General features: G+C 31.2%; 1 protein-coding gene across 1 annotated transcript; it reads left to right on the top strand.

Annotated features, from left to right (window-relative positions):
* Positions 1 to 45,384: 45,384 nt before the first annotated feature.
* Positions 45,385 to 69,591, top strand: LOC6050070 (cholecystokinin receptor type A). The gene is made up of 5 exons (XM_038249414.1): positions 45,385 to 46,366; positions 54,340 to 54,537; positions 55,367 to 55,651; positions 60,374 to 60,743; positions 68,947 to 69,591. Exons 1-5 carry the CDS (start codon positions 45,934 to 45,936, stop codon positions 69,479 to 69,481), a joined length of 1,821 nt encoding a protein of 606 aa, XP_038105342.1. The 5' UTR covers positions 45,385 to 45,933; the 3' UTR covers positions 69,482 to 69,591.
* The last annotated feature ends 2,498 nt before the right edge of the window (positions 69,592 to 72,089 follow it).

Below are 72,089 nucleotides of genomic sequence, written 5' to 3'. Positions count from 1 at the left end.
AAAGATCTCCAATGTAGTTAAAAAAAAAAACCTTTTTTAAAAACTACCCTGCGACCCCTTCACCCCTCACGAGGGGACGTCCATAAACTCCGTAGCATTTTCATTTATGCCAATTGCAACGCTTTTTTGGGTTTTATTTCGAACTTTTCGGCGGCAAAACGTCACGGTCGCAGCAGGCATGCGTGGCAGCTTCGTGAAAGTCAGCTGATTGACGTCGAGTGGCGCCGCAAAGCGGCCGGCGGTGCAACTAAACTGTTGCCAAGACGGGGAAACTTTCTCCCTCTTCGGAGTAAGAGAAGAGAAGTAGTGTTCCGGCGAGTGTCGATAGTGAATGATGGCGCTGGAAGCTTTCTTTATTCATTTTTTGCATATTGTTTATTTTAGGTGGGAAAAGATCGCGAATTCCCGGTAAAATCAGGCAATGGCAGCTTTAAATTTTCTGCGCAAATCTGATCAGTGCTCGAGGCCTGCTTGGATGGTGCTTTGTCAGGATGTTGTCAACAACATTTTGAGACTTTCTGAAAACGAAAGTTTTTTTCTGTTGGCAACTTCTGTCAATTCAGTAAAGAACCTAACCTAACTTTAAGGTTGCCGCAAGACCGTCTGCACGTCACGTTCGTCCCTCGTGGGAAAACAACGCCTGCTGTGTGCTTCTCCTCAATAGACCTGCTCTAATGAATATGCAAACAGTCATTGAGTGTATTGCGTGTGTGTCAAATGCATTGACGTGAAATTCTCTTGACTGCTTCGTGGGCACGTGGGCGATAATGCAAACCTTTCAATGGGGTCCTTAAACCCCTCCTCGGACCGTCAAAAAAGAGTTGAACTGTCAAAAAAACATTATTTTTAAAAAATTGCCTCAACATTTAACTTTAAACTTTGTGAGCAGAAACAAAATGTAATTTTGTTTAGATTATTTGTTTTTGAACATGATTCAAGACCCCATTTGCTGGTCCAGGTTAAGCCGATTATTTGCAGGAAATCGACCAAATAACCCCCGGGATGAGTTTCCACGTCAGTTCAATTACGGTGTACAGTTGCGGTATGTTTGATGGGACATTAATGAGCAATTTAGTAATGAATCGATTTGCGAAAACTAGATAGAAATTTAATCATTCAAACAAAGAAGGAAGATTCAACATTTAAATCGAAAGGCTTTTTTTTCGAATATCTGCCATTCCAAAAGTTTTTAGAGCCTTGCAATTTGACAGAAAGGATGCAATTTTGAGGGAAACTTAAAAAAAAATCAAGCTCACAAAAACATCAAAGGCAATTTTGCGATGAATGAAAAAGAGGGCAGACTTTTCACTTCCTTTTTTCCGCAGAATTTTTCATCTCAAGGACGGCCAAGTTGCGGTTTGTAGAAACAAACCGAAAGCCTCTTTTCAGCACCATGAGGTCCTCTATAGCGTAACGAGATCCGAGTAGGCTGTGCCGAGGTGCAAACAACACAATTGGTGGGTTGCTTTGTTGGTTTCCCTTGTTCAAGTGTTACACCTCTGAACAAAGGTGTTTTTGATTATTGCACAAAAGACGGAAGCTGTTGCCATTCTCTGAATTGTGAATTATGAATGGGTAAAGCTCTTTTAATATTTTTGCTTTCATGTAGTACAAACAATCGTAACGAGTACAAAAAAAAATTCAAAGCATTTTTTTACGTCAAACATGACAGAAATGATGAATGTTTAAAAAATAAAAACAATATATTATGCCACTGAGTGGCACTCTCTCCTCTGCAAACAACAACATTATCTTTTGTTGTATGGTGAAACACGACAGAGCCTGTACATTTAATTAAAAATAAGCATCAAACAAATCAACATCAAATCATAGCAACCATAGACTTTTCCGACTTGTCCTGTTATCAATTTGAATTCGCAGCATGGGTTGCTATGATGTCTGCAATGACAATTTAATCAAGTCGTTTTTTTTTCAAACCAAGACACGCAGGAAACTCACTCTCCGATCACCCTCATGGGAACTGTCAACGGAGTTTGTTTTCATTTTTCTTTCCTTATTTTTTCGGTGTACCAAAGTCTCTCACATTTTCTTGTGAAATCAGGAAAACCAATCCCCCAAATCAAAGTTTATTGGGTCTGGGTAGATTTGCACTCAATTTTGTTAAAAATATTCACGTGTGACTTTGGGTCTTGCTCTGACAGCGGGCATAGTAGGCTGGCTTTTTTTAATTGGAAACGACCTGTAACGAGTTCAACGAACATGCAATTCTGTTAGATCTAGTAGGCATTGTTTTGCATTGTCAGTCAGTGTTGATTGAAGGATTAAAAATTCACGCGCATTGTTTTTTATTCTTTTTTTCCGATTTCAATTCAGTTTTTGTTTTATTCGTTGATTTTTTAATGTAATTATCAGATTACTGATTCAGGACTATTATCGTGACCCAATTTATGTTAAATATATTTCAAATTTCAATTAAAATATTATGGCAAAGAAGCATTATTTAAGCGAACTTCAAATTTTACTGCCCTTCAATGTGCTTCGTAACATCCAACATGGCCCCCTAAGGTCATCTTTAAGGGAGCGTTCTTTTATTACGTAACGCTGCTGGGGGAAGGGGGTCGAAGACTGTGTTGTGCTTCATACATTTTTTAAAGTTGTATGGGTGGAGGGTTACGCAATAAAAGAACGCTCCCTCACTCCTATTCTGTTCCGAACCATCCAACCATTGCATTCCAGAGCTTACTGCGATGTAATGAATCTCCCTTTGGCCGAACCAAGCAAAAGTTTTCACATTCTTGGCACGCATAAATCAAAGAACGGGGTTGCCAAAATGAGGGGGAACAAACTTGCTCCCTCGAATAACGGCTGACAGGATTGTAAAAATTGTGATACAAACTACCTTGTTGTGTACTAACTTTGGTTACTTGGATCGAAACAAAACTGCAGCAAGCTATAAAACTAACTTTGCTTCGATTTTGTGGCAACTTTGATTGCAATTTTATACAGCTGTCACAAATCATTCCCAACGAGTGTGGGCTTTCTCATGACCAACTAGGACTCCCGGACTTACTTTGTTTTGTAAACATTGAGTCGAAGCGTCAATAAATTGCTTTTTATTGGTTTAAAATTCGAAGGTCACGCAAACATGGGTCATTTTACGCCAAAGTGGGTCGGTTTCCTTGGAGGTTTTTTTTTCTGAAAGAAGAGAATTATTATAACGAGGGCTCATTAATTATGAGAATGAAATGCTCGACAGACAGGTTAATCCAGGATGAAAATAAATTAAGAAAATTAGTCGCAGGAACAGTTTTCCGCAGAGCTTGCTATGATTGAAATGAGAATGAGAAAACAAAACTTGACATTTTATCTTTTCATAAATTTTCTCGCAAACCAAACTATGTGAGAGTATTTGGATTTCGAAAGAGTATTATGAGATTTCCATACATGTCTAGCCGACGTATTTTCCCAAAACAGACCACTAGACGTGACACTCAAGTTGTGTGAAATAAATGAAAACGGTCAATTTAAATATCAAGTAGTTCGTATTTTACTCACACTTTTAAGTGGTGGCGCTGCATGTCACATTTAGTTTGTTTTTTCGGGTTTTAAATGACTAATTTTGTCAGATTTTCTGTGTTAATACTACGATGTCCTGCGGTGGAAATATTTGCCCAACCTTTTGACAGTTCACTTTCTATGAACCAGCATTGCGCCAAACCGCGAATCGAGTAGGCTATGAGTTTTCCGTACACGTGAAATTCAACGAATATGAAATGGGGAAATATTTTCTGCTGGGGCTTTGCAAGGAAATCCGACAAAACGCGAAAAGGGGATTTAATTCTTCAAAATTCTAATTACACGTCCCGGACTTTTTCGCATTTCCGCGAAGCTTAACAAAAACAAAACGGGCACATTTTTTTAAGGGGAAGCGCCTGCTGCGATCGTATGTCTTCCTGGAGGGGTTGAATAAATGTCAAGTTCACTGTCAAAAAATGTGGAGTTTTTTTTTTTCAATTGAAAAAAATTCCTGCAGGTTGAACAAAATATTTGAAATTGCGCATGGTTTCCCACATTTTCACGATTTCAGTGCATGCTTGGATGGCGAGCTCGTTCTACGAATCAATTTGCGTAAATTACGTTATTACTGATTACTGCGATCTCGTTAAAACCAATGTTGCCGGTGTAATAATTAAATTAATGAATTTAATTATAGTATCGTGGGAGATTGCGATTCGGCTGTTTGTGAAATAAATCATGAGCACATGAATTTTAAAAATAACAATAATTGAAATTAAAATAATGAAATCTGCCTCCAGTCAAGAAAAATGAGTCTCCTTCTTAAATTATTCACGCGAAAATGATGGAAACCTGCACTCATCTGTCAAATGTATTATGCTCGCGTTCCCTCGCGATGCCGGCAGAAAAAATTTACTTCCTCGTTTTGTTCCCAGGCGTGCTTACGTAAGCACATGTTGTTGCAATTTTTCACGCGCTGATTTTTTTGTGTGTGTTGAAGATGCTTTCCTCTTCAAAAAAAGAGAGAGAGAGCTGAATAAGTCATGGAAAAATTCGCACCGAAGAAGTAGGAGGAAATTTGAGCCACAAATCAGAGGAAGAAAAAAAAAGATTGGCAAACGAGCTTCCAATTTTTCAATTTCCATTCGATTTTTTCGTTGAAAAAAATAAGCATTTTATCGAGTTTCAATTGGAAAACAATCCGCATTGTGAAATGTTGTTTAACCTTAATCGAAGCCACCACCATCGATGCCAAGGAGGCGAACCCAGCAACAAGTGTCGCCTGCTACGAGAAAATTCAATTTAAAATCGTCATGAAAAAAGTTTGCCTTGGTCGCGGTTTTGTTTGTTTCTGCTTCAAGTGAGCGCTTTTTCAACTCCACTTTCCAACCCGATAATGAATTTTTGTCTCACTGACACAGACAACAAGACAAACATCGATCGACAGTTAAACGGTCAGTTTGAACGGAGATCGGAAACTCACCACGGCTGCGTAGAACTCACCACAGCTCGTTTTTGGTACGTGTTTGACATTTTAGAATGTTATTTTTTTCGCTTGGTGTAATTTGTCTGTGGCACAGTTAAATTGTTGCATGAACGCGAAAAAAAATAATTAAACTGATTTTTTAATGAATAGAGTAGCTCCTGCTTCGCGTAGTTGGCCATGTGGTGCAGAAGACATTTGCCAACAAGGCGGCCCCAAAGCATAAAGATTAGATAAGGTAAGGCGGGATCCAGTTTGGCATGCTAGAAACCCTACAGAACTAAACATTTGTGAAATTTGAGTGGAAAATTCTGAAATTTCTCCTAATAAAATCAAATCTAAATGCGAAATATTTTCTGACAGCTGAAAAACTCGCCATACCTTAACTAATATATACGCCTTGGCTTTACACCGTTGACTTTTTTGGTGACAGCAACGACACATGGCCTGCTGCGTGACAGTTGTTGGAAATTAGAGGATGGATAAATGGTTTAAATTAGTTAAGGGTAATTTCCAAGTGCTGACATCAAAGGTACCAAAACTACACGTGTTTCATAACGCTCATGAAAAGATGGCGTGCGACGTGGATATCAACTATAATCAAGCTTGATTAGCTCATCAAGATAATCGAATAAATGCAAATAAAACTACAAATAAATTGTTTACCTTTGTTGTGCTGAATATTATGAGGGTAATTGACTTGGGAACGCGACTTTGACAGCCGAGAAATCATCACGATGAATTTTGATATTTTATTTTATCCTAATAAAAAAATAGTTAAACTAGTACGCAAAGAATGAATAACACTGCAAATCGTACAGACTGAAAAAGCATTAACATTAACATGTTTTGAAATAAATTGTACAACTACGTTCCAAATTATAATTATTATTTTGGATTTAGATGATAGTTGGATCGTATAATAAGTTATGGCTGAAAATTTTGATTTTAAAATCACTTACCCAACATCAGAAATAATATTTTGGACATTATTGTGAAATGAAAATTTAATTAAATGAAATTTATCACAAAAAAAGATTATTTGTTGCCATACAACCACCCCTCGGTTTGGCAACCACGTGCTTCCGTTTGTTTGTCAACAAAGCTGTAACTGGAAGGTGAGACGAAGTGACGAGGGAAAAGGTTTTGACATTTTAAAGCCCGCCTCAGTCCCGCCGACTGGAAAAAAGTGCACCGAAAAAAATCTAAACGTCAAATCCATCAACAAGTAGTAGTCATTGAAGAAAATCCTAAATTTAGTCCCAGTGCCAAGGTCAGCCGGCATCTGCCCCCACGAGGACCGTATTTTCGCTCAAATATCCCACAAATGAAGTGAAACCGATTGGTCGTGACTCGGAACCGGCGAGTTCCGAGAAGTCTGAACCGGAACGACCGAATTCAACCCCTTTTTACGTGACAGAAGCGAAGAGAAAACGAAATTAATGGCATTTCAGCGCTGTTTGACATCTGTTTCGGAGTTTTTTTTTCAGGTTTTTATTTCTGTTGTCAGTTTAAATAAATTTCACAGAAAAGCTGTCAAACATGTCAGTTTGATTTACCGTGTTTACACTGGAGGGAACTTCAGGAAAGTTTACCGTTGAACGAGTTGGCGATACTGAGAAACTTGTAATTGTATGCGGTTGGAGAAATTAACATAAAATCTAACCGAAATCAAAGAGTGTCACGAGAAATCAAGTCTGTAATGCCAGACACTTGACAGTTTGAGGCTTTCATCTAAAGTTTTCGAACAGGAAAAAGGTTCTAACCTTGTTAGACAAGCTTCCAACATGGTCGAGAGTGAATATGTTTGTCTACGGCGGTGTCCCTTCCCTGGGGACACGATTTGGCACTCAATGACCGGCCTACTGCGATTACTGGAAGGTTGCTCGTGCTAGAACGGAAAGCACCTGAATTTTTGCCCAGTCTGCGTCACGGCCTACTTTTGGTGAACTTTTTCTCGAGGAAAGCCTCCGTAACTCGATTGCTCCAGAACCTTTTTGTCTGCATTCCGTGCGGAAAATTGCGTTTCCAAAGGCTTTCAAAAAGACGGATCGGCAGAAATTTTCTTTTGAACATGTGTCAATGACAGGACTCCCGGAAAAAAGGTCTCTATTCCAGTAAAGGTAGGCCATGCAATCGCTCACGTGTTAAGAAGTGGGTGACTTCCGGTTGGGAAAACTTCAATCTAGGCGGCCACTTCGTTCAGCTGGTCAAAGCAGGCTCTGCGATTTGTTTGAATGCTCCCTTTTCATTTAAAGCTACTCGAATTAAAGTGCAGGGTTGTTACGGACGGCGCGGATCGCGCGGATGGCGCGTTTCGCGCGGATAGCGCGGATCTGGCGCGGATTTGCTGGCCAATTTTACTCAGGCGCGGATTTCGCGCGGATGGCAATTTTGAAAATGTTTTTTTTGTATTTTCTTAGTACGAAACGTCGAAAAATTATTTTTTATTTGTTTCTTGTCATTTGTTAACATCTCCGGCTATGAATATTTAATTTCTTTTGAGTTTGGAGTAATGATTTTTAACCTTATTTATTTTTAATTTTATGCTGGATTTATTCAATTTTTAATTTTGTAAATCAAATATTACAAACTTTTCCCTAAGATGTAGCTATTAGAATGTGTAACAAAAACTATTATTGGCGCCAAATATGAGCTTGATTGGACGTAACAGAAGCTGGCCTCCACTTTCGAATTTTGGAATGGAATTTAATCGGTAGAATTTTTTTTTTCTAAATTTAAACATTCTTGGCGGAAATAAAAAGATCAGAACATTTCAAATTCAAAGCTTCAGAAATTCAAAAATTCGAAAAAAAATGTTTCAATAGTTTTTATAATAACAAAAAAAAAAATCAAAATACATATTATTTTTTTTCAAAATTTCTAAAATCGTAATTTAAAAAATCTGAACTTTCAAAATTCAAAATTTTAGCAATCTGAAATTCAAAATACAAAAAAATTTGGTAATAAAAAATTTGAAGATTTAAAAACAAATCAAAATTAAAAAGTCAAAATTTAAAAACTAAAAAATATCAAATTCAAAACAATATAGAAAAAAATTCTCAAATTAAAAATGATTTTAGTATCCTTAAGCTTATAAATTCTAAAATTCTTAAATTCTAAAATCCTAAATTCTTAGATTGTTAAATTGTTAAATTGTTAAATTGTTAAATTCTTAAATTCAAAAATTCAAAAATTCTAAAATTCTAAAATTCTAAAATTCTAAAATTCTAAAATTCTAAAATTCTAAAATTCTAAAATTCTAAAATTCTAAAATTCTAAAATTCTAAAATTCTAAAATTCTAAAATTCTAAAATTCTAAAATTCTAAAATTCTAAAATTCTAAAATTCTAAAATTCTAAAATTCTAAAATTCTAAAATTCTAAAATTCTAAAATTCTAAAATTCTAAAATTCTAAAATTCTAAAATTCTAAAATTCTAAATTCTTAAATTCTTAAATTCTTAAATTCTAAATTCTAAAATTCTAAAATTCTAAAATTCTAAAATTCTAAAATTCTAAAATTCTAAAATTCTAAAATTCTAAAATTCTAAAATTCTAAAATTCTAAAATTCTTAAATTCTTAAATTCTTAAATTCTTAAATTCTTAAATTCTTAAATTCTTAAATTCTTAAATTCTTAAATTCTTAAATTCTTAAATTCTTAAATTCTTAAATTCTTAAATTCTTAAATTCTTAAATTCTTAAATTCTTAAATTCTTAAATTCTTAAATTCTTAAATTCTTAAATTCTTAAATTCTTAAATTCTTAAATTCTTAAATTCTTAAATTCTTAAATTCTTAAATTCTTAAATTCTTAAATTCTTAAATTCTTAAATTCTTAAATTCTTAAATTCTTAAATTCTTAAATTCTTAAATTCTTAAATTCTTAAATTCTTAAATTCTTAAATTCTTAAATTCTTAAATTCTTAAATTCTTAAATTCTTAAATTCTTAAATTCTTAAATTCTTAAATTCTTAAATTCTTAAATTCTTAAATTCTTAAATTCTTAAATTCTTAAATTCTTAAATTCTTAAATTCTTAAATTCTTAAATTCTTAAATTCTTAAATTCTTAAATTCTTAAATTCTTAAATTCTTAAATTCTTAAATTCTTAAATTCTTAAATTCTTAAATTCTTAAATTCTTAAATTCTTAAATTCTTAAATTCTTAAATTCTTAAATTCTTAAATTCTTAAATTCTTTGATTCGTAAATTCGTAAATATTTATATTTTTAAATTCTTAGTTCTTTAATTCTTAAATTCTTGAATTCCACAATTTTTGAAGTCCTATTTTATGTTAGAGATTTTGAAATTATGACAAGACATTATTTTAAATATCAGAAATTAAATTTCTTTCGGAGTGATATTTTAGCAAGGATTTTGGATTACAAACTGTATAAAAAATCTTAGATTTTGAATATTTAGACTTTCGAAATTAAAAATTTTATCATATTATAATTTTAGTTACATTTTTGAAACTTTGAAGTTTTTAAATATTGTATTTTCTATTTTGAAGATTTTTTTTAAATGGATTTATTGCTTTCATTCTTTTGGAGCCTTTAACCATAAACCGAGTTTTTTTTTATCAAATACTTTCTGAATTAGTTTTTCTTCATTGAAAAATAAAATTTTTTAAATGTGGGTCGCGATATTTTTTTATTTGGCGTGAATTTGGCGCGGTTTCGAATTTTAGGTCGGCGCGGATTTGGCGCGGATTTTTTTTCGACTCTCCCGTAACAACCCTGAAGTGCACTACCTTGTTCGAATCACTAGTCAAGCTTCAGTGTCCTCATCGCTGTGAAATCCAGATTGATGAAGCCCTTTCAGCATAATTAGTTACTCCTCTCTCCATTTCCTAGGTATCCTAAAGGATTTTCCGATAAAAAAAAACTTTTATTCACTTTATCCTTCCACAGAAGGCACATAATTATCCCTGGCTTATTCCTCCGGCAAAACCCCTCCGGACATCGCAGTTGGCGTTGCCTTTTCCCACGAGTTTTCCAATCACTTTTTTCATCTCTCAAACAAGTTTCGCTGATAAACTTGCTCCTCTCTCTCTGTACACCGTAGATTGTGCTATTTGTGGTTAGATTCTCATCACGATCCAACCTAACGAGACGCGGGCACAGCCAAATCTAGTGAGCCTTGCGTTCTTTGAACATCGCATCAATCAAGCTTACCTGTTTACGGTGGTTGAGGGTGGCGGTCTCCAAGGAGAAACACAGCAACTGCCACGTTCTTCACTGAGCTTGCTGCGATGGTGGCGATGAGCAGATCTGATTAAGTGATAGGATTGATACCAAATTTAGAGTCTTGACTGAAGTATTTTTTTTAATTTAAAAAATCGCATTCGCAGTCATCAGGGACTTTGTGTATAACTATCATTAAATTTGCAGTACCGTTTCGAGTTTTACAGCAAATATACTGCTAAGTTCAAATAAATCCTGCTAAAAACATCCCCAACTAAGCAAAGCTCATAAATCTTTAAGCATCTGCAGGCAAATACCAATTGAATCGTCGAAACACTGATTCCAACCTCCTGTTGACTCTAGCCCCGTAATCCAACGAATTCCAAACCAGAAACCCTGAGCAAAACAATGCAAAAGGTCCTACTGTGCATTTCATACGACTTTTTGCAGTCAAATTTACAGCTGAGCAATTCTCTACGAAATCGGTCTTTTTTCTTCAATTTTAATTTTTGTATTTTTTAATCCGATCGAAACTTTTTTGGTGCCTTCGGTATGCCCAAAGAAGCCATTTTGCATCATTAGTTTGTCCATATAATTTTCCATACAAATTTGGCAGCTGTCCATACAAAAATGATGTATGAAAATTCAAAAATCTGTATCTTTTGAAGGAATTTTTGATCGATTTGGTGTCTTCGGCAAAGTTGTAGGTATGGATACGGACTACACTGGAAAAAATAATACACGGTAAAAAAATTTGGTGATTTTTTATTTAACTTTTATCACTAAAACTTGATTTACAAAAACACTATTTTTAATTTTTTTATTTTTTGATATGTTTTAGAGGACATAAAATGCCAACTTTTCAGAAATTTCAGGTTGTGCAAAAATCATTGACCGAGTTATGAATTTTTAATCAATACTGATTTTTCAAAAATCGAAATTTTGGTCGTAAAATTTTCAACTTCATTTTTCGATGTAAAATCAAATTTGCAATCAAAAAGTACTTTAGTGAAATTTTGATAAAGTGCACCGTTTTCAAGTTATAGCCATATTTAAGTGACTTTTTTGAAAATAGTCGCAGTTTTTTATTTTTTAAAATTAGTGCACATGTTTGCCCAGTTTTGAAAAAAATATTTTTGAAAAGCTGAGAAAATTCTCTATATTTTGCTTATTCGGACTTTGTTGATACGACCTTTAGTTGCTGAGATATTGCAATGCAAAGGTTTAAAAACAGGAAAATTGATGTTTTCTAAGTTTCACCCAAACAACCCACCATTTTCTATCGTCAATATCTCAGCAACTAATGGTCCGATTTTCAATGTTAATATATGAAACAATTGTGAAATTTTCCGATCTTTTCGAAAAAAATATTTTCAAAATTTTCAAATCAAGACTAACATTTTAAAAGGGCGTAATATTGAATGTTTGGCCTTTTTGAAATGTTAGTCTTGATTTGAAAATTTTGAAAATATTTTTTTCGAAAAGATCGGAAAATTTCACAAATGTTTCATATATTAACATTGAAAATCGGACCATTAGTTGCTAAGATATTGACGATAGAAAATGGTGGGTTGTTTGGGTGAGACTTAGAAATCATCAATTTTCCTGTTTTTAAACCTTTGCATTGCAATATCTCAGCAACTAAAGGTCGTATCAACAAAGTCCGAATAAGCAAAATATAGAGAATTTTCTCAGCTTTTCAAAAATATTTTTTTCAAAACTGGGCAAACATGTGCACTAATTTTAAAAAATGAAAAACTGCGACTATTTTCAAAAAAGTCACTTAAATATGGCTATAACTTGAAAACGGTGTACTTTATGAAAATTTCACTAAAGTACTTTTTGATTGCAAATTTAATTTTACATCGAAAAATGAAGTTGAAAAATTTTTACGACCAAAATTTCGATTTTTTGAAAAATCAGTATTGATTAAAAATTCATAACTCGGTCAATGATTTTGCACAACCTGAAATTTCTGAAAAGTTGGCATTTTATGTCCTCTAAAACATATCAAAAAAAAAAAAAAAAATAGTGTTTTTTTGTAAATCAAGTTTTAGTGACAAAAGTTAAATAAAAAAATCACCAAATTTTTTTACCGTGTATTATTTTTCTAGTGTAGTCCGTATCCATACCTACAACTTTGCCGAAGACACCAAATCGATCAAAAATTCCTTCAAAAGATACAGATTTTTGAATTTTCATACATCATTTTTGTATGGACAGCTGCCAAATTTGTATGGAAAATTATATGGACAAACTAATGATGCAAAATGGCTTCTTTGGGCATACCGAAGGCACCAAAAAAGTTTCAGTCGGATTAAAAAATACAAAAAAAATCGAATGACCGAAATCCTAGAGAACTGCTCAGCTAGTATGAGCGAAAAATACTGTTTGTTAACAATAACCAACACGGCCTTTTGCATTGTTTCCCTCGACTCATCGCAGTTGGCCATAGGGACGTGGCGTTACATCGTGCTGCCATCTGGTTTTTTTAAGTGCAAGAGTGGAAAAGTGCTGAGTCATCGTCTAAAAATAGACGGCGTCCTATCTCGCCCAGCAAAATGAAGTCGATAAAGTAGTCGGTTTCGATGAGAAAAAGTGGAAAACGTGGTCTAAAAATAGCGACGCCATCCCCCTATGGGATGACTAGATCAGAATGGCACAGCCGGGTGGAAGGGTGGCCAACCACGATGATTTGGATTTTCGAAATGCATTCACAATGAAGAGATGAGGGGGATTGAAAATAATGTTTGCGACCTACTGCGCTAATGGAATAGTTTGGGCGGGATTAAAGCTCCAAATTGAATAGTTTTCAAGCTGTTGTCGTTGAATTTGTCGATTGATGTAAAATAAATTACTTTACTTCTTTTAGATTGATAATATTTTGACAAAAAATATTTAAAAAATATATAAAAATTGGCAATTGAAAAAATATTAAAAAGAATAATTCAATGTTTTAACTAGTTATTCCTGCTAGCAAAAACGACAAAGTTTTCCACCATTAGAGGAAAGTTGCTCCTTACCGTCAGCAAAGCCGACTAAGTCTTCTTGGTATTTCGAGCCAGTGCTGCCAGCTAATCGGAACGATAAACTCACTGTTTGAAGCTGGCAGCTCACAAGTTCGCGTTTAGTGTTTATTTTGGCGTAAACTATGTCTTAACTGAGAAATTCTAGCTTCGAGCACAGAATTTGCGCTTCGCTTAAATTGAATTTACTTGCCCATGAGCAAATTAAAGTAGCCTGTTAGATGCGAGTTAGCGATACGGTTTTTAATCAGTAGGCGGTGATTTAGAAAGGTGATTTTAATAACGATTATTGTTGATAGCATGACTGTTTTTCTTTCGTCGCCAAATTAAACTTTTAAAATAATTTCAACTTTCTAACATTGTAATCTGTTTCAATCCAACTACCTCAAGCTATTTGATCTGTAAGTTGTATTTCCTCGGAAAGGTGTAAATTTCAACTTGTTTACTCAAATGCTCGTCGTTTGTCACTATTTACAAATTTGTTTACTACCTGAAGGAAATGAAACCCGGAGCGGAAGCTCGTACGAATGCTATGTTTATATTTCCACTTGCCATGGGAGCTTCTTGGTATAACGCGTTTGATCGTAGCAAGCTGTGAGCAAACGTTTTCTCAATTTTGTCAATTTTGTCGATTTTATCAATATTGTAAATTTTATGAATTTTGTAAATTTTGTCAATTTTGTCAATTTTGTCAATTTTGTCAATTTTGTCAATTTTGTCAATTTTGTTAATTTTGTCAATTTTGTCAATTTTGCCAATTTTGTCAATTTTGTCAATTTTGTCAATTTTGTAAATTTTGTAAATTTTGTCAATTTTGTCAATTTTGTCAATTTTGTCAATTTTGTCAATTTTGTCAATTTTGCCAATTTTGTCAATTTTGTCAATTTTGTCAATTTTGTCAATTTTGTCAATTTTGTCAATTTTGTCAATTTTGTCAATTTTGTAAATTTTGTCAATTTTGTCAATTTTGTCAATTTTGTCAATTTTGTCAATTTTGTCAATTTTGTCAATTTTGTCAATTTTGTCAATTTTGTCAATTTTGACAATTTTGACAATTTTGACAATTTTGACAATTTTGACAATTTTGACAATTTTGACAATTTTGACAATTTTGACAATTTTGACAATTTTGACAATTTTGACAATTTTGACAATTTTGACAATTTTGACAATTTTGACAATTTTGACAATTTTGACAATTTTGTCATTTTTGTATTTTTAATCCATAAACAATTATCCAGGAATAACTCCACAACAAACCTGCTATCAAGGTGTGCCGTACAATCTCCATGCCTACTACCGTGCCGGCGCTCGACATGACGCACCACTGCTACTTAGATTTACGTAAACTTAATTAAAACAAGCTTTGATAGCTTTTGCCCCCTCCCTCACCAATTCAATCTAAGAGTGATCAATTTGAAGTGATAAATTTCTAAAATTGACAATTATAGTGTTGAAATAAATAGATTGAAGATTGAATTTGAAATTTTCAAAACAAACTTCATCTTCCAATGTTTTGTTGTTTGTTTTGCATACCTGAAGCCCCCTTTTTTCACCAAACATTGAACAAAGAGAAACTTTTTCTTGTTGCCTCCCGGTATGATGACACTTTTGCTCCAAATTGAAAAAGTTGCAACATGTCGCGGGGACTTTCGTTGTACATGTCGTGGCTTGCTATGCTAGCTTACCATTTGAAAAGGGCTAAATCATGGTGGAATAATGAAAAATAAAAATGTTTTGCCCCTTTTAGCAAGGAAATGCACGTTATTTTTACTGTGGGACGCAAAGTTTATCTTGCGGAGAGTATTTATCCGAGTAGGCGACGTGAAAAAAAAAACTTTTCGTCGAAGAACGAGCTCGCGCTGGCAACACTGGCGTAAACAAACTTTGCGACGGCAACGCCTACTGCCTGTCAGCTGAGCCCCCTAACATCGGCGTCTCCGCGGCTAATCGGCCGCTCAGCTGGTGAAAGGCTAAGCCGTGGGGCTAATTACAACGGCATTTTGTTCCCAGGAAACTGTGTACGGTTTGGCATCGCAGCAGGCCGAGCTTAGATCCGATTACTGCGAGAGCCCCTGAAGGGGGTCGGTTGCATTCCGAATTTCCAGGAAATTTCCATTTTATCACTCCGTTTGCCGACTCAACGATGAGGGTTGGTATTCACTTCTTGGTTTTCGGTTTTTGGTTTCCAAGAGTCGAATTCAGTTCAGTTCAACGCCTGCTCGGATGGCACGCCACCCGCTGTGCAGCGAAGATTTGCTGCCGAAAAGTCCGATCTAAGTTGGCTTTGGGTGGGGGAGCAACTTTTCGGTACTTCGTAATTTAGGAGGAAATAGTTCAGTTGAATTCCAGCTTTTTAAGAGAATCAACCCCAAAAAGGCAGCCTCGTCTGATTTAATTTCTTCCAAGAATTAGATATGTTAGTACTGCAATAAAATGAGGTCAGCAAATCACGTTTACAAATGTCGTAATGTTAGTAATGTTCAGAGAATTATCTTTTCATCCATGCTCTCTAGAGAGAAAGCTCACATTTTAAAAGAGCTCTTTCATTGCTGCGACAGTTGTTGCTTCTTTTTTGCCTCTGGAAAGCGCTGTTAGGTTCTCTAATCCCATATGCGCACTGAACATCCGGTGGTGGCTTTTATGCGAGCAATCTAGTTACCATTTGCGTTAGTGTAAGTGTGTCGACAAATCTGCTTTTGAATAAAAAATAACAGAGCAAGCGCTGGAAATTCCAAACAGTATATGCATGCGCTCAAAGTGTGCTCCTTAGACAGTTAGAAAAGCGGAAATCAAGCGAAACATTGTGAAAGGGCCGAACAGCTTCGCCAGAAATATTTTGCGACAAGAAAAAATATGTAAGAATCTGTTTTTGAAAGCATTGATTTACTTAAATTTTAAATCTGCATTGAAAATTCAGCATACATCACGATGACATTTTCATATTACAGTTTAAGATCAAAGCCAGCCTTGCTTTTGGAAGTTGCTCAAGGGTTACTTCGTCGAAGCTAAGGTAAACAAGAAATGTCATTAAATCAACTGCTCACTGTATACAGTTTCAACAGCATACAAGTTAGGATCACAAACAAATCAGGTAAAAAAGATGATTAAAAAAAACAAAATATAAAAATTCAAAATTTAAAAAAAATGTATGGATTTGGATATGGATTGTCAAAATTATCAAAATTGTCAAAATTGTCAAAATTGTCAAAATTTTCAAAATTGTCAAAATTGTCAAAATTGTCAAAAAATGTCAAAATTGTCAAAATTGACAAAATTGTCAAAATTGTCAAAATTGTCAAAATTGTCAAAATTGTCAAAATTGTCAAAATTGTCAAAATTGTCAAAATTGTCAAAATTGTCAAAATTGTCAAAATTGTCAAAATTGTCAAAATTGTCAAAATTGTCAAAATTGTAAAAATTGTAAAAATTGTAATAATTGTCAAAATTGTAATAATTGTCAAAATTGTCAAAATTGTCAAAATTGTCAAAATTGTCAAAATTGTCAAAATTGTCAAAATTGTCAAAATTGTCAAAATTGTCAAAATTGTCAAAATTGTCAAAATTGTCAAAATTGTCAAAATTGTCAAAATTGTCAAAATTGTCAAAATTGTCACAATTGTCAAAAATGTCAAAATTGTCAAAATTGTCAAAATTGTCAAAATTGTCAAAATTGTCAAAATTGTCAAAATTGTCAAAATTATCAAAATTGTCAAAATTGTCAAAATTGTCAAAATTGTCAAAATTGTCAAAATTGTCAAAATTGTCAAAATTGTCAAAATTGTCAAAATTGTCAAAATTGTCAAAATTGTCAAAATTGTCAAAATTGACAAAATTGTCAAAATTGTAAAAATTGTAATAATTGTCAAAATTGTAATAATTGTCAAAATTGTCAAAATTGTCAAAATTGTCAAAATTGTCAAAATTGTCAAAATTATCAAAATTGTCAAAATTGTCAAAATTGTCAAAATTGTCAAAATTGTCAAAATTGTCAAAATTGTCAAAATTGTCAAAATTGTCAAAATTGTCAAAATTGTCAAAATTGTCAAAATTGTCAAAATTGACAAAATTGTCAAAATTGTAAAAATTGTAATAATTGTCAAAATTGTAATAATTGTCAAAATTGTCAAAATTGTCAAAATTGTCAAAATTGTCAAAATTGTCAAAATTGTCAAAATTGTCAAAATTGTCAAAATTGTCAAAATTGTCAAAATTGTCAAAATTGTCAAAATTGAAATAAAAATGATAAAATTGACAAAATTTACAAAATACATTACGCCATACAAAGGCGAGCAACTCACGTACATATACTCCAAACGTCATGTAAATTAACTTATTTTCAAGCGATCCCATCCAAGTCAAGAAACCTTCTTCAATTTTGACCTTGTAAAAAACACAAAAAAAAGTCATAAACACTCATCGCTTTACGTAGAGTCTTATCGCTACATCCGTGGACCCCGCGACAAAAAGAAAAACATCGCTATGTTCGCGCTCAAAATTTTGTCGTGTTTTCAAAATTGAATTTAACACTTCAAACAGACCACCACCTCCCTCTACCATCCCCGATAATAACTCGAGCTAATCGAAGCAGGCCTGGTTGACGGCGTCTGCGAGATAATAAAACGATGGCGTCGTCGACGCCTGCTGCCAGCCTCTCGCTGTTTGACGTTTCGAGTATTTGCTAAATAATGAAATTTTTGGCCGCGCGGTATTTGTGCGCCCATAACTGATAGAAGAGTCAAAACATAGAGTATTAGTATGATTTATCACTGCCACTTGATTTTGGGAGTAATTTTTCACGTTTGACAGTTGACCTTTGCGGCACGAGGGGTCCGACAATAGCAACCTTTTCATAAAGATGGCAACCGAAACAAATGTCTTGAATATTTCTCCACATTCATAGACCTTAGAAGGAGATAAATATATCACCGAAAAAAATGATTAAAGTTTCGACGGATGGCGTTAATTCCATCGAAAGTTTTTATTAGCGAATCAGTCGACCGATTGAGCCCGACAACTTCTTCTTCTAATTGGTCCGGAGTATCGACCAAAACAAAAAACGGCACCCCCGCAATTAGGAAAGTTTGTAATTATTTTGTTCATTTTGTGTTCCTCCCCTGAAGGCAATCCAGTTCAGGAAAGAGAAATGAACCATAATCTTAACACAATAATGAAGTTGTTGAACTTTTTGGCATCACTTTCTAAACAATTTTTTTGCCGCTCTTTTTTCTTTTTGCTGCTCTGACAGTTGCCAAGTCGAACACCAATTTGACGGCCAAGTTTAGCCAAAATGAAAATTCCTTCTAGTAGAAAATAATGGCTTTTAAAGATGGTAACACATGGCTTCAGACACTTTTTCATTACTGTCAAAGCTGTTTCGCCAAGAAGCAAACTACCGGCTCTAGCTAGCAAAGCTCCCGCTGTAAATCCAAGCAGGCTTTGCACAAAAATTCAATTTTGCCTGCTTTGGCGATTTTCTCTCCACGGAATGCGAACCCGACAAAGCATGCCATGCGTGTTGGGCACATGTTGCCGGAACCCGCAGCAGTTAGGTTAGGTTAGTTCTACAAAATTGGATTTGCCGAAAATAACCTCAAAAATCGGACCGGTTGACATTGACATACCATGCGTCCCCACGGAATCGCTTGAAAGGCAAAGCCTTCTTTGATAGAATAAAATTTCAAAACGAGATGACAATAGATTGTCTTAAAGACCCGTTATCTTTTCGCTCAACCATCCGGCCTCCTCCGGAATGCCCTTGACCGCGGAGCTTCGCCCCATGTTGGTCCATAAATCAACAGCACTCCGCGTCCCGTCAGTCCAAGCATGCGCTGCCAAACAGCTGATTCGTCCGAAATGGTGGTGCCGCACGGTGGACAGTTTTGGAACTACGAGGAATTCGTTGCTTGTCAAGGAGGACGCGACAAGCAGACAGTCAATGAACAACTGTTGTTCGTGGAGGTTGCTCGCTGCGAAGTCGGATGCGTGAGGGTTAATTTGGGTTTTTCTTCCCGTGGGAAAACATCGTAGCAGGCTATGCTGGAGGGTTTAAAGAAAGGAAGTGTTTGAAGGGGGTGCGAACAGTAGGCGGTGAACATAAATTTATGATGTTCATTCGACTGCTGGCGGGCATTCCAAGGTTGCTATGATCAGCAGAAAATTGGGGACGAGAGAAGGAGGTGTTTTGACAAATTATCATTGAATATTGATTTTATTCTTGGAAAAAAAAAACATGGAGAAGGAAATCCATTTATTGTGTGAACAATGAGAAACGAAAAAAGGTTGTCTGCACTTTAAAATAGGATCTTGAGTTTATTTTCAAAAGTATTAGAAGAATTGAAACTGATTGATGGCCCGCAAATCAGTATCAAAAGTGACACCGGTTCACGCAACTGGATGACTTTTTAAACCCTACTTTTTGCCCCACTCCCGTCCATCTCTGGAAACGTCAAAAACGTGACAGAGTCCGCACAAAGGGATGGACACTAATCCCGCTGGGGAGGGACACTCACACACACAATGTCAGAAACGTGATTCTCATGTTTTTTTTCGAGTTTGCGTTCTTATCTCAAAATTTCAGATTGGAACTCGCCAAAAGGTCATCACATTACTCTATGGCATCAAAGGGTGCCTTGACCGGGGGGCGTGACAGCACGAACACTTGCATCCAAGTGTGCCAAGTGTAATCAGGAGAACTGCACGTGCAAAATTGATCAACAAGAATTATTTGATGATAAACTCACAATGGAGTAATAATTTTTTTTTCTTCAAATAATGATTAATTTATGATATTCTGTGCAAGTCACTTGGGGGGACCCCCTTCTGAGTGCTTGAAAGATGACAATTTGAGGTTATGTTCCAAAATTCTGACACCCACCTTGACACTAACATAAAATGAGAAAACGGAGAAAACGCAGTAGGCGCCTTCAACAAGGCAAAAACCACAGATAAACAGATGGATAACCTGTGAGTAATGGTTTTTCTAAGTTTCAACAAGTTAAAAAAGAGGCTCACTTTTGAGTTCAACCAGATGTTAAGTAAGAAAAAGTAAGAAAATTTTCTTCAAAAAAGAAAAACACTTGGCGAAATGCCACACCAAGAACCGCCATCAAGAAGTGTGTATTATGAATTGTTAATACTGAGAAATGGGGGCGTACTTTTGTGTTATTGTTATGGGTTTATTTTTCCCTGAGGGTGGACTCTAGAAAAAGAGAAAAGAAAGGTTTTGTCACACGTGGCAGCAGTAAAAGCAGTCCCCCTGTTGATTTATACACTTGCGGTTAAAATTTCACCATTTTGGACATCAATTTAAAAAAAATCAACATGTTTTCAATCCAATTTCTACCAAATTGTTTTTTTTTTTTTTCTAAATATGATTAATAGTAACAGCATGCCATGACATAGAGGATCCTCCACAAATCACGGTGTCTTCAAATTGAAAATTTTGAATCATAATCCTCAACAATCCAGAAAATATGAAGGGTGGGGGGACAAATATCGAAAAATGAGCTCGCATTTTTATTCCCTTTTGTTGTCTTGCGTTCGCCAAGATAACACCAAAAAAACAGTAAGAGGAGGGTTGTAAAACAAACAATTTGTCAAAGTATATTCCAGGTGGAAGCTTCTTGGGAATAAAACACTCGCACAGGATTTCAATTGAAGCAACCAGTGTCTTTCGTAGTCGCAGTTGCCATAACAAAACCGAAGCGAGATTGAAGCTTGGAGCTACACTTCTTTGCTACGATTACTTGGATTGATTCGTAGCTTCTTGTGAAAAAGATTCTAAGAATCCCTCTTTTTTACATGTGACAGCCGAGAGCTAGCAAGAGATTACGACTGTATGACCTGACCATGCAGCAGCAAAGCTAATATCCGCTGTTTCGCTTCAGAAAATTAATTAAAAGTTGGATCAACAAAAGTAAATCATTGCAGGTGGTGTCCCGTCACATTCTTCGTAATCCGGATGTGTGTGTGTGTGTGTTTCGAAGGGAGAAATCCTCGAACGAATTTAGGCCAAAGCAGCACATTCCAGGTAAAATAGCACCTTTCCTTCCCGGAACTGGTCGTGCAATCAACAATCGAACACATTCCAAGGACTATTATCGTAACATTCCATCGCCGTTGGCCACGCCATTCCGGAATGACGCGGCATGGCCAACTACGACGATTCATTAATTCCGTCGCATTACCATTCATGTTTGGCCTGCTTTGACCGCAAATTAGAGATAATTTCGATGCCAATCGCAGCAAGCGTTTAAGGCTAAATTTCCCAGATGAAAGTTAAGCGAAAAGGTACGAGAAAATCATGGCCACCCTTTTTGTGGAATAGTGACCCCCGGAGACAAGAAAAAAGCGAGTCAATTAGCACAAGTTGTTCGTCCATGAATGATAATCACGTTCGACGAAGGATGGCCAACAAAATGGCACGTTCACTTGCTCATTAGTATTATTTCACTTCACGCTGTCTGCGACATTAGGTTAAATTTTTGTGTGACTATTTCATTCAAAAAAAGAGCAAATTCTAAAATTCTAAAATTCTAAAATTCTAAAATTCTAAAATTCTAAAATTCTAAAATTCTAAAATTCTAAAATTCTAAAATTCTAAAATTCTAAAATTCTAAAATTCTAAAATTCTAAAATTCTAAAATTCTAAAATTTAAAATTTAAAATTCTAAAATTCTAAAATTCTAAAATTTAAAATTTAAAATTTAAAATTCTAAAATTTAAAATTTAAAATTTAAAATTTAAAATTTAAAATTCTAAAATTTAAAATTCTAAAATTTAAAATTTAAAATTCTAAAATTTAAAATTTAAAATTTAAAATTCTAAAATTTAAAATTTAAAATTTAAAATTCTAAAATTCTAAAATTCTAAAATTCTAAAATTCTAAAATTTAAAATTCTAAAACTCTAAAATTCTAAAATTCTAAAATTCTAAAATTCTAAAATTCTAAAATTTAAAATTTAAAATTTAAAATTCTAAAATTTAAAATTCTAAAATTCTAAAATTCTAAAATTCTAAAATTCTAAAGTTCTAAAATTCTTAAGTTCTAAAATTCTTAAATTCTAAAATTCTAAAATTCTAAAATTTAAAATTTAAAATTCTAAAATTTAAAATTCTAAAATTCTAAAATTCTTTCTAAAATTTAAAATTCTAAAATTTAAAATTCTAAAATTTAAAATTTAAAATTTAAAATTCTAAAATTCTAAAATTTAAAATTCTAAAATTTAAAATTCTAAAATTTAAAATTCTAAAATTCTAAAATTCTAAAATTCTAAAATTCTAAAATTTAAAATTCTAAAATTTAAAATTTAAAATTCTAAAATTTAAAATTCTAAAATTCTAAAATTCTAAAATTTAAAATTCTAAAATTTAAAATTCTAAAATTCTAAAATTCTAAAATTCTAAAATTTAAAATTCTAAAATTTAAAATTCTAAAATTTAAAATTCTAAAATTTAAAATTTAAAATTTAAAATTCTAAAATTTAAAATTCTAAAATTCTAAAATTCTAAAATTTAAAATTTAAAATTTAAAATTTAAAATTCTAAAATTCTAAAATTCTAAAATTTAAAATTTAAAATTCTAAAATCTAAAATTCTAAAATTCTAAAATTTAAAATTTAAAATTCTAAAATTCTAAAATTTAAAATTTAAAATTCTAAAATTCTAAAATTTAAAATTTAAAATTTAAAATTCTAAAATTCTAAAATTCTAAAATTTAAAATTCTAAAATTTAAAATTTAAAATTCTAAAATTCTAAAATTCTAAAATTTAAAATCTAAAATTTAAAATTTAAAATTTAAAATTTAAAATTTAAAAAAAATTTAAAATTTAAAATTTAAAATTCTAAAATTCTAAAATTCTAAAATTCTAAAATTTAAAATTTAAAATTCTAAAATTTAAAATTCTAAAATTTAAAATTCTAAAATTTAAAATTTAAAATTCTAAAATTCTAAAATTTAAAATTCTAAAATTTAAAATTTAAAATTTAAAATTTAAAATTTAAAATTTAAAATTCTAAAATTTAAAATTTAAAATTCTAAAATTTAAAATTCTAAAATTTAAAATTCTAAAATTTAAAATTTAAAATTCTAAAATTCTAAAATTCTAAAATTCTAAAATTCTAAAATTCTAAAATTTAAAATTTAAAATTCTAAAATTTAAAATTTAAAATTCTAAAATTTAAAATTTAAAATTTAAAATTTAAAATTTAAAATTTAAAATTTAAAATTTAAAATTTAAAATTTAAAATTTAAAATTCTAAAATTTAAAATTTAAAATTCTAAAATTTAAAATTTAAAATTTAAAATTTAAAATTCTAAAATTCTAAAATTCTAAAATTTAAAATTTAAAATTCTAAAATTTAAAATTTAAAATTCTAAAATTCTAAAATTTAAAATTCTAAAATTCTAAAATTTAAAATTCTAAAATTCTAAAATTTAAAATTTAAAATTCTAAAATTCTAAAATTTAAAATTTAAAATTTAAAATTCTAAAATTTAAAATTTAAAATTCTAAAATTTAAAATTCTAAAATTTAAAATTTAAAATTTAAAATTTAAAATTTAAAATTTAAAATTCTAAAATTCTAAAATTCTAAAATTCTAAAATTCTAAAATTTAAAATTCTAAAATTCTAAAATTTAAAATTCTAAAATTCTAAAATTTAAAATTCTAAAATTTAAAATTCTAAAATTCTAAAATTTAAAATTCTAAAATTCTAAAATTCTAAAATTCTAAAATTCTAAAATTCTAAAATTCTAAAATTCTAAAATTCTAAAATTCTAAAATTTAAAATTTAAAATTTAAAATTTAAAATTTAAAATTTAAAATTTAAAATTTAAAATTCTAAAATTTAAAATTTAAAATTCTAAAATTCTAAAATTTAAAATTTAAAATTCTAAAATTTAAAATTTAAAATTTAAAATTTAAAATTTAAAATTCTAAAATTCTAAAATTCTAAAATTTAAAATTTAAAATTTAAAATTCTAAAATTTAAAATTTAAAATTTAAAATTCTAAAATTCTAAAATTTAAAATTTAAAATTCTAAAATTTAAAATTTAAAATTTAAAATTCTAAAATTCTAAAATTTAAAATTTAAAATTTAAAATTTAAAATTTAAAATTTAAAATTTAAAATTCTAAAATTTAAAATTCTAAAATTTAAAATTTAAAATTCTAAAATTTAAAATTTAAAATTTAAAATTTAAAATTCTAAAATTTAAAATTCTAAAATTCTAAAATTCTAAAATTCTAAAATTTAAAATTCTAAAATTTAAAATTCTAAAATTTAAAATTTAAAATTCTAAAATTTAAAATTTAAAATTTAAAATTCTAAAATTTAAAATTCTAAAATTTAAAATTCTAAAATTCTAAAATTTAAAATTTAAAATTTAAAATTTAAAATTCTAAAATTTAAAATTTAAAATTTAAAATTCTAAAATTTAAAATTCTAAAATTCTAAAATTTAAAATTCTAAAATTTAAAATTCTAAAATTTAAAATTTAAAATTTAAAATTTAAAATTCTAAAATTTAAAATTCTAAAATTTAAAATTTAAAATTCTAAAATTTAAAATTTAAAATTCTAAAATTTAAAATTCTAAAATTTAAAATTTAAAATTTAAAATTTAAAATTTAAAATTTAAAATTTAAAATTCTAAAATTTAAAATTTAAAATTCTAAAATTCTAAAATTTAAAATTCTAAAATTTAAAATTTAAAATTCTAAAATTTAAAATTCTAAAATTTAAAATTTAAAATTCTAAAATTCTAAAATTTAAAATTCTAAAATTTAAAATTTAAAATTTAAAATTTAAAATTCTAAAATTCTAAAATTCTAAAATTTAAAATTCTAAAATTCTAAAATTTAAAATTCTAAAATTTAAAATTTAAAATTTAAAATTCTAAAATTTAAAATTTAAAATTTAAAATTTAAAATTTAAAATTTAAAATTCTAAAATTTAAAATTTAAAATTTAAAATTTAAAATTTAAAATTTAAAATCTAAAATTCTAAAATTTAAAATTCTAAAATTCTAAAATTCTAAAATTCTAAAATTTAAAATTCTAAAATTTAAAATTCTAAAATTTAAAATTTAAAATTCTAAAATTCTAAAATTTAAAATTTAAAATTCTAAAATTTAAAATTTAAAATTTAAAATTCTAAAATTCTAAAATTTAAAATTCTAAAATTTAAAATTTAAAATTTAAAATTCTAAAATTTAAAATTTAAAATTTAAAATTCTAAAATTTAAAATTCTAAAATTCTAAAATTTAAAATTTAAAATTTAAAATTTAAAATTTAAAATTTAAAATTTAAAATTTAAAATTTAAAATTTAAAATTCTAAAATTTAAAATTTAAAATTTAAAATTTAAAATTTAAAATTCTAAAATTCTAAAATTCTAAAATTTAAAATTTAAAATTCTAAAATTCTAAAATTCTAAAATTTAAAATTTAAAATTTAAAATTTTAAAATTTTAAAATTTTAAAATTTTAAAATTTAAAATTTAAAATTTAAAATTTAAAATTTAAAATTCTAAAATTTAAAATTTAAAATTTAAAATTCTAAAATTTAAAATTTAAAATTTAAAATTCTAAAATTTAAAATTTAAAATTTAAAATTTAAAATTCTAAAATTCTAAAATTCTAAAATTTAAAATTTAAAATTCTAAAATTTAAAATTTAAAATTCTAAAATTCTAAAATTCTAAAAAAAATTTAAAATTTAAAATTCTAAAATTTAAAATTTAAAATTCTAAAATTTAAAATTTAAAATTTAAAATTCTAAAATTCTAAAATTTAAAATTTAAAATTCTAAAATTTAAAATTTAAAATTTAAAATTTAAAATTTAAAATTTAAAATTCTAAAATTCTAAAATTTAAAATTTAAAATTTAAAATTTAAAATTCTAAAATTCTAAAATTCTAAAATTCTAAAATTTAAAATTTAAAATTTAAAATTCTAAAATTTAAAATTCTAAAATTCTAAAATTTAAAATTCTAAAATTCTAAAATTTAAAATTCTAAAATTTAAAATTCTAAAATTCTAAAATTCTAAAATTTAAAATTTAAAATTTAAAATTTAAAATTTAAAATTTAAAATTTAAAATTCTAAAATTTAAAATTTAAAATTTAAAATTCTAAATTCTAAAATTTAAAATTTAAAATTTAAAATTTAAAATTTAAAATTTAAAATTCTAAAATTTAAAATTCTAAAATTTAAAATTTAAAATTTAAAATTCTATTCTAAAATTTAAAATTTAAAATTTAAAATTTAAAATTCTAAAATTTAAAATTTAAAATTCTAAAATTTAAAATTTAAAATTTAAAATTCTAAAATTTAAAATTCTAAAATTCTAAAATTTAAAATTCTAAAATTCTAAAATTTAAAATTTTAAAATTCTAAAATTTAAAATTTAAAATTCTAAAATTTAAAATTTAAAATTTAAAATTCTAAAATTTAAAATTTAAAATTCTAAAATTTAAAATTCTAAAATTCTAAAATTTAAAATTCTAAAATTTAAAATTTAAAATTTAAAATTCTAAAATTTAAAATTTAAAATTCTAAAATTTAAAATTTAAAATTTAAAATTTAAAATTCTAAAATTTAAAATTCTAAAATTTAAAATTTAAAATTCTAAAATTTAAAATTTAAAATTTAAAATTCTAAAATTTAAAATTTAAAATTCTAAAATTTAAAATTCTAAAATTTAAAATTTAAAATTCTAAAATTCTAAAATTTAAAATTCTAAAATTTAAAATTTAAAATTCTAAAATTCTAAAATTTAAAATTTAAAATTTAAAATTCTAAAATTTAAAATTTAAAATTCTAAAATTCTAAAATTTAAAATTCTAAAATTCTAAAATTTAAAATTTAAAATTTAAAATTCTAAAATTTAAAATTTAAAATTTAAAATTTAAAATTCTAAAATTTAAAATTTAAAATTCTAAAATTTAAAATTTAAAATTCTAAAATTTAAAATTTAAAATTTAAAATTTAAAATTTAAAATTTAAAATTTTAAAATTCTAAAATTCTAAAATTTAAAATTCTAAAATTTAAAATTTAAAATTTAAAATTCTAAAATTTAAAATTTAAAATTCTAAAATTCTAAAATTCTAAAATTCTAAAATTCTAAAATTCTAAAATTTAAAATTTAAAATTCTAAAATTTAAAATTTAAAATTTAAAATTCTAAAATTTAAAATTTAAAATTCTAAAATTTAAAATTTAAAATTTAAAATTTAAAATTCTAAAATTTAAAATTTAAAATTCTAAAATTTAAAATTCTAAAATTCTAAAATTTAAAATTCTAAAATTTAAAATTCTAAAATTCTAAAATTTAAAATTCTAAAATTTAAAATTTAAAATTTAAAATTTAAAATTTAAAATTTAAAATTTAAAATTCTAAAATTTAAAATTTAAAATTTAAAATTTAAAATTTAAAATTTAAAATTTAAAATTTAAAATTTAAAATTCTAAAATTTAAAATTCTAAAATTTAAAATTCTAAAATTCTAAAATTTAAAATTCTAAAATTTAAAATTCTAAAATTTAAAATTCTAAAATTCTAAAATTTAAAATTTAAAATTCTAAAATTTAAAATTTAAAATTTAAAATTTAAAATTCTAAAATTTAAAATTCTAAAATTTAAAATTCTAAAATTTAAAATTCTAAAATTCTAAAATTCTAAAATTTAAAATTCTAAAATTTAAAATTCTAAAATTCTAAAATTTAAAATTTAAAATTTAAAATTCTAAAATTCTAAAATTTAAAATTTAAAATTTAAAATTCTAAAATTCTAAAATTTAAAATTTAAAATTTAAAATTTAAAATTTAAAATTCTAAAATTTAAAATTTAAAATTTAAAATTTAAAATTCTAAAATTTAAAATTTAAAATTTAAAATTTAAAATTCTAAAATTCTAAAATTCTAAAATTTAAAATTTAAAATTCTAAAATTTAAAATTTAAAATTCTAAAATTCTAAAATTTAAAATTCTAAAATTCTAAAATTTAAAATTCTAAAATTCTAAAATTTAAAATTTAAAATTTAAAATTTAAAATTTAAAATTTAAAATTTAAAATTCTAAAATTCTAAAATTCTAAAATTTAAAATTCTAAAATTCTAAAATTCTAAAATTCTAAAATTCTAAAATTTAAAATTCTAAAATTTAAAATTTAAAATTTAAAATTTAAAATTTAAAATTCTAAAATTTAAAATTTAAAATTCTAAAATTTAAAATTCTAAAATTCTAAAATTTAAAATTCTAAAATTCTAAAATTTAAAATTTAAAATTCTAAAATTTAAAATTTAAAATTTAAAATTTAAAATTCTAAAATTCTAAAATTTAAAATTTAAAATTCTAAAATTCTAAAATTTAAAATTCTAAAATTTAAAATTTAAAATTTAAAATTTAAAATTTAAAATTCTAAAATTTAAAATTTAAAATTCTAAAATTTAAAATTTAAAATTTAAAATTTAAAATTTAAAATTCTAAAATTTAAAATTTAAAATTTAAAATTTAAAATTTAAAATTTAAAATTCTAAAATTCTAAAATTTAAAATTCTAAAATTTAAAATTCTAAAATTTAAAATTCTAAAATTTAAAATTCTAAAATTTAAAATTTAAAATTTAAAATTTAAAATTTAAAATTTAAAATTTAAAATTCTAAAATTTAAAATTTAAAATTTAAAATTCTAAAATTTAAAATTCTAAAATTCTAAAATTTAAAATTCTAAAATTTAAAATTTAAAATTTAAAATTTAAAATTTAAAATTTAAAATTCTAAAATTCTAAAATTTAAAATTTAAAATTCTAAAATTCTAAAATTTAAAATTCTAAAATTTAAAATTCTAAAATTCTAAAATTTAAAATTTAAAATTTAAAATTCTAAAATTCTAAAATTCTAAAATTTAAAATTTAAAATTTAAAATTCTAAAATTCTAAAATTTAAAATTTAAAATTCTAAAATTCTAAAATTCTAAAATTTAAAATTTAAAATTCTAAAATTCTAAAATTTAAAATTTAAAATTCTAAAATTCTAAAATTCTAAAATTCTAAAATTCTAAAATTTAAAATTTAAAATTTAAAATTCTAAAATTTAAAATTCTAAAATTCTAAAATTCTAAAATTTAAAATTCTAAAATTCTAAAATTCTAAAATTTAAAATTCTAAAATTTAAAATTCTAAAATTCTAAAATTCTAAAATTCTAAAATTCTAAAATTTAAAATTCTAAAATTCTAAAATTTAAAATTTAAAATTTAAAATTTAAAATTCTAAAATTTAAAATTTAAAATTTAAAATTCTAAAATTCTAAAATTCTAAAATTCTAAAATTTAAAATTTAAAATTCTAAAATTCTAAAATTCTAAAATTCTAAAATTCTAAAATTCTAAAATTCTAAAATTTAAAATTTAAAATTTAAAATTTAAAATTTAAAATTCTAAAATTCTAAAATTCTAAAATTTAAAATTTAAAATTCTAAAATTCTAAAATTTAAAATTCTAAAATTTAAAATTCTAAAATTTAAAATTTAAAATTTAAAATTTAAAATTCTAAAATTCTAAAATTCTAAAATTTAAAATTTAAAATTCTAAAATTCTAAAATTTAAAAGTCTAAAATTTAAAATTTAAAATTTAAAATTCTAAAATTTAAAATTCTAAAATTCTAAAATTTAAAATTTAAAATTTAAAATTTAAAATTTAAAATTTAAAATTTAAAATTTAAAATTTAAAATTTAAAATTTAAAATTCTAAAATTCTAAAATTTAAAATTTAAAATTTAAAATTTAAAATTCTAAAATTTAAAATTCTAAAATTTAAAATTTAAAATTCTAAAATTTAAAATTCTAAAATTTAAAATTCTAAAATTTAAAATTTAAAATTCTAAAATTTAAAATTTAAAATTTAAAATTTAAAATTCTAAAATTTAAAATTTAAAATTTAAAATTTAAAATTCTAAAATTCTAAAATTTAAAATTTAAAATTCTAAAATTCTAAAATTTAAAATTTAAAATTTAAAATTCTAAAATTTAAAATTCTAAAATTTAAAATTTAAAATTTAAAATTTAAAATTTAAAATTTAAAATTTAAAATTCTAAAATTCTAAAATTCTAAAATTCTAAAATTCTAAAATTTAAAATTTAAAATTCTAAAATTCTAAAATTTAAAATTTAAAATTTAAAATTTAAAATTCTAAAATTCTAAAATTCTAAAATTCTAAAATTCTAAAATTCTAAAATTTAAAATTTAAAATTTAAAATTCTAAAATTTAAAATTCTAAAATTTAAAATTCTAAAATTCTAAAATTTAAAATTTAAAATTTAAAATTCTAAAATTTAAAATTTAAAATTCTAAAATTTAAAATTTAAAATTCTAAAATTCTAAAATTCTAAAATTCTAAAATTTAAAATTTAAAATTCTAAAATTCTAAAATTCTAAAATTCTAAAATTCTAAAATTCTAAAATTCTAAAATTCTAAAATTCTAAAATTCTAAAATTCTAAAATTCTAAGATTCTTAAATTCTAAAATTCTAAAATTCTAAAATTCTAAAATTCTAAAATTCTAAAATTCTAAAATTCTAAAATTCTAAATTTCTAAAATTCTAAAAATGGTTGGTTCCCTTTAGCCGCTTCTGCGTCGGCAGACAAACTTTCAAGGTCAAGGGGTTCGACACGTGGAGTGTTTGCTTTCTTCAGAAGTCAACCCTCATTACGGTCAGTTTCGGACGCAATCGAATTAGACGTTAAAAGTTGCCGTCGAAGAAATCGTGAAAGGAAACAAAATATTGAACCTGTATTTTATTTTATGCTGGAAAAAGGGGAATAAAAACTTTTACATTTTCTTCGAAGAAGACGAATCGGAGGAGCAAACTTTATTGATACGCTCTGAATAGCTCGTTTCATGAAAGAAAAACGATAAATAGCAATTGAAACTCGATTTTAACTTTTGTGGTAGATAATACAATCACAGTAATGTGAACAACCGTTGAAATTCTTGTGTAAATTGTCAAACGAAAAAAAAACGTCCGAAAATTTTGACACATCCCCTCAGTCTTGCCTACTACGATTCCTGCTCAGACGTTCAACCCGAAAAATCCATCACTCAGAAAATTGCGTTCAGCGCAGTAACCCTTGTGTTTGAATGAAAAAAGTGGATGTTTGCTTTGATTAATGACCATTGGTTCCACGGATTTCGTTTTTTTCGTAATCGTAATGGCTTGGTTGGGTTTCAGGTTGGAATCACTGATTTTGCACACGAACTTCAGAGAAATGGTGCATTTCCAGGTCATAAATATCGTCCTTTCCAGTTAGAATCGGGTTTCCTAACGCCAAATTGCACTTTTTCCCACTGTCTGTGGTTGAGCTCAGAATGCACAGTAAATCCGGTTGCGGTTGAGGATACACACTTCCGGTTTCCGAAAATACGACATCGTTTTACGGCTTCAACGATATTTTGAATTTCACAACTTTTCCCCCACTCCCAATGGCCAACTTTGACCTCGAGCAAGCACCCACTTTGTCATACGAGCGCCCCGCCTAGATTACACCAGATCTAGTAACCCGATAAACGGTCGAGCTTCGACGAATTTCAGTTCAGTGGCCACCGGTTTCGTAGTAAGGCCTGCTGCGGTGTAGTGGGTTGGGAAATTTCGTATGAAAAGCCACCCTAAAGTTGAATTTTTGCCTTCCAGGGAAAAAATTCTGACCGCGTGGGTGGCAGGATTTCCGATATTTTTCCACTTTTCAAGCTGATCTTTTTTTTTTGCGAGATTTGACGCAATCATGGGAGTTTGAAAACGAATCAAGTGCACCCTCGAGCATTCTGTAAACAATTAGTAGAACCGCGATAAGCGGCGGTAAATTCTACACACTTTCAGTCAATGCAGAGGCAATTTGCGTTTTATGATACTTCGGTGCGGCTAATTGCGTGCCACTTGTTGAGTAATTAGTGGAGATCGTAGTTGGCCGCGGCCGAAACCAGATGATGTGGCTTCCTAGATTGATTTATTTAACTCATGTTTCCCGATTTGCTCACTACAACCTTTAATTGTGTCTGTCGTAGCAAGCGTGGTCGGAAATGGCATCTAGATTGGAATGTCCGGGATGTCACCATAAAGTTTTGACAAGTCTTGTTGCTGATTGATGACTTTGCGTGGAAATTGTACATTTCCAGGATCAACTTGTGGTATTTTCAAATCATGCAAGAGAGCCTTATCTACGTATTCCGAGCAAGGAGCTTTTAAAATTGAAATATTTATAAGGGTTGGCTTGCATTCGATCTTGTGAAGTGACCACCAAGAGCCGGCAAATCATTGTTTATTAATTTAAATTATCCCAAGACAGAGCAAACATCTTCCACAGTAGGCTATGGAAATCAGTTTATGCACGGCAATTGCTTCCAGCAGAGCTCAAATTATGGCATTAAATTATACCGCAACCGCAACGCAAATGTAATCCCTGCACAAAGTGGACTTTACAGAATGTAATTCATTAAAATTTCTCGGAAACGGGGCTGTAAAGATCAATTCTAAATGATAGTGGCTGTTGCTTGGATACGTCCTGGCTCATGTCATGGCCAACTGAGCTGGCCCTTTTTTGCTTCGATTGTGGTTTGCATAAAAAAAATTAAATGGGTTAAAATTGATGGTATCACTAGGAAAAGAGTAAATTGCATGCATTTTATCAGTTTGGGAAGCTGTGAGCTGAATTAATTAAAATACGAACTCGTTGAGTTTGGCGAAAAAAGTGGAAAGACCTCAGTGCGTATGTTGTGGACAGTTGAATACATTTGAATAAATTTTGGTTCTTCACATTACCGGATGATGGCGAGGGCACATCATGGAAGCGGTAGCAAAAGCATAATATTTGAGGATGTTGCTCTTTTCACCCTTGTTGACAGATTCTGTGTGCAGTGGGATCGTAGCCATCCTTGCAAGAGTCTGACGTACCAACATCGGAGTTTCGAATTGCGTGTCAATCAACGATCAAGCTCCACAGGTCTCCATGGCAACACTCTCTAAGACTGACTGGGATGAGGTCAAAACGGAAGTAGAACGCCTGCTGTGATGCATGGGAACCAAATTAATCGTGAGACGGTACAGGGATTATTGAATTTTGTTACACATGACAGGAAAATTGTTGCCATTTTTTTAAACTTAAACATTTAAATTTTAAAATAGAAGAATATAAATTTTCGTAGTCTAAATAACAATATTCTTCCAAATAACACAACAGAAAGACGCAACAGGAAACAAAAATTTCACATTTCCTTCCTACCAAGTCATGACATGCTTTGACAGGATCACTTTGATGGATGTTTTTGTCTAACTAGCTTTAATTAAGCGTACCGATAGACTTTGATGTGGCATAACATGAATGGGCCTTAAGATTCGTAAGCCGCTTCTGGTTCCACAACAAACAAATGCAAACTCAATTCATCAGTTTTCAATTCAAGTCGACTCCAACTACGTTTGCGACTCTAAAGCTGACTTGGTTCCAGGGAATCCTACCACGCACTTGTTTGGCCAGCCTGCTTGGATGAATATTTTTCCACCTCCGAGGGCGAATAAATGCTAATGAATTCAAGTTCATGCCGATCGCCCAACCAGGTGATGCAAAATTGTCAAAATTGTCAAAATTGTCAAAATTGTCAAAATTGTCAAAATTGTCAAAATTGTCAAAATTGTCAAAATTGTCAAAATTGTCAAAATTGTCAAAATTGTCAAAATTGTCAAAATTGTCAAAATTGTCAAAATTGTCAAAATTGTCAAAATTGTCAAAATTGTCAAAATTGTCAAAATTGTCAAAATTGTCAAAATTGTCAAAATTGTCAAAATTGTCAAAATTGTCAAAAATGTCAAAATTGTCAAAATTGTCAAAATTGTCAAAATTGTCAAAATTGTCAAAATTGTCAAAATTGTCAAAATTGTCAAAATTGTCAAAATTGTCAAAATTGTCAAAATTGTCAAAATTGTCAAAATTGTCAAAATTGTCAAAATTGTCAAAATTGTCAAAATTGTCAAAATTGTCAAAATTGTCAAAATTGTCAAAATTGTCAAAATTGTCAAAATTGTCAAAATTGTCAAAATTGTCAAAATTGTCAAAATTGTCAAAATTGTCAAAATTGTCAAAATTGTCAAAATTGTCAAAATTGTCAAAATTGTCAAAATTGTCAAAATTGTCAAAATTGTCAAAATTGTCAAAATTGTCAAAATTGTCAAAATTGTCAAAATTGTCAAAATTGTCAAAATTGTCAAAATTGTCAAAATTGTCAAAATTGTCAAAATTGTCAAAATTGTCAAAATTGTCAAAATTGTCAAAATTGTCAAAATTGTCAAAATTGTCAAAATTGTCAAAATTGTCAAAATTGTCAAAATTTTCAAATTTGTCAAAATTGTCAAAATCGTCAAAATTGTCAAAATCGTCAAAATTGTCAAAATTGTCAAAATTGTCAAAATTGTCAAAATTGTCAAAATTGTCAAAATTGTCAAAATTGTCAAAATTGTCAAAATTGTCAAAATTGTCAAAATTGTCAAAATTGTCAAAATTGTAAAATTGTCAAAATTGTCAAAATTGTCAAAATTGTCAAAATTGTCAAAATTGTCAAAATTGTCAAAATTGTCAAAATTGTCAAAATTGTCAAAATTGTCAAAATTGTCAAAATTGTCAAAATTGTCAAAATTGTCAAAATTGTCAAAATTGTCAAAATTGTCAAAATTGTCAAAATTGTCAAAATTGTCAAAATTGTCAAAATTGTCAAAATTGTCAAAATTGTCAAAATTGTCAAAATTGTCAAAATTGACAAAATTGTCAAAATTGTCAAAATTGTCAAAATTGTCAAAATTGTCAAAATTGTCAAAATTGTCAAAATTGTCAAAATTGTCAAAATTGTCAAAATTGTCAAAATGTATATAACGCCAGAACATTTCTCGAAAAAAACAGATGCTAGTCGGAGTAGGCGTTCTGCAGATTTTATGTAAATGCACCCCCACAAAGGTTACTTTGACCGTTGCAAAATTCTCGCTAAATTGCGTTCAATAGATTCGCCCAGCAGGACCATGAAACTTCCCCGGAAATGCATAAATCTTACCCTTTTTTCAGCAAACGCTCTCAATTCATTGAAATGCAGTCTGATGTGCCCTTGCAAAAGTTTTTGCAACAGTTTGGAAAAAAATCCCTTCACTCGCGTGTACAATCGCAGTTGGCGGCGCTTTAAAACGATTCCGACTGTTCTCTTGCGTCCACCCAACTTTGAGTGCTCTTTTCGGAAAATCAAGTTTTCAAGAGCTTTTCGCAAACAAGGTGAGCGTGATGCAGATTATTTCTCCTCCTTTTTGAAAAGCTGCTTCCCAGAGAGACGGGAAGCAGGAGGAGTTGAACAAATTTACCGAGCAAACAGTTTGTGATTGACTTTGCGGGTGCTCGTGGGAGTTGGTGCATTTCCATTATTAAAATGCATTAATTTTTGGTTGCTCTGGGAAACCGGGAGCAGCCAACTTGGACCTTATAGCACGTTATCCAAAGAAGCTTCGTGAAATCTTGCGGAGGAAACTTTTCCTTTTCGTAGACGTATAGCGCAGCAAGCGTTGCGTTATACTTCATTCTATTTTATTGCATTTCAAATGACAGGTCATTATGGTGGGGAAAGTTTGCAATTACTTTATTTTCCTCTATTTACGTCTCATTTGAGTTGGCGGTAACAAGCAAGAAATTTATTTTTTCGCGTTTTTCAATACGAAGAAATATCATGGCTTGCTGTAATGACTCTTGAACCTAGACTTATTTCTTAATTTAAATTCACATTAAAATTCAAACCCCCTAACTGACAGCTCAAGGCCTACTGCGTTCAAGAGGGACCACTTGCCGGACGGTTTGAACTTCTCTAAATTTATTCATAAGAGCATCTCCACTGCTAGGGGCAAACACGAAGCCAAACCAAATTTGCGCCGACAGCAAAAAAAAGCAAAATTTGTAAACTTTGTAAAATCTTCTTTTCCCTCCAGTGGTGGAGATGCCCTTTACAGTGCACTGGTGGTTTCCCGGGAGTAAACAATCCGCTCACAAAACTTGGGCAAAAGCTGAAGAACCTCCTCTTCGAGGAGAAGAGAAGGTGGATCAATATTTATCATCTAGCAGAGGAAATGTATTCCACCTCACGCCACCTCAGCGAACTAAAAAAATGAAGGATTTGTTATCTTTTCTTCTGCGTATTTTTGGCTTTCCTTTGAAATAAATGTACTGCAAAAGTTGGTTTTCCACTACGTCATTTGTGAATGGCACCTTTCTCTCATTCAACAAATATCAATCCTCTTGATGTACTCGAATCAGTAATTACTGTTACTTGAACGATTTCCTGCAAATCTTTCAAAAGGAGCTGAAGTTGAATTGCAATTTAGTGGAAGTAATTTCCCTTTTTTTTGCCGAAGACCATCCAACTTGATTGCATCTGTTGTCTTTTGTTCGAAATTTCATCACTTTTCGAGCTTCCTTTTTCTACTTCAATTTTCACCATTTTTTGCTCGGGATGAGCTTTGCAAGAGCTGTCATTGTACCGTACCGATGATGCTGAAAAATTCGCCAATTTCATTTGCATCGTAGCAAACCATGGAATTTGGAGCAACCAAATTCTTCCTCTTCACACTCAGTGGAATAGTCTGTTTGTTTACATTCAAGCTTTCGCCCTTTTGAAAAGTTACTACGGAAATATCTGATGGATGATGACATTTCAACTCTTGACAGCTAATTCTGATCGTTCCCAGCAAACCTCAAAGCTCCTGCTAGCAGTGGCCGGAACGTCGACGAGCAAACTTTCTCTGACAAACCTAATTATTCTTTCCCGCCTAGGGTATTTTAACCATTAGTGGACCCTCTAGTAGAGCCGAAGCACATTTTTCACAAATTTTCGATATTTTAAGCACTTTTTCATAACCTTTTGTACAAAACAATTAAATCTGAAGTCTTTTGGACAGTTTTGACTATTTGTTTCATCAGTTATTTGTTTTTGAGCAGAAAAATAGCCAATTGATAAAAAAGTTTTTTTTGCCTGTTGTGGACCCCCTTTTCCTATAGTGGACCCGGGTCCATAATCCGATTGTGGACCCGGGTCCACTATAGGCAAACTGTTATTTTGATACCAAATTTAACCGACATTTGATGTTTTGATGCATGGTGTAGGTCTAATGATAGATATACTGAATAAAAGATGGATTTTGCTCACTTTTCATCATAAACAAATATGTTTTTTTTAACAAATTTGGCTTTAAACAACAAAAAAACCTTACAGATATTTAAACACATTTATTTCCGAAAAAGATCGGAGAAAACGTTTCAAAAACCACTGCAAACATAAAAATAATAAAAAAAAAGTAATCTTGATGCAAATTTTTCCATATTAATTACATAAATGGTTGACCGAAACTAAACATTAGATTTGTTAACAGTTGCTGATAAAACCACGCATGTTTATTTAAAAAAATGTTTTTTTATTGATTTATTATTATAAAATATCATTTCAAACTGCAATTATGATGCTTCAGTTAAGTACAATTAACTATAGTTTTGATTGATTATGAATTCTTACGGCTTCAGCTTCTTGGTACTTTTAACATGAAAACAGCCAAAGTTATACTCATAATTGAAAAAATATGCGTTTAGGTTGATAAAAACAAGCATTTATTGTATGTTTCAGAGAAACTTTTGCTTGGATACACAGTTTTCTTCATTTTTGAAAGTTAAATTAACAGGGGTCCACTTTTGGAAAAGTTTGGATTTTAGTTGTCCTATATTGGACCCCCCTAATTTTTGCTCGAAAATGGCAGTTCTTCGCTATATTTTAGTAAAGATCCTATAACTTACATTATTTCGACTTGCTGAAGTTAAATAATCAGTCAAAAAATGATTGGATGGTTAATTCAATCATAAAATATAAATGCAGTTTTGTTGTGAAAATGCTAGTGGCCATGGCTGATTTCAGATGTCGAACTCAAAACACTTATTTTGGTAAAAAGGACAATTCAATGTTAGTCAACATTGTTTTAAATGATGCTGAACATGCCAAATAAAAGATTTGTAGACAACAACACGCTTGAAATTGTGATTTTATTGAATTTTTCATCAAAAACCCTTCAGAGGGTCCACTATAGGAAAGGGGTCCACTAATGGATAACGTACCCTACTCTGTTGTTTTCTGTTTTTGTTGTGCCGGGTGTCACAACAAGAGTGTCAACAAGCAAGGCGTTTCCGTCCCGTCGTCGTCGCTTGCTGTGGTGGAGCGAAAAGTTGCACAATGTAAAAGAAGTGATGAATTTTATGCGAGTGGGATGCACTGTTTGGTTACAATCATGCTCTGGTCGTTTTACACCGTTGGCGTTGGCGTTGATTAGAATCGAAAGTCGACTTACAATTCGACTTAAAATAAAATTGAAAAAAAATCCACTTAAAATAGGAAATATACTTTAATTTTAGTCTAAATTAAGATTTTCATAATTTGTACAAATTTTTGGTCAGGTTGGTGATGACCAATCGACCAGAAATTGAAAATGTACGTCGATTTTGACCTAAATTCATTATTTCACAACTTGTACGAATTTGTGCTCAGGCTGACCAATTGACTTGAAATTGAAAATATGCATTGATTTTGACCTAAATTAGTTATATTCCAACATGTACGAATTTGTGCTCAGGCTGGTGATGCCCAAACGACTTGAAATTGAATATATATTTTGATTTTGACCTAAATTGTTGATTTTCCAACTTGTACGAATTTGTGCTCAGGCTGGTGATGACCAAACGACCTGAAATTGAAAATGTACTTTGATTTTGACCTAAATTGTTGATTTTCCATCTTGTATGAATTTGTGCTCAGGCTGGTGATGACCAATCGACTTGAAATTGAAAATGTACTTTGATTTTGACCTTAATTCATTATTTCACAACTTGTACGAGTTTGTGCTCAGGCTGGTGATGACCAATTGACTTGAAATTGAAAATGTACTTTAATTTTACCTAAATTAATGATTTCACAACTTGTATGAATTTGTGCTTAGGCTGGTGATGAGCAATCGACTTGAAATTGAAAATGTACTTTGATTTTAACCTAAATTAATGATTTCACAACTTGTATGAATTTGTGCTCAGGCTGGTGATGACCAATCGACCTGAAGCTGAAAATGTACTTTAATTTTGACCTAAATTAATGATTTCACAACTTGTATGAATTTGTGCTCAGGCTAGTGATGACCAATCGACTTGAAATTGAAAATGATTTCACAACTTGTACGAATTTGTGCTCTGGCTGGATATGTTCAATCGACTTGAAATTTAAAATGTGCTTTGATTTCGACCTAAAACAAAGATTTTACAACTTGAACGAATTTGTGCTACTGATAGAAAAGAGCAATTGACTTGAAATTGAAGATTCTTTTAGCTTTTTTAAATGTTAAAATTTTTCGATATTCCACCAAGTCTAAAAACGAACTTGCAATCACACCAATCCAGGCATGAAAATATTCACATGTCTGAAAATTTAAATATTCACCAGTTCACTGAGCAATCAAACGTTGTGTTATGCAAATCTTTCGAAGCTCGGTGTGCAAGTGCATTTCGTTGTCGTACTTTCGACCAAACAAATCACAGCAGGCTTCGACCTGCCAAACTCAATTTTAGAGTGGCTTGCTTGGTTGGTGCGGTCCTAAGTGAAAATCTCGACTGCTGCCAGGTGCTTGGAATGACAATCACGTGCGCTCACTTTCACTATTATACGGCAATGGGGTGGTTAAGGGTGAATAAATTGTTAAGAGGGACCGAAATTCCGGAACTGTGATGCTTATTACGGTTTCCCGGACACGTTCCAACGGGGAGAAATTGAAAAAGTTTTGGTTTCCAGATTTGTGCAAAGTGGGGAGCAAAAGCCCCTCTCAACAATGTAGGTCAACCAATTTTGGGGTCGCTGCTCCCCTACCTTGAAGCTGAGTTACGCTGAATGGAGTTATTAAGTGAGAAGGAAGGTGAAATAAATGGCAGTTGCCGAAACTCGTGATATTTTAGCCGGAGCTTTGGGGATCGAAAGGATCCTTCTTTTTTGCAAAGGTAAAATGTATTCATCACAGTAGCCCGGGCGTGAGTGTCTGTGTCCGTGACAGATGCCCGGATGTCGACTTCATTTGTCATTTCTGTCTCGATTTTGGATCTTCATTTATTTGCAGGAAATTGCGCCACATTTCGCATCCTTTTCATTTCGCGTGGGTGCAATTTTTCACTGCTTTATTTGCGCGCGAGAAAAATGTCATTTTTCTTCGCTGTCAGTGCAAGTGTCACGTTAATCTGACGCGCGTTGGCCGGATATTCTGAAGAAAGCGCGCTCGACCGAGGATGCAAATGCGTCAACCGGTAAGCCATGCTTTTGATCAACTGATAACAAATTAGGGGTTCATTTTAATGATTTGATTCAGAGCCAATTCTGTTTGTCGGGGGAATTTCAATGAACGTTTTTGACTAGCTTCTTTCACAGACAAGAAGACGTCATATTTTTTCATTTAAATTTAAGTAAAATTAAAAAAAAATCATAACTACGTTTATCTATGTTAAAGATCTTTCAGCAAAAGTCAAACAGAATTCCGGTAGAGATTCTGAATTATGGGTGACCAGCAGGACAAACTCACACCCAAGAGTGCCATGAAAGGACGCTTGGCAATGCAAACAGCTTGCTGCTTCCGGCGAAGCTTTCCCAGAACCAATCCAATCAAAGTAGGCACCTCATTCCAGCACTGACAGCTCGTGGTTTGCCGTACGAATTTAAGTGTGTGTGGCTTTTCGAAATTTCCTGCTGCACAAATAAAAGGGGTTTGTGCGATTGACATATCCCCATTTCACAGTTCGACGCATGTCGAACAAAAGTTTTGTTTGACAGCGCTCAAAATGGACAGCGCACACGTGGAGCGTTTCCAATAAGTTTGAGTGCTGTGGCGAATGCCCTTTTATTGACCAATGGGAAAAAATAACCAAGTCACGAAAGTAGACCCAAAATAGGTACACATACCCTCTGTACAAATGGAAACAGCCTGCGGCAGCAGCCGCCACAGGGAAAATCTGACAGTTGTCGTCGTCACACAATTATTGGAGAGAACGCAAGAAGGTGCCAATCAAGCGTGCAATGACTTCTGGCCTTTCACGTGCACGATGTGCTTTTGCGCTGAGAATTCCTGTACGTGAAAGGACCTATTTTTAGAGTTCAATGCGTGATTTTCAGCTTGACCTTTCGGAAAATTCTTGCTACATTGAATAATGATGCTTTATGAAAAAAACACAATTCTCTTCATCCTAAACCGTCAAATTTAGTCTAAAAATAGAAAAAATAGAGTTTTCACTCCACGCATGCTATGACCTGCGGATCAACATCGCCAACATTTGATCCGGTGCTGTCATTTGATGCCCCCGCAGCAGGTTCCATGGCTTGCTGTGGCTTGTTGATGAACTCTTGTGTGCGCTTCCGCGTTGCTTGCGGGCGTAACGTTTGATGAACTCGCATATCGTCATACTATGACCTTTTGATCTGCTGATAACAAAAACTATGTTTTATGTTTTCTGGGAGGCATGATTTTGTAGTTGGATTGAACTACGCCCTGCTGCAGCCACGTTTCTGTAAAAAGACAAAACATAATTTAGTTTTAGAATTTTTATGAAATTTTGGACCAAAAAAAATCGTCTTAAAATTCATAAAATTCTCAAAATTAAAAAAAATCACGAATTTCTGAAATTTTTTATTTTTTTATGAACAAAACTCATGAATTCGTGAAACTACCCCAGGGAGTTCTGATCTGACCCTGACACTAAACGTCAACCAAGCTTGAGCGGAAGACTTGGCGGAAGAGGTGTCCAACGACCGCCAAGCGCTTGCCTGCTTTGTTGGCACGTGATTGGAAGTTTAAATTTTCTGAAAAGGCCCGGCACGAGCTGCCAAAGCACAGAATAGACCGAAATTGAGCGGCACAAAGGACAGTGTTTACACCACTAGGGTTGGTCGGATGTAATAGAGTGTCGAGATTGAGATTGTTGTTTCACACGATGGTGACGAAAATGATTGAATTGTGTGTGTGTTTTTGTTTGACAATGACAGAATAAAAAACCAAACCTTAAAATTGAAAATTTCTTCTCAGTAGGCGCTGTTTTTTGAATGACAGTCACGTGCTCGTGGAAACCACCAATCGAATTCGAGAGACATCAGTCTCAAATTGCCGTGGGAAATAAATGGTGGAAATTACTTTTCCAGCACGTTCCGAAATTGTTCGACAGTTGTGCCACAGACAATCGGACAGGAGAATTTTTCTACAAATTTTGTAAACAATTTTCGTAAAATAAATAACCAAGGGAATGATGGAACAAGAGGAATCACAAATCCGCATAAATAATTTCAAGATTGTTCTGGTGTAAACCGAAAACGTGATCAAAAATTAAAGTGGAAGAATAAGGCTTTTAACTGCTTTTGTAACTGTCGGTGAATTTTGCAGCCCGAAACCAGTTATTGAAATAGAAAAATAAAATTCTTTTTCAAATTTTCTTTTCTTGATTTGTGTGCACCTACGTCGACGACCAAGATTGTTTACTTTTTGCTCTTTGGTCTGACAGTCTTGGTCTGACAGATTTGGTCTGACAGCTTTATCTTGGATTTTGGTCTGGTCTAGGCGAGGGAAAGGACACAGCACCTTCCTGTAAATAACGTGCAACTTAAATTTGAATGAACGAAAATAAGCGTGTAGAAAACGGACACAACGTTCAACGAAGGTGGCGCCATCAATGTTTGGTGTGGTTGGATTTGGAACTACAATTCATGTTAGTTTTGCTCGATCGAGCGAAAAAAATGGAAGATTTCTTTTTTTTTTGTCTCATTTCCGTCCGATTAGAGTTGTTACCCTCGCGCAAGCATTTTTTTCACAAGGAAAAATTTCTCAGCACTCTTCGATGCAATTTGGCAGGTTTGATTTCAAAGGAATGTTTAAAATTTGATAATGAAAAAGTATGTTGAGCACAGCTGCCCGCACATAGCAGCAAATTTATTATGTAGTTATAATAAGTGGGAAAAAATGTAACCATTTAGGTTAGGATATGAGAATAACTTTGAGCACACGGCCTACGCCATAAAATTGGTTAAATTTTCCAATTATCTCTCGAAACGGAAGGGCTCATCCAAAACCCACTTGAAAAGCCCTTAAAACTTAGTTCAAAATTTTCCCCACTCAGTACAAAAGCCGCAAAATTATCCTCGCCACAAAACCATAACTAAATAACAAGTTCATAAAGAGGAGAGGTGAACATGCTGAACCTATTTCGCTCGTTGAACACCATCGTGACTTTTTCCTCTTCAAGGTAAAATAACACCGAACAGCTGTCGAAAATTTGGCAAACTTTGTTTTATTCCTTTGTCCCACCTGCCAATAAACGAACGAACAAACGAGTTGTTGGTCTGGCAATCGAGGCAGGCTGAGCAATTTTCCCATTCCAGATTACCCCCAGACAACATCTTTGATGACGATTCGAAGTAGGCTATGCTCTGTTGGCTAAAATTCTGAAAATTCTTCAAATTCTTAAAATTCTTAAAATTCTTAAAATTCTTAAAATTCTTAAAATTCTTAAAATTCTTAAAATTCTTAAAATTCTTAAAATTCTTCAAATTCTTAAAATTCTTCAAATTCTTAAAATTCATAAAATTCTTAAAATTCTTAAAATTCTTCAAATTCTTAAAGTTCTTAAATTTCTTAAAATTCTTAAAATTCTTAAAATTCTTAAAATTCTTAAAATTCTTAAAATTCTTAAAATTCTTAAAATTCTTAAAATTCTTAAAATTCTTAAAATTCTTAAAATTCTTAAAATTCTTAAAATTCTTAAAATTCTTAAAATTCTTAAAATTCTTAAAATTCTTAAAATTCTTAAAATTCTTAAAATTCTTAAAATTCTTAAAATTCCTAAAATTCTTAAAATTCCTAAAATTCTTAAAATTCTTAAAATTCTTAAAATTCTTAAAATTCTTAAAATTCTTAAAATTCTTAAAATTCTTAAAATTCTTAAAATTCTTAAAATTCTTAAAATTCTTAAAATTCTTAAAATTCTTAAAATTCTTAAAATTCTTAAAATTCTTAAAATTCTTAAAATTCTTAAAATTCTTAAAATTCCTAAAATTCTTAAAATTCTAAAATTCTTAAAATTCTTAAAATTCTTAAAATTCTTAAAATTCTTAAAATTCTTAAAATTCTTAAAATTCTTAAAATTCTTAAAATTCTTAAAATTCTTAAAATTCTTAAAATTCTTAAAATTCTTAAAATTCTTAAAATTCTTAAAATTCTTAAAATTCTTAAAATTCTTAAAATTCTTAAAATTCTTAAAATTCTTAAAATTCTTAAAATTCTTAAAATTCTTAAAATTCTTAAAATTCTTAAAATTCTTAAAATTCTTAAAATTCTTAAAATTCTTAAAATTCTTAAAATTCTTAAAATTCTTAAAATTCTTAAAATTCTTAAAATTCTTAAAATTCTTAAAATTCTTAAAATTCTTAAAATTCTTAAAATTCTTAAAATTCTTAAAATTCTTAAAATTCTTAAAATTCTTAAAATTCTTAAAATTCTTAAAATTCTTAAAATTCTTAAAATTCTTAAAATTCTTAAAATTCTTAAAATTCTTAAAATTCTTAAAATTCTTAAAATTCTTAAAATTCTTAAAATTCTTAAAATGTTAAAAAATTTAAAAAAAGTGAAAAATGTTAAAAATGTTAGTTTTTTTAAATATTATTGTGACAAGCGCTCACAACCCCAACGTTGTCTGCGGCATGTTATTTCAACGCTGAAAGTTTCCCAAAGTTGCTTCACTTCTCGCTGGCTAAATACCTTATGCTGCCCAACCATGCGTCTCCATAAAAAATGTCAAAACTTCGCCAATGAAATTCCCAGAACTTCCGCCAACTTTCCGTTCTCCCAATCCGTTTGTTTACATTTCAACCGCGCGCTGACTTCCGTTGAATCAACAGGACTCCCCAACCGGTCCTGATCGCAGTAGCCTTTGGCGCCATCCGGAGAGGCGCCTGCGCCACGTGTCCGAACCAGCTGATAAGACGAAGGGCGCCAGGTGGCGCCGCACGGTGGCCAGCGGCGGAACCTCCACCATTCAGAAACGCAAACCCTTGCTTGTGGACTGAACGGTTGGACCCAAATCAGTCAAACTGTGACTGTCGTCCGGAGATGACGCCATAGAGAGCGAAGCAGGGACGCGTTCGCGTGTGAACACTTCTTTGGTTTTTCCAAGTCGGGACTCGATTGCTCAGTAGACTCTTTCGTATTTTTTTTTGTTGTACATAGTAGGCGCTGAAGTGGAAAGATAGGGGAGGAGGAGAAGGCGGGGGTTCACTGTAGAAGTAACGGAAGTGGGAATTTATGTTCAACGCTTGCTACGGTGTCCTGGCTTCGTACACGCGCTTCGAAAGCGCAAGGGTTACTTCGACTAGCACGTGGCCCACTCGATTGGATGTAAGCGCGTGAAAGAATTTCATTCGGTGAAGTGTCGCTCGTGTGAGTGTGTGTTTGTGTGTGGTGAAGAGGGGGGATTAAAATGTCGGGAAAAGTAACCGGAAACGAAGGATAAGAAAAAAGTGTGATAATAGTCGTTACCACTGGGAAAAGCAATCTCAAGTGGAGCATTTTCGTAGCACAAAAAAAAAGATAAAAATAAGAAAAAGGTGCCAAATTGTGATAAATGTGTGTTTGATATTAAAAATTTAAAAAAAAAATGGACGGTGCCACCGGAAATGAGTCTGTAATCGACCAGCAACTGCTGATCATGGTCAACGGAAGCAACAGCATGGTTTACCTCACCGGAAGTTGCGAAAACTGCACGGTGAATCTGACGTTCGCGGCGTCGCCTACTACGGTGCTAACCGCGACGAGCCCGTCAACGCTGACCTACCTGCTGGACGCGGGCCGGGTCCAGATTCCGCTGTACAGTGTGCTCTTCCTGCTGGCCGTGATCGGCAACTCGCTGGTCATCCTGACCCTGGTGCAGAACAAACGGATGCGCACCATCACCAACCTATTTCTGCTCAATCTGGCTGTGTCGGACCTGTTCCTGGGCGTGTTCTGTATGCCGTTCACCCTCGTTGGGACGCTGCTGCGGGACTTTGTCTTCGGGGAGGTCATGTGCAAGCTGCTGCCGTATCTGCAAGGTGAGCGGATAAGAAGTGGGAAGAAGTTTTTGTGGTTCGAAAATCAAAGTAGGCTGGTGCCGCGGCGAACAACTTAGTAATTTTCCACGTTTTTTAATATTTAATTTTCGGAATTTGTGATTAGTAAACCTAATGGACCAAAATATCAAAAATAGTTTCAAACAAAATTTCAAAAACCATTTTAAGATGCAAAGTTAAATTTGCAATCGATAATGACTAACCTTTTTTTCATAAAATGATGTGTTTTAAAGTTACATAAAATTTTAAGGTTTTTTTTACCGAAATTTTTTTTTTGCGCATTAAGATTTTTTTTAGGAGCACTCGTGTAGAAAAATATTTACCAAAAACTGGAAAATAGAGCGTCCAATATCCCGTCCCGGGAATTCCCGAAAAAAAATATTTCCCGTTTCCCGGGAAGTTTGTAAATTTCCCGGAAATTCCCGAAATTCAAGCTTTTTTTTTTTCTTAAATTTTTGGAACATTTTTTTGAAAATGCTCTGAAAAAATAATAAATGAACAAACTCAACATTATTTTGTTCAATTAAATGTATTGTTTGGTTTATATATATATAATTTATCAGATTATCAGAAGTTATGATATCAGAATTATTTCTGATAATATTAGTTTTTGAAGCAACTGGGAATAGATCTTGCTTAATGAGTATTAAATTATTACAATTAAGTAAGCTTTTTTTTTATTACCATGATCAAATGAGATGAAAATCGAAATTGTGCAAAAAGAATTAATTCATTTGGTTGAATACCTAGTACTAAAGAAATTACAATTTAAAGTTAACAAATTATGGAGCACTGGTGCAACTACAGGTGTTAGAGGGTTAAATGTGAAAAATTTAAGATTGTAGTTTATCGTATAATTTAAATCATGTTGCATAATAATATGAAAAAAAATCATTAAAAAATTACTTTCTATTATTTGTTCTAAAAAAAAAATATATTCAAAGCTTGCTTCAAATATTTGAAAACATTGGGTTGTTTGGAGTAAAACCAACACTAAAAAGCTTAACCATTTGTTCAAGAGCTGATACCAGTATTTGTCATAAAAAACATAATTTCTGCATGTTTTTTTTTCTCATTTCAATAAACTGGTAACAGAGGCAAGTTTAAAATTTCTTATCTTTTCTTGTAGTTGAATGATTTTTTATTTGCAGTCAAGCTGTTAATTGATCTTCACACTTATTTAAACCATTAATGTTGATGTCCTATACAATTTTGTTGCATAATATTAATTAAAACCAAGATCATAACAATTTTCAATAAATTAAAAAAATCCCGGGAATTCCCGGGATTTCCCGGGAAATTGGCTGAAAATTTCTCGTTTCCCGGGAAATTTGTAGCCCCGGGAAATTGGACGCTCTACTGGAAAATGTCCTACAACTTGCCATTGCAAATTTCAAGCTTTTGTCCCCTCCCTTCAAAAATTCCTCATAAATCAGAGGGCAAAAAAAAATGTTGCTGAAAATATGATTTTTTCATGGAATTAATCATATAACGTTCAGTAGTGTTATTTTTATGTTTAAAAGGGGTTACATAAATATAAAAAAATCATATAACAGAAAAAAATTAAATGAACTCAAAAGATACTTTTAATCAGTCCCTTAAGTTTCATGACTATATTTCATGATTACAATAAGTAACAGAGTTGATATCTCGAGATTTGAAGAACCAAATTGGGCGAAATTTGGGGTGAACACTCTCAAGATATGTTTCGTGTGCAGGACGAGCCTGATTTTGATTTTGAGAAAAAAAACCCAGAAATAAAAAAAATTAGTTTTTTTCTATGAAAAACATAAAAAAAACTGAAAACAAATTTCCATAATGTTCAAGTGTGTGCTAAACAAATCCTTACATTTTTACCGATTAACATGTATGTAACCCCTTAATCAAGTAGGGCATTTTTGGACCTTTAGTAGAATTTTAAATTTGAGACCACCACAATAATGCAAACGGTCGTTACACCTCGACTAGGGTGGCTCCTTAGACCATTCACTTTCCGAAACTACTCCTGTTGAAAAAGTGAAGCATCAACAATCTTATCCTTCAAATCTCCGATGTTCAAATCTGGTTCAGGTAGAATTTGGTTTCACTCCAAATTACTGATTTCATGGCAACCTGGACTTAGATAATCGCATAAACATGACGAAATCCGGTGTGCAAACATTAAAATCATCGTCCCTAATTGAAGCGAATTTCAATGTTGAGGCCACTGATCGGTTTGAAAATCTGTTTCTGGTCAGTTCGGAGTATTCGGCAAAAATTCTTTTTCTTAGTTTGTTGAAAAAATGAATTTTGTAAAAAAAAATAATTAAGAAATTTGTAAAAAAAATCCGTGCGATGATATCATAAATCGGAGCATTTCGTACGGTATGTCCACGCGTCCTTTCTCCCATGTAGAACCCGTAAACGTAGTCGGGCTTGTCGATTTTTTTTGCGTGTAGCCAAAAACAAATCGAAACATTTCTAAAGTATGAAAATATGCAAAAAATAAGTTAGTTTAACAAAAAGGATTTTTTGTCCATCACGGGAATTCCCGGGACAAAAATCCCGCGATTTATGGAAAACCGGGGATTCCCGAATCCCGGGAATTTTCATAATTTGTCCCGGGAATTCCCGAAATTGAAAAAAATATCAAATTTTGGTGTGGAAATTCAGATTTGGCTGTAGAAATAGATGAACAGTTGAATACATAGTAATCAATCCGAATTTTAAAGCATTAAAATTTGTATTCGGCATATATCAGCTTTAATTTGGCTTATTAGGGAAAACGGTTTAAATTTTAACTAACAGAACCGCAAAATACCTGGCGCTTTCAATATTTTCTTTTTAATTATATGTTTTTTTTAAAAGACTGGGTATTATATTTATATTTAGGATTTTCAATTTGAATAAAATATAATCTTAAATTATTTTTCATCGAACACCGGAATCAATACAATTAGTACACCGGTTTCCCAATTTATTGCTCTGAAATCCTGTACCTTTTCAGCCTATAGTCCTGATTTTCCCCAGTTGGCGGAAGTAACTTAAAGATAATTAGTAAAATTCGTTTTTTATAAAATAAGACATTTAAAACATATCTAAAAAATTTTGAAATCTCTGAAAATACTCTTAGCTTTCAGAAAAATGTAATTACAAAAACCGACTCGGTCCTAACCAGGTCCCAGTACCTAAAAGACCAAATAAAAATAATTTTATAAAAAAAAATTGTTTCAAAACATGAAAGAAAATAGCTTATAGGACCTTTTTTTAATAAAACTCTAGTTTTGTTGTCGCTTCTCGTTTTGAAGCATTTTGAAGAAATTTTTCAAGCTTTTCTAGTTATGGCATGTTAAAAAATGTTTAAAAGAAATATATTTATAAAATACTTATTTAATTTGAATCACATTGACATTGAAATTTGTAGTTTTTTTCAATTCCTAAAAAAATCATTTTTAATTTCTTTTAAGTTATTTAAAAACTGTCGTCCTTGTTTAGATTGAAGTATAGATTGGTACCAACTATTATTATTTTTGAACTAATTCTATAATTTTTAGCTTGAAAACATATGAATTATTATTATTATTATTATTATTCAGACATAAATTCTATGACTGTTACAAAAATTTCCCGGGATCCCGGGAATTCCCGGGATTTCAAAAATATTTTTCCCGTTTCCCGGGAAAGTTGGATACCCTATTTTTTCCGAACAGTTCTTCAACTTTTCCTAAAAAAAATCGTGTTTTTCCCCCTTTTTGAGCGACATACTTAATTTCCGAAACATTAAATAATTTGTCAAACAATATTGGTGCAGCCTAATCAAAAATTTACAAAATGATTTGCGGTATTTATAACGAAGGGACGATACACCATCGATAGGGAAGAAAATATCTCCTGTTCATTTATCACTCTCGTGTCAATTTTACACGATTTATTGATATTTTTATTTGCCGTTACTTGTGTTAACAAAAAAAAACGGCAAAAAATGCATCGCAACACTTTTCGAGCCGTGAATAAAACAAACTTTCCATTAGGGATGAAAAAGTTCATTTCCACATTGCATGAATTAACAAAAACAAAAGTGACAAATTTTACAACCGAGTGCACGCCCACGACCGAACGTGATCGAAACAATAAATTCCCATTGTTTGCTCGGCACTTCAGTGCATCTCCGGTTCTGAGCGTGTGTCAACAAACGCCAAAATGACACGTGGTCGTCGTCGTCGTCGCAGCAATCGTAGTTGGCCACTTACGGTGCACCGCTGCTGCAGCTGTCACTCGAGTTGGTGAGGAGGAGGAGGTCAATCAGTGTGGCATAAATAAACAAGCGCCTACTGCGATTGCACTTTTTTCTCACTCTCTCTCTCTTTCGTCGATTCGATTTTCTTGTTAAATCGCGCGATGTTATCACCCTAGTGTAGGATAATTCAATCGCTTGCGGTTGCTTGGATCGGTCTAAATCGAAATCGAACTTTTTTTTTCGCCTTCAGCAACTCGATTTGATTAAGTGGATCGACAAAATCGAATTCCGTTTAAATTTCATCAAACCGGGAAAAAATTCCAACGACGTTCGCACTGCGGAAACGATAAGCGGTAGCAAATGACATTATTGCCTGTTTTGTTTTGTTTTTCTTCCCTTTCTCGGTGCTGCCAATTGTGATCGTCAAACTCGATTGGCTTCGCCGTCGGGTCGAAAGCGGTGCCGAATAGGGTGGACAGTGCTAATAACGGGGAGCTTTTTGGCCTGTGGGGAAAAGTTTTCCGATTTGTTTTTCTTTCTCCTTTTTTCCTGCTCAAGAATTCCGCAATTTGCGAGCGCAACTTCATTTGAAGTGAAGATGATTAATTTCTTTTGTTTTTTTGATGCCGACATTTTTGAATGTTTCTAGTTCTAATGAACAAATTCAAGCAAGCCATGACAAAAAATCTTCAATCTTCGGTTCATGACTTCCTTCGATTTATGGCAGTTCAATTGAACATTTTGACAGCTCGCCTTTTTAATGATCAGCAAGTTTCCCCTAAGGCAATCTATTACGTGAACATTATGATTCAGCTGTCAAATCCAATGTCACACGTGATGCAAGCATAACATTACCCCATACGCGGGACTTATTCTAAAGCCACGTGTCTGTGAAAGTCGCAGAAAGGTTCATTTTTCATCGCGTCCTTCTTTTTCATGTCTTATTTTTGAAGCAGCAGCTTTTTCCCCTCCGTTTTTTAGGGGGAGAAAATCTCTGCGGATTTACTGCTTCGTTGTAGAACTCGAAATTCCAAGTGTCAGCAAACCAGTTGGAGACGTTTGTCATGGCATGTTGAGTTTTTGGTTGTTTTGCCATTTTTCAGCAGTCGGTGAGTGGAAGGGTTAAGCGTGGTGAAGCGGATTTGTCATTCTGCTGCGGATTTTGGTGGAAAGCTAGGATTTGGATAATTTTTCAGCCTGACAAACAACAGGTAAACAGCGAATCCTCCAGTCTTTTGTTCTATCAAAATTATGATGACAAAAGTTGTCTGAGACAGCGATTTAAAATTATTCAGAAAAGTAATGGAAAAGTTTGACTAATTAAACCACAAGCAACATAAACGAAATATTAGTTTTAGTCACATGGAACAAACTTTAATCACCATGCGTCTCCATGGTGACAATACATAGATCAGATGGAGACGCAATAGAATTTGACCATGACAACCGTAAACAGCTTTGGATAGAATTGATTCTATACAAAAAAAAACTAAGAAAATATTTTCGTTGATGTTTTTTTATTTACAAAAAAATAACATTTACCCAAATTTTTAATTTTGGTGATCGCCAAAAAAGACATAGTTTTGGAAAAAATATATTTTAAAGAGTTTATTGATATATATCAAATTTCAAATTGTAGCATAATTGTAATAATGCATTGTGTAATTGTATTTGTGATGTAATTATCTCAAAATTTTAAAAATTAGGCTTGAAATAAAAAATATATAAGCTGGCAATATCCACATAAAACGAATCATTAATTTGCATGAAATTTCCTAATCTTTTATTTTAAAAGTTTGCGAAATACCTAAAATTGAACTATTCATCTTATTGTTTTTTTTTTATTTATCGAATGCTTAGGAGTCATCCATATACTACGTAGACGTCTTTGTAGAAATTTCTGATCTTAGTTTCTAAATTTTTAAATCTTATTGTTTTTTTTTTATGTATCGAATGCTTAGGAGTCATCCATATACTACGTAGACGTCTTTGTAGAAATTTCTGATCTTAGTTTCTAAATTTTTAAATCAAACATAACTTTTGAAAAGGTCTACAAGTAGATACTTATCTCAATTTTATAGTTCAGAACAAGTAAAACAAATTTTTTAACACTTTTATTGAAAAGATCAGAAAATTTCGCAAATCAAAACACATTTAACATTGAAAATTGGACCAATAGTTTCCGAGATATAGTCAGTTAAAAATAACAGGCTATTCAGGTGACACTAATGAATGATGAAAAAACAAGATTTTATCAATTCGGGTTTTTTAGGCTATATCTCAGAAATTAATAGTTCCGCTTTCATAGATTCAGAGTGAAAATTGTAGGAAATTTTCTCAGCTCTGCTTCAAATGGTTGTAAAATTGCAAATTCAATTTTTAATATTTTCTAAAAACACAAAAAAATATGTTTTTTGAAAAGTTAACCTTCAGAGACGAACAGTTCAATAATAATATCTAAAATTTCCGTGTATCTTTTTTTTTTTTCTTCAAAAAAGTTCAAATCGATCAGAAAATTCCTTCTTAAGATACAGAGTTGAATACATTTGCATGCTTATTTTGTATGACCAGCCCACAAAATTGTATGGAGACTTGGATGTTTCTTTTGACATAGAAAATGCATGAAAAAATGCATCCAAAACAAAAAAAAATAAAATTTAAAAATCGCGAATTAAAAATTAAAGAGAATCACTCTACTCTTATACTGAAACATTACACAATACAATTTAATCAAAGTTAGAAAAAAAAATCTTCAAAATTATTTTATTTTCAAAAAAAATTCATTTGCACCGAGTTCAATTTTTTTAACAAAATACTTATGTTTGTACTGAATACAATAAAAATGCAACACGCAACCATTTTCACAAAATAATAGAAATACAAAAAATATCACTTGTTTTCAATTTCATTTATTTTTTTTAACTTTCATAGTTATTCTTACATTTTGTAATGAAAATATTGAAAAAAAAAATTCAGCAATTTATTTTTATGTTTTTGAAATGACAGCACAAACAAACCACTTCTTGACAAATTTTATCTCGTGAAAATTATTCTAAGAAAGCTGTCCTAAAGTTGTATGAATACCAACTGTTAGAAAAGTACTTAATCTCCTTTCATAAACTTCAAAACACATTCCCACTTAAAATTTGTGGTTGAGATTTTAGACGAAAAACAATGGAGATTTATATTTTTTCGAAAAAAAAGATCTCCTTTAACTTCCTGTTTGAAATTATTTCCCCAAACTTTCACGATACAAGAGGATTAAGCAATTTGAGTGGGTTTAAACTTTTCGAACCTCAACCTTCATCTTTTTCATTTGTTTTGTTGGTGGTGTTATCACGTCATATTAGACCAATCGACACATTCTTGTTTAACAAAAGCAAGCCATGCCAAAACTTTTCGAAAGCAATCTCAAGGACCATCAACCGGAAACAATGGACAAATTAACCTTTCTTAGAGTAGGACTCCACTTGTCTCTTCAGATGAACGAGCAACCCAACCCTTTGTTTGACGTTTGACGAGAGTCTCCTCGAAGAATCCTTATTCTCAAGTAGTAGGCGTGTGTGTTGGGCTGACGAAGAGAAATTCTTCCAAAAGTATGCAATTTCACGCCAAATGTCAAACGGCTCTTGTTTCCTTCTTCATTTGCACTTGTGACGCGTGTTTGCTCGCCTGCTTTAATTGAAGCAATTCTGTGGAATTTACTCAATCGAATTTGTTTATTTTTTTTTCTTCGCAGCCTCTTCAGTGGCAGTGTCAGCTTGGACGTTAGTTATAATCTCGGTGGAGCGGTACTACGCCATCTGCCATCCGTTGCGGTCCCGGCGGTGGCAAACCCTGAGCCACGCCTACCGGCTGATCGGGCTCATCTGGTGCGGCAGCTTGTTCTTCATGCTGCCGATCGCCGCCCTCAGCAAGCTCATTCCCACCAATCAGGGTGAGTGTTCAAGCAGTCATGAATTTCGATTCATGAATTCGTGAATCATTCACGTTTTCGTGAATCTGATCATGATTTCGCTTTTGCCAATTTAGGCAATTTTGACAATTTTGACCATTTTGAAAATTTCGACAATTTTGACAATTTTGACAAATTTGACAATTTTGACAATTTTGACAATTTTGACAATTTTGACAATTTTGACAATTTTGACAATTTTGACAATTTTGACAATTTTGACAATTTTGACAATTTTGACAATTTTGACAATTTTGAAATTTTGACAATTTTGACAATTTTGACAGTTTTGGCAGTTTTGACAATTAATTTTGACAATTTTGACAATTTTGACAATTTTGACAATTTTGACAATTTTGACAATTTTGACAATTTTGACAATTTTGACAATTTTGACAATTTTGACAATTGTGACAATTGTGACAATTTTGACAATTTTGACAATTTTGACAATTTTGACAATTTTGACAATTTTGACAATTTTGACAATTTTGACAATTTTGACAATTTTGACAATTTTGACAATTTTGACAATTTTGACAATTTTGACAATTTTGACAATTTTGACAATTTTGACAATTTTGACAATTTTGACAATTTTGACAATTTTGACAATTTTGACAATTTTGACAAATTTGACAATTTTGACAATTTTGACAATTTTGACAATTTTGACAATTTTGACAATTTTGACAATTTTGACAATTTTGACAATTTTGACAATTTTGACAATTTTGACAATTTTGACAATTTTGGCAATGTTGACAATTTTGACAATTTTATATTTTTGTGTATTTCCCTCCCAACACAGGCCACCACAAATGCCGCGAGCTGTGGTTCGACCGCGGCTACGAGCGGGCCTACAACTTGTTCCTGGACGTGATCCTGCTGGTGCTGCCGTTGGCCATCCTGGCCGTCACGTACTCACTCATCACGAGGACCCTGTGCCGGGGGATGCACGACTTCAAGCGGTACTCGAAATCGCTGACCTCGTCGTCGAACGGCGAAGGTGGCGGCATCGAAGGAGGCGCTGCTGGTTCAGGAGCGATGGCGGCATTCGGGCGCTCCTTCAGGCGGAACAACAATAACAATCGAGGTAGGCGGGGGGCGTTATTTTTTTGTGGGGTTTGCAGTTTGAAAATGTTGAAGGAAAATTTTCCCGCTCAAGTGGGAATGCTTGAGAAAATAAAAATGGCGACGTCTTGAGTCACGCAGAAGTATCCGATTGCTGTGATTAAAGTATTTTCAGGTTTTTTCTACTTTGGAACTGGAAGAAAAGGTAAAACAGGGGTACCTACTTCAAAGATACTAAGAGTGCTTTTGTTGACAAGTTGGTACTCTGCGAATTTCCTTTTACCCTTTCATTAGTATCTTTGAGAGGTATCTTATCAAGGAGATCAGTTGTGTTTAAATGTTGCTTTGCTTTGTTCAAATATGTAAGAGATTTAATATAGAATTGCCAAAACAATGCATTTCTATTTTTGATGTTTGTTATTATAAAATTTAAACACAGTTCTAGATTTCAGAAAAAAATAGACAGTAAAATATAAAAAAAACAACCGTTAAAAATTAAAAAAGTGGGTCAATTATGAATTTAAAGGCAGCATACACGGAGAAAAATTTGTTCCCAAAATCGCGAAAAACGGATCATGAAATTTGAACACTTTGTTCTTGATCCCAAATTTCATGAACGCTTGTTCACGATTAAGGAAACTGCTTTTTTCCGTGTGGATTGTAAAAAAGTGTGTGTATGTAATTTTTATGATTTGTTTAATTACACATTTTTTAATTTTAAAATAATACTAATAGATTCTGAACGGCTTCAATAGTTCTAATATCTTTTTTTAAGGTCAACATATTTTCTAAAAAAAAAACATATGGAGCGGCCGTGGCTGACTGGTCACGGTGTTCGCTTTGTAAGCGAATGGTCCTGGGTTCGATTCCCATCTGCTCCCAACGTGAAAGTATAGGAAATATAAATCTTGAAAATCTGAACATGAACGAAAAATCAAAATCGCTCGAGGCGGGGTTCGATCCCCCGTCCTTTGGATTGGTAAGCAAAAATGCTAACCACTATGCCTTCGCGACTTGGTGAGCTATGACTGGAATTAGGAATACTGTTACTATCAACTATATACGCGCTAGGTCCTTGTCCATTTGACAAGGGTTCGGAAGTTCTAAATAACGTTTGAATCCGATTGGTCCAAACGTTCTTCAGGGCGGGGCTTGTCGATAAAGCTGAAGTACCTCGCGCTCGGCTAGCCAGCGTAGAAATGGGTCACCGAAGCTCGGCAGAGCTAACACCTTCCAAATGCCTATGCGAGTTATTTGCATGTATAGAATGTAGATCTAAAAAATACATGGAAACAACTCAATTTGTAAGAAGCGACCGCGTGGTCCCGTTTGGTTGGTTGCACACACACACAAATATTTTCTAAAAAAAAACATTTTTTCATAACTTCATAAAACATAATAAAATGTGCTTATCGATAGGGTGGTTCAAAAGTTGCGCTTATCGACGATTTTTTTTAAAGTAACATTTTTCAAAAAATCGTATATCCGAAACTGCTAACTTGAATTTCAGCCGCTTCCAGTTTTCAAATATTGTGAATCTGACAAAAAAATACCATGAAAAAATGTTTGGAATTTAAATTATAGTTAAATAAACCGCATAGGAATTTTTTTTAAATTTTCATTGAATGTTTGCGTTTATTTTTTCTTTTGATGGAATAATTGTTTTGCCTTCTGATTTTCCATTGAGATTTTTTTAAAAAGAGAGAGAAAAACGTGCCTAAAAACTTTGTTATTTTTTAAATAATTCGTTATCACGTTTTCATTATGTTATTTTGAATCGTTAAGCTCAAATATGACCCTGAAAATGCTCTAAAGTTATCTGGAAATTCATCCCTAATGGCGGCCAAAAAGGCGGCTACGGAACACTAAGAATAGAGCAATTTACCTTGAAATCAGCCTTCTTCAGATATGTTTGTATTTTTGTTTAATTTTCTTTCGATTTTGTTGGGACCTTCCCTAATTCTGATCAGTTTAATGTCATCGACATAGTTGACTATTCCAGTTAAATAGGTACACTCTAAAAAAAACTTTTTACACCAAAATTGCACCAAAACACTATTGTTGAAAATTTTCAATTTGAATTTAAATTTAAATTCAATTTTAATATTAGCAACACACGGTCAAATTAAAAATGTTATTTTTAACTGTTTAAAATTTTGATTTGAAGTGCTCCAGTTTGATTTTTGCAACAAGTTTTATTTTCTAGGGTTTTTATTTTTTTGTGGATCTCAAGGAAGTCAATGTCCAAAAAAAATGTTTTTTCATATTTTGATAAAATTTTCAATGTAAAAAAAATGAAATATGTGGAATCTAATTTTTTTAATGAAAATGTAATCAACATCCTAAAGATTAGTGCGCTGGAAGTGGGGACGCGAAGTCGTGATTATTCAGGTTAATTTTTTTGTGTGCTTTTGTGTCGCTATTCGTATGGGGTGAGTGATTGTGGTAATCGAATAATAGCATGACTAACTGAATTATTTGTGTCTTGAGCGTAATTTTCGTTAAGTAATTGGTGTTTTTTGTGATTTTTTTTTTGGTGATCTTAATTAATTGTTTTGTGATTTTCAAAGCCCTTCCTATATCATCGTTGATCGGAAGGCATGGCGTCGGGTAAATTATGTATAATTTTTTGAATAAGGTTTTATTTTTTATGGTGAAAAAGCCATTTCTATATAATGATCGAAAGACGCACTGACATTTTGGATTAATTAATAGTGGAGTGAAATAATTGTGTGTGAGTGACTTTGTGTGTTAACCAAAAAGACCTTCCCATAGCATCGTTGCTCGGAAGGCTCGCCGACGGGTCTCTTATGAAAGTCCTCCCCAGAGCATCGTAGCTCGGGAGGCATCGAAAAGCCAATACCTTATCCTACTAACCCAAAAAAAAATAATAATCACGTGATGCTTGAAGGAGATGCTGTGGATTCCACGGTCTCAAGCGGTATCAACAAGTATATAGCGAAAAACTATGTGCTTGATGAGTCTGCAACTTCAACTATCGGCCTAACATTCCTCCCTTTCGTTGAACTGCAGGCTTCTTGGGAGGGCGCCGGTATTGACTAATAAAGTAGGGATCTTCAGAGGTTAAACAGAGAACGGATGGTTGGCTCCCACTGATCATTTTTGATTCATTGTTTAACTTCAGCTGATCTGTCAATAACGGAGTAGCAGCTCATTGGCAGTCAACCATGCTCATGCTCATGCTCATGCTCAAAATGTAATCAACATCCTAAAGGCAACTATATTTTTTGAAAAGAACTTTAAATGAAAAAAAGTCTTAATGTTAATCTTAAATAAGAATATTTGGTAAACTTTTAAAAAAGATAAGGACACATAAAAATTGGCCCTGTAAGATTTATTGATGATATTTATAAAGAGAGATCAGAAAATATCACGTGCTTAAGGTGGATTCATCTCAAAAACGATGCACCTTATCACAAAATTTTACAGAGTTATTTTGATTCCTAATCCAATTTACAGCTATAAACCGTGCTTTCAAATTTTCCAAATATTTTTTTTTGTGCTGAAGCAGGTATTAGACTATGACAAACAAACAAAAAAACTCGCGCTTTTTGACAGTTTGCCTGCATGTGTTTGCAGAAACGTCAGCCTGCATACATTTTGACTTGTTTGCGAGTTTGCCGCAAACTGTCAAACACAAAAAACGCGAGTTTGTTTGACATAGTGTAATACCTGCTTGAGTCACAGCGCAATATTTGTCTTTTTGTGGTCCTCCAAACATATTGATCCAGATATTGATCAGAAATTTGGTTTTCACGATTTTAGAATATTTTGGTACCATTTTTACGGACAGCTGTAAAATTTGTATGGAACCTTTTATGGATAACATTGATTTGATAAGAAACCCATTGTAAACTCGATGAACAGAAAAACTAAAACATGAAAATAATTTTATTTTCATGATTCGATTATTATTTGAAAAAAAACGGATAATCAAACTTCAGAAAATTTAAATTTTGTAAAATGAATTGAATCTAGAATTTGTTTTACAAAAATTTATATAACATTTATTTGCAAATCAAAAACTGCTTAGATATCGTAGCTGATTTGAATTTTTATTACTACAAAGTTTAATACAAAAATTAATTAAAACGTGACACTTTCAGAAATTCGAAATTAAAAGATATAAAAATATTTATGCTTATTATATTTTGATCGTCACAAAAAGCTTCCTCAAACACGTTTAATTTTTAAGTACAACCTTTTACGAACGCAGACCTCACGTGTGAACTTTTGCCACGACGTCAATTTTTAATGAAGCAACCCTTTGTTTTTATCTGTCAACAAAAATAAACGCGCAGAACGCACTGTTGCATTTTGTTGGTTACACCTCAGGTGAACAGTATTTTTAATTGAGAAATTTCGGCCACTCTGGCAAAAAAAATTTGCACAAAAAGGTCCTCCAGTTCTTTACACAAATTGTTTTTCCCCACCCAATATCCGATGGTAGTTTTAATAACCACCTACTTGGATTGCACTGAGAAAAAAAAACAAATGAAATTCACATAAATTTGGTGAAATGGCACCGCCTACTGCACGCAATTCCCAAAGCAACTTTTGTCAAGATATTTATTGGCAGGTAAAAATTTTAATTAAATTTCGGCCCAAGACTGTTAATTTCCTTGTGCTTCCCATTCAACAAGTCAAAAAAAGACACTTGAATCGAAACCAAATAATTGATTTTTTTTTCTCTACCCTCCTCCCCGCCCCCTCAAAACCCTAGCAACCGACCAGTACATGGAGGTGTACATCCGGCCAAACGGCAGCACCAAAACCCGGTGCCCGTCGGCCTCACTCCGGTGCCACCGGGGCCACCCACCCTCGACGACGCCCCTGTGCACGGACACCGCGGCCGCGGCACTGGACACGGAGGGAAATTCGACCAGCTCGCCAACGTCGCTATCGCAGGAGGCCTGGAATCAACAGCAGGCGGCACCAACCACAACAAGCTCGACGACGACCTCATGGCCTGCTGCGTCGGCGGCATCCTTTCGAAATTATTGCCCCTCGGCGGGCGCCGCGGTCACAGCAGGCGGCGGCGGCGGTGGTGGTGGGAAGGAATCGCTACGGATGAAAAATCCTGCCCTTAGAAAGTGAGTTGGTGGTTTGTTTTTTTTTTCTTCTTTGTTTATTGTTGTGTTAAAAAGGAGACGCGGGTGAGAAACGGAGCGAGTAAACAAGAATGCAGCCAAGCTGCTTTTGCCGAGATAATGAGATTAATTAACAGTTCTCGGGAGGCTCCCTTTGTTTTGCAAGGAGCTAAATAGTATAATGTTACGGTAGAGAGGCTTCCTTTTTTCACTTTTCCGTATTTTTTTCTGTTTTTTTTTCGATTCAGAAAGATGCATAAATATACAGCAAAAATAAATTTATTAAATTAAAAAAAAATGTTAAGAGTCAAATAACAAAATTACATATTTTTTGAAATAAAATTTGGAATTACTATTTTCTCATTTCACAAAATACATAAAATTTTGAAAAAATCGAAAAATGTCTGCACATTGACATTTCTTACATGTTTATATTAATTGAAAAAAAAAGTTTTATTCATTCTCAAAATCAAAAATGCCACTTATCATTATCATTATTATGACATTTTCTCAAACAAGTATCCAAACAATTTTGCAGGCTGGTCATACAAGAAAATTTCTGATCGATTTGGTGTCTTTGGCAAACTTGTAGGTTGTGATTAGAACTTTTAAAAATACTAAAGTAACAGGAAGAAAAAAATCCCGATTTTTAAATTTTCCATATTTTTTTTAAATAGTTAGATTCTCAAAATATGCATTTCTTTTTGCTTTTTTAATGCAAGATCCAGTAACAAAGTTATTTGAACATAAGGAAAAAATATTTTTTGATAATATCGAACAAATGGACATTGATTGTTTTAAGAACAAATTTAAAGATTTTTATTAAAAAAGGTTCTTTAAATATAAGAATTCCCTGACTTATAGAAACTTTTACAATAAAATTCTAAAAACTCTCATTAAAAAGTTCGCTGTTAAAAAAATATTTATTTGAGAAAAGCACGCATGAACAATATATTTCATCATTATATTTTTTGTTCAAGGTATGCTGTTTTTTTAAATAATTCTACACTAAAAATTTGGATTAATATATAAAATAAGTTTGCATAAAACTTATAAGGGAGCGTACTTTTCTCACGTAACGTAAAACTTAAAATTTCGACCAATCACCCCCTTCCATTACCTCTCGTAACAAAAATAAAAAAATGATAAAAAGTTTTAAAAAAATAATTTACGAGCCATGGTTTTTTTTTAATGAATCAAAAACCAGCCCAAACATGTTAAATATAAATATCAACACAGACAAATGCCTTTAAGAATGTTTAAAGTTGATTTGACTTCTATTTTCATTAAAATTTTTAAAATTTTTGAATTTTTTTGCGCACACTAAAACAAAAAAAACACTCCACTTTTATGAGATTTTTTGATTTTTAAGTTTAAAAGTCAAATTTGAAGGTGAGCCCACGATTTTTTTTTTCGTACAAAATTTTTGTGCAAATAGCCTAAGATGTTACAAAACGACTCACGAAAAATTCAGGATGGAGCAACTTACCTAAAAAAATACAAAAATCATTTGCTGAAACTGTTTTTTTCCAAAGTGCTCTAAACATCAAAATTCGCAAAAACCGATAGTGGGAATCAATTCTCCAGACAATTTTACATAAAAGTCTACCCGGGCAGACGGTAATAACAAAATTCATGCCATTTCAATAACAAATATTGTTAAAATAACAGAAAGTGTTATGGAATCTTCTTGAAAAATCCATTTTGCATAAGGATTTAATAACAGTTTATGTTATCACAACATAATTTGTTATTGGTCTGATATTGGTTGAACGCCAAAACAACTCGAGAATAACATTTTTTGTTATGGAAGAATAGCTCCAACTGTTATTGGGATGATCGGATTAGTTGTTAAAATAACAAAAAATTATAACAAAGATTAGTTCGTAGAATCACTAAAAATGTTATAAGTCTGTTATTACAATAACAATCCAATAACAAAAAAATCATAACGACGAATAACGAATTTTGTTATAAATAGCATAAAATGTTATTTGCCTAGTATTTTCAAATATCAAAAAATGTTATTCCCAAGTTATTTCCGTCTGCTCGGGATACATATTGACCATTGTCCTAAGTCCAATCCTTGTGAAGTTACAACGGGTTTAAAAATAAAAATTAAAAAAAAAGGTTTTTTGATGGTTTCAATTTCAATTTCTATATGACAGACTTGATTGTAGTGTAGTATAGTAACCTGGATAGTAAATTACCCTATATCTGTAAGCCCATACATCCAATTGAAATGTGGTCAAAGACAAACTTATGGAAAATTGGACGAGCTTTTTGAGAAAAATATTTTCAAAACTGAAAAAAATAAAAAAAATAATTAAATAAATAAAAATAATAATAAATAATAATAATAATAATTAAATAATTCAATATTACGCCCTTTTGAAATGTCTGTCTTGGTTTAAAAAATTTTAAAATATTTTTTTGAAGAGATCGGAAAATTTCACGAATGTTTCATATTTTAACATTGTAAATCGGACCATTAGTTGCTGAGATGTCGACATTAAAAAATAGTGGGCTGTTAGGGTGAGACTTAGAAAACATAAATTTTCCTGTTTTTTAACACTTGCATGGTAATATCTCAGCAACTAAGGGTCGTATCAACAAAGTTAAAAAAAGCAAAATATAGAGAATTTTCTTAGTTTTTCAAAAAAAAAATTTAAAAAGTGGGCAAACATGTGCACTAATTTAAAAAAATGAAAAACTGCGACTATTTTCAAAAAAGTCACCTAAAAATGGATTTAACTTGAAAACGGTAACTCGGTCAAAGATTTTTTGCACAACCTGGAAATTTCTGAAAAGTTGGCAATTGATATCCTCTAAAACATATCAAAATTTAAAAAAAAATAAAAATAGTGTTTTTTGCAAATCAAGTTTTAGTGACAAAAAGTTAAATAAAAAATCACCACATTTTTTTACCGTGTATCAATTTTCAGTGTAGTCCATATCCATACCTACAACTTTGCCGAAGACACCAAAACGATCAAAAAATTCCTTCAAAAGATACAGATTTTTGAATTTTCATAAATCATTTTTGTATGGACAGCTGCCAAATTTGTATCGGAAATTATATGAACTAATGATGCAAATTGGCTTCTTTGGGCATGCCGAAGGCACCAAAAAAGTTTCAGTCGGATTAAAAAATACAAAAAAGGAATGACCGAAATCTGAGAGAACTGCTCTTATGCATGGTCCCTTATGCAAAATTTTATGACAAACAATTTTATCGAAGACCACAAAATGATCCGAGGTGACGCTGACGAGTTATCAGCGACTTAAAGAAGACGTTTTTGTATGAAAAGATTTTTTTTCCATCAATTTTGACGATGTTTAAAGACCCTTAACCTTAAATGATTTTGCTCAAATTTGGCTCAGTTATTAATTTTTCACCAAAGGATTCGAGTCAGGGGATATCCATGAGGTCTTTTTTATTATTGGCAGCCTAAAAAGTTTTCAGCAAAAATGTAATTTTTTTATGAGAATTATTCATGGCAATTATTTTTATGGGACATTTTAAACTGAATAAAGTTATATTTAATCAATAAAAAAAACTTAACATGAGTTTAACCAACATTAAAAGAAATGAAATTATTTTAAGAATAAGATATGAAATATAATAAAAAAAATATTTTTCAGAAATTTGCTGTTCATGTAAAAAGTTTTTATTTTTTTGTATAAAAAAATCATGATATAGATAGAGGTAGGTCAATAAGTCACGTGGTTTATGGAAAAAATAGAACATAATTAACTTGAAAAAAACATGTAATAAACGTAAACAAAAAAAGTAAGAAAACAAACAAAAAAAACTTATTAGAAAATTCCGAGTTGAAATAAAAACTCAAGCCTTGTAAATTTGTTATGCGAACTATAAAAATATCGTGAAGATAAAATTACCCAAACCCCCAACCACGAATGTTTTCCGAAACACGAATTACCTCGAAAATCAAAATAAGCCCAACTAATTTACACTGGCTGTGGCTTTTGACCGCTAGCTTTATTTATTCTATCGCCCAACGTTTATCCACATCCGGCAGATGATTTCCCCGGCAATCGCGTTAATCACAGTAGACCGTGTGTGCAATCGAACTGGCGCGGGTATAAAAATACAGCCTGCTGCGACCGCAAAGCTGCGGTTGGGATTTCGCCACATTTGCCTCGGTTAACACCAGTTCCCGGAGTTTTGCGGAAATTTTTTGATGAGTAACCGCGCGATTTTTGACATTTGAATGGCAATTTTATAATTGATTTGATGATCAACCGGCGTGAATTATTGTGTGCTCAATCAAATTTAAATTTCAACGCAAATTTTAACAAGCAAGTAACACATCAAAGCAACCCCCGCTCAAGCTGTCAAGCGCAACCATGCGTTTCCATTTTAACAACAATAAAAACATCATGAAAGTTCCAAGAGTGCACTCTAATGGAGACGCATGGCTTGCTTTGATTGCTCGGAAAGTGCTTTCAATTTGGGACCCGCAAGCGAAAAAGCACAATAAAAAGTTCATCAGCTTCGCACTTTTTTTCCCCCCCATGGCCTGCCACGATGAGCTCTGAACCCCAACTCGGGCTACTTTGTGTTGTTCAGTTGGACCAAGGTTGGGCGGATGAAGCTCCGTAATGAAGTTCGTTTCACGTTGTTCGTTAGTGCACAATATCTTTGCATATTTTAGAACGAAGCTTTCAAGCGTCGTCGTCGGACAACGTACGTGTTTGGATTTTCTGTTTTCGGTCGTCCCAAAACTACCATAAATTTGAATTTTCTTCCGCGCGTCGTCTGGTGAACGCATTTGTTTAACTTTGCCGCAAGAAAAAAAGTTGTTGTGCACGGAAAGAAGACAATTTCGCCCAAAATTGGCTCCGCGAGGTGCTAATGTTGTTAATTACTGCCAAGGGAGTGCACTCTTACAGGTGTGTGAGATGGCAAAATTTGGTGCCGGCTTTTTTACAACCAAAAACAAAATTGAGAAACAAACGAAAAGTTATCGTCTACGAAAATGTCAAGATGAGACTGGGTGTTATAACCGTAGCAAGCCATGAAAAAGAGGGAGCAAAGCTCTGTATTCAATTCAATTTAAATGGGTAACAGACATTTTTTGAAACCCTTTAACGAAAATCTCACCAAAATTACGATACATTTCATCATCTTGCAGGGAGATTTTCTGATCAAGGTTGGACAATTTTCGAATTTTGTTAGGGTGGTCAATTTTTCCTTGAAGTAAGACACTTTCAAACGAAAATATCTCCAGTTGCAAGTAAGACCCCGCTGAGATTTTTCAGCGTTAGTAACATTTGACGTTTAAGGCCAAATTAACTTGTCAAAAAAAAACTTAATGTTTGTTTTTGAGAGCTCCGAACTTAACCCTGAGTTGTAAACTGCTAACCCTGGTAGAAAACTGCTTTTTCTCTTAATTTGGTCGTAGAAGGCGTAGATTGCGATATAAAATGTTGTTGTCTTTGACAAAGTTGCTTGGATTGGCAAGCCTAACAACTTTCCAGAAGTCAAAATTATAAAAAAAATCTGAACCACTCTGATTTTCAACCAAACCAAAAGCTGCCCATTTCCATTTGCAACAATTCTTCTGAAGACAACCCTAAGCTTCAAAACTTCACTTTTTTTCTGAAAATCCATTTTCCACAAAATATTTTTAGAGATGGTCAAGCTTGATCATGACTTCTACAGGTAAACAAAGCCACGTTATAAACAAAATATGAATTTGAGGTGGCTATGACTTCAACAAATTTATTGTATGTGAAGTACTTTTCAATTAAAATTTTATTTACATCTTAAAATAAGGTAAAAAAAAATCCCACTAAATTCAATTTTTTTACTTTTTCTGAAAAAATGGCAGCACTGCCAAATTATTTTTGACTTTTTTCAATCTCCAAAAATCGATGTTTCCAAAAATGATTCATTTGAACAATCATATTTTTTGTGAAATGGTCCAATTCAAAAATAAATATTTTTCAATGTGTTTTTTTTTTCTAGAAAACTTTTCCGAAGACACTAAATCGATCAGAAAATCCCTTCTCAAGATACAGTTTCACCAAAAATCAATTTTTAATCAAGTTTTGATCATTGAAAAGTATTGGAAAAAAACTCCAAAAATTTTAAAAAAATAATGGGTTGGAATTGTGACTTTGCCAATGTTTTTACTAAAATTTCCTATATTAGTAATTTTTCTACTGTCCCATACTATGCCTCTACGCATTTTTTTACAATTTAAATGATAATGTTGCCATTTTGAAGCAGAACTGTAAAAACATGACAAAAATTAGATAGACAAAATGTTATGATAGGAGGCGGTAGAATAGGCCAAATATTATCAAAAACAAATATAAATTAAACAACCCGGGCAGACGATAATAACAAAATTCATGCCATTTCAATAACAATTACTATTAAAATAACAGAAAATGTTATGGAATCTTTTTGAAAAATCCATTTTTGCATAAGAGTTTAATAACAGTTTATGCTATCATAACAATTTTTTTTATTGGTCTGATATTGGTTGAAAGCCAAAACAACTTTAAAATAAAATTTATTGTTATGGAAGAATAACTTCAACTGTTATTAGAATGATAGGATTAGTTGTTAACCCGAGAAAACGGAAACAAGTTGGGAATAACATTTTTTGATATTTTAAAATACTAGGCCAATAACATTTTATGTTATTTATAACATGTGTTGTTATTCGCCGTTATGTTTTTTTTGTTATCGGATTGTTATTATAATGACAGACTTATAACAGTTTTAGTTATTCTTCGAACAAATCTTTGTTATTCTTTTTTCTTATTTTAACAACTAATCCGATCATCCCAATAACAGTTGGAGTTATTGTTCTATAACAAAAAACGATATTTCCAAGTTTATTTGGCTTTCAACCAATATTAGACCAATAACAAATTTTGTTATAATAACATAAACTGTTATTAAACTCTTTTGCAAAAATGGATTTTGCAAGATTATTCCATAACTCGTTTTGTTATTTTAACAGTATTTGTTATTGAAATTGCATGAATTTTGTTATTACCGTCTGCCCGGGATGTGGGATTTGCAAATAGGCCGCAACAACCTTTTGCGAAGGTTTTTTTTTGGGTTTTAAGAGGGTTTTAACGGCTAAATTGTTTTGAAGTTTGTTTTGACTGATACGTTTTAACGCGATTAAAACAGCTATGATTAAACGTAAAATGTTAATTTAGGACTGCAAGTCTCTCCTAAAATCAAACAAAAATCATTTTTTTAAACTGTTATTTTTGAAAAGTCGTCAAAATTTTCAAAAACCAATAACGGGAATCGATTTTCCAGACAATTGGGTACTAAAGCCCTATGTCAATTTTTATGTACAAAGGTAAAAAAACTCGATTAAAAACCATTTTTGATCACTTTTTTCATTTAGTTCAAGAAAAATATTGACAAGAGAACATTTTTTTGATGGATCAACTATGGTCCCCTTGGAACGAGCTGTCAAGTAGGACCTTTTCTGTCAAAAGGGCCGTGAAGTTAATTTTTATGAATTGAATTAAAAATCACTTTTAATCCCTTTGCGATCGTTCAAAAGGTCATTGTACTCAGAAAAATAAGCTTTATCGTTGTGAACAATAATATTACAAATTTAAGCTAAATTTTTGGATACACTTTAACATAAAAGTTTCCAAATTGATCATTGTTCTAAGTCCAATTCTTGTTGAGAAACAGCGGTTAAATTTTTATTTTTTTATTTTTTTTTTTTTGAAAAACAAGGGTTTTGTCCACTTTTTGGTGGTTTTTGGTAATTTTTATTCTGATATAAAATTAGTAAAGTTCAAAAAAAACTCGAACGTTCTTGCGTGTAATTAATCCAAGTAATTGGAAAGTTTCCTGCTGCTACTCCACGGGCAAACAAAGTAGAATCGTGTAACGAAGCCAGCGCAGTTGGCTTTGAGTTTTAACAGCGGGAAACTTGCCTCTCGCTAGGTAAATCCTTCTTCGACAAAGCTTTCTTTAATTTCTTCAAGGATGGAAGTAATTTTTCCCTCCGATTACGACCTTTTGATAAACTTTCACCTGCCGCTTTTCCCACGGGCTACTTTGATGCATGAAGAGTGTCGACATGATGGTAACGAGTTGGGATTGAATTTAAAACACCGTCCTGATTGCATCTCCTGGGTTGCTTCGATTGCTAATTTGTTCCTCTTTCCTCTCTCACAAACGCGCCAGGTCCAACATGGAGAAGAGTCTGATGAACAAGAAGCGCATCATCAAGATGCTGTTCGTGGTCGTGTTGGAATTCTTCCTGTGCTGGACACCGCTCTACGTCATCAACACGATGGCCCTGTTCTGGCCGAGCACCGTGTACCACAACCTGGGCTACACGGCCATCAGTTTCTTCCAGCTGCTGGCGTACTCCTCGTCCTGCTGCAACCCCATCACGTACTGCTTCATGAGCGGTGGCTTCCGGAAGGCCTTCCTGAACCTGTTTCGGTGCTTCCGGCCGGGCTCGGGGGGTGGCCGCAACCGCCGTAACAGCGCCATGTGCGGCATGATGTACGTCAGCGGTGGAGGCGGAAGTTCCACCCGGCATCACAATCGGCGGGCCGTCACCAATGGCAGCAGCAGCAGCAGTCACAACAAAAACAACCAAACCGTCACCATGGATACCGTGCTTAGCAACGACGGCGTGGTGAGTCTGCAGCAGCGAAACCGACAGCAGCAGCAGCGTCAATCGCAGTTGGCGGTGGACCACAGCAACTGATGACACAGCCGGAAGGCGCTTTCTCAATGTGATAAATTGCATTTGTTTTAGAAGTTAAGTTTTGATAATGTTGTGCTATTTTCATTACCCATAATTTAATGTAAAATAAATAAATCAAAATCAACAGTTTCAGCTGCAAAAGCTAACGCAAGTCCGGCATTCAAACCAACGACTCTGACCACAGAAAATTTCCCGGAAGCTTTAAAACCCCGATGCGGAAAGCTTTGCAGGCAAAGTTTAGCATTGCTGCATCGCAATGACCGGCTAAAGGCTACTAAAATGCAGAGTTGGGATTCCCCGCGCCCGGAAGTTGTGTTGCAATTGCAAATATGCGCGCGCTCAGCGGTTGTTACTTTGATGCGCTTGTTGTGGTGTGGTTGAGTGGAATGGCGTGCTGCGATTTATTGGAAACTATTTTGATGTTCAATTTACATTTTACTCTGATAATTGTTTCCCTGGGTCCTTTCCCCTCAAAATTCTTATTGAAAATTGGAGGACCAAAAAGTGTTTCATTTTTTAAACCAGTTTGATATATAAAAAAGACTTTTGCATTGTTCAGGTAACGGATGAATTTATATTTTACGGTTTTTCTTTATTTACTTCTCATAGCAATGCTAAATTTATTTCAAGTTTTAGTTTCCTCCTTTCCTCCAAAATATCAGGCGGAAACTAATAAATACTGCTAACAATTTGAATTTTCATTGAAAAAAAACATGTTGAATCGATTGTAAATTATTTATTCTACATTGTATAACGTAACTACAAACTCTCTTTTAATAATTCGAAAATGGCTTTTTCATCTGTTTACAAATACTCAATTTTGGGACCACCACCAAAAAATCAATGAATTCATTGATATCTGCAAATTTTATAGCAGTTACTTGTCTACAAGAATTTACATTTTTTTTTTATTTGTTAAAATTATTTTGTTCAGCTGTTGTGGTTTTCAATTGAACTTTTCAATGTTTTTCAGATTTTCAGAGAAAATTTTGGAAGGCAGTAAGTAGAAAAACTTGAAATGAAATTTGTTTGGTCATTTTTTTTCAAATTTTTAAAAGTTCAAACGTGGAAAAAAATTAAATGCATTAACATGAAGGTAGAACTACTAAAAATCTACCAACATTCCCTGATTTAATAAAACCAGCTGCACGCACGTACAAAATCACTCAGTTTTCAGCAAAACCGAACCTACTCAGAAATGAGTAAAGTCTGTCAAATTTGAGTGAATTTCACTCAGTTTTCCAGGAATTCTGAACTGAAATTCACTCAAATCTGACAGATGCTTCCTTTACCCATTTTTGAGTAGGTTCGGTTTTGACGAAAACTGAGCGATTTTGAACGTGCGGGTGCGTGAATTAAACTTAGGGAGCGTTCTTTTAATACGTAACGCGAAATTTCATATTTTAAGATTCAATTTTACTGCTTCACGTTATAAAAAAAACGTTCCTTGAGGTAAGTGCTGAAAAAATAATCAAAAAGATCGTTGTCAGGGCTCGTTCTTTCACTACGTAATACAAAAAAAAATGGATTTTTGAACCATAATAAAACCTACACCTTTTCCAAAAAACATGATTTTCTGAATTCAATATACCACTTTTTCATACGATTTTTCGAGTTCAGGTACTACAACCATAAAAATTGTTATTTGGGTTGAACTGAAAAAACTAACTTAATCCACCTATGTGGTTGGAGCCTTCCTCACAACAATGGCTGTACACAAGTTTCATCTATTTTTTATATCCGGCTTCCAAAAAGTACATCGCTATCACTTAAGTGGCCATGTCTCGAGACAGGGTTGCCAGATCTTCGATGTTTTGCACTCGTTGGAAAGGTCTTTTGATAACCTAACCAACAATGGGTCGGATGATGGACCCGGACATAGTTTACATACAGTTAAGTGAGATCCAAATATATGTGAAAACACATTTTTATACATAACTTTTGAACTACTTATCGAAACTTCAATCTGTATAAAACTCGATCTATGGGACCCTAAACCAAGTCGAATGCAACAAGTTCGGGTCAAATCGGTTCAGCCAGTGCCGAGAAACAAGAGCTAGTTTGTTGGTCACATACATACATACACACACACATACACACAGACATTTGTTCAGTTTTCGATTCTGAGTCGATATGTATACATGAAGGTGGGTCTACGACGTTTTTATACGAAGTTCATTTTTAGAGCAGGATTATAGCCTTACCTCAGTGATGAAGGCAAAATCGTATGAAAAGTGGGATATTGAACTCAGATAATCATGATTTTTGGTAGAGTGTACAGAAAAAAAACTGTCATACGTTCTAGACATTTACAGTGATGCCAGGGAGCTGGTTTCAAGGTACTTTAAAAACTATTATAATAAGCTAGATTTTCAACAAAAAATTTAACAAAGTCAGATCTCGAAAAATGCATTGAAACAGTCAGCAAAAATGTATAAGACAACCGGATTACAAATGCAAAAATGTACGTTTCAAAACGATTTTTTCAAATTATCAAAAAAATAAAGCTGAAAAAACTGTACAATTGATTGTAAATTTATTTTGAATGTTGGGACCACAGATTGAAAAAAGAAATAAAACTTTTTCGAAATTTAATAAATTCATCGAT

This window comes from Culex quinquefasciatus, chromosome 1, assembly GCF_015732765.1.
Source record: "Culex quinquefasciatus strain JHB chromosome 1, VPISU_Cqui_1.0_pri_paternal, whole genome shotgun sequence".
Taxonomy (NCBI): domain Eukaryota; kingdom Metazoa; phylum Arthropoda; class Insecta; order Diptera; family Culicidae; genus Culex; species Culex quinquefasciatus.
This window is presented reverse-complemented; position numbering and strand designations above follow the sequence as displayed.

What these genes read in the sequence shown, in the direction of transcription:
- LOC6050070 (XM_038249414.1), top strand. Translation starts at nt 45,934, where the DNA reads ATGGACGGTGCCACCGGAAATGAGTCTGTAATCGACCAGCAACTGCTG. An exon ending in GCTCATTCCCACCAATCAGG is followed by an intron (nt 54,538 to 55,366) that starts GTGAGTGTTCAA and finishes CTCCCAACACAG; the next exon opens with GCCACCACAAATGCCGCGAG. An exon ending in GAACAACAATAACAATCGAG is followed by an intron (nt 55,652 to 60,373) that starts GTAGGCGGGGGG and finishes TCAAAACCCTAG; the next exon opens with CAACCGACCAGTACATGGAG.